At 40.2% G+C, this 72,089-nt stretch overlaps 1 protein-coding gene across 1 annotated transcript; it reads right to left on the reverse strand.

Annotated features, from left to right (window-relative positions):
- Positions 1 to 6,439: 6,439 nt before the first annotated feature.
- LOC141019176 (sodium- and chloride-dependent betaine transporter-like) lies at positions 6,440 to 39,510 on the reverse strand. The gene is made up of 14 exons (XM_073494021.1): positions 39,381 to 39,510; positions 29,307 to 29,441; positions 25,103 to 25,240; positions 23,259 to 23,361; positions 21,639 to 21,771; positions 20,709 to 20,843; positions 20,389 to 20,492; positions 20,004 to 20,128; positions 17,899 to 18,011; positions 9,937 to 10,074; positions 9,748 to 9,850; positions 8,174 to 8,274; positions 6,681 to 6,851; positions 6,440 to 6,541 (listed from the first exon to the last, which is right to left on the reverse strand). The coding sequence occupies exons 1-14, from the start codon at positions 39,508 to 39,510 to the stop codon at positions 6,440 to 6,442; spliced, it is 1,731 nt and encodes a 576-aa protein (XP_073350122.1).
- Positions 39,511 to 72,089: the final 32,579 nt, after the last annotated feature.

Consider the following 72,089-nt stretch of genomic DNA (forward strand, 5'->3'; position numbering starts at 1 on the left):
TTCACCCAACTTTTCTTTTTTTGCAGTGAAAAGAAAAAGAGAAAGTAATAGAACACGAGCCTGGAGGCGGATAAATATTGGACCAGCTTACACTTGGCACGAGCTGAGTAAGAAATGGGTTTCAAGACTGATGGCGACATAGCCTTGATACTACTGGATTTGTAAGTCATATATTACATATATACATATTTATTATCTTACCAACTTTTACTTTGAGTTGATTTGTTGTTATGTGGTGTTCATTGGGACACTATTTGTCCACAGTTTATCACCATAATAAAGCTGGGAGATAATCTAATGCTGTCCGTTCCGATAGCTTGCATGTTTTCATGTACTGACTGTAAACGATGACTAACTTACTAAAACACTATGCACGTCTTGTCTTGAAAAGTTGCAGATTCCTTAGTTTATGCAGATAATCAACGTAATTGTTGAACAGTGTGGTTGGGAGGTAACGTTAGGCTATTGTTGTTATCAGTAACGTTAGCATGCTACTTACTGTTGTCGTACCGAGTTGGTTGTAGTCATTACACCAAACACAACAGTGTTTGCGCTTCTCAACCAGCTGGTGGTAGTAATGAGTCCAAACTACCTAGTGTTGCTTTAATGTAGCAGAGAGGAATCAATTGTAGTTTTGTTTTATAAACCCTTGTGTTTTGAAAAATGATAATACATTTACCTTGTAAACCTTGTAATAGGCGCTAGCATGTTCTACACGTTTCCACTCACATACAACACCATCCTCGTCAGATCTGCCCCTCACTCCCTGACATTTTCCCACACAGCTGATTTTAAAAAATGGCTCTAACTTGCTATAGCGCATAGCAGTGTCCTCCTCTTTGTCTTGTTTTATTGTTTTCTTCTGCTTTTTTTCTTTAATGGTGGATGGAAAACTGCTTTAAAGTGCATTGCCGAAACTTACTGGATTGGAGTGTGCGTCAGAACAGTTAAACTCTCGTCAGTTGACATGCTATAACCATGGTGTGACAGGCACATTCTTTGTATGACTGCATGCACTGGACCATGTAACTCCCATTTCAGTATATTTTTGGTCTTTATCCCAAGTTGCAAAGCTATGACATTACAAAAATGTGATTGGTCATTTTCAGTCATGGTCCTGGAGCAACATTATGTGGCAAGAACAACACCAACATGGCAATATGAGATTATGCATATCATGTTTACCATGTTGATCATCTTCATCTCATCTCATCTTCTTCCAGCTGGCAGCTGGCACGGTAGGGAGCTCACTCCCCAACCGGAGGGGGCAATCCACCATTTTCCAGTAGAGAACCATGGCCTCAGACTTAGAGGTGCTGACCCTCATCCCGACCGCATCACACTCGGCTGCGAACCACCCCAATGCCGGCTGGAGGTCACGGGCTGAGGAAGCCAACAGAACCACGTCATCCGCAAAAAGCAAAGATGCAATTCTGAGGTTCCCATACCGGACACTCTCCTCACCATGGCTGCGCCTTGAGATCCCGTCCATGAAGATCACAAACAGGATCGGAGACAAGGGGCAGCCCTGGCGGAGTCCAACACCCACTGGAAACGTATTCGACTTTGTGCCGAGTATACGGACACAACTCTCACTTTGGTCGTACAAGGACCGGATAGCTCGTACCAACGGCCCCAGTACCCTATACTCCCTCACTACCCCCCACAGTACTCCTCGGGGGACCCGGTCGTAGGCCTTCTCCAAGTCCACAAAACACATGAAGACTGGATGGGCAAATGACCCCCCCAGCAAGCCTGCAAGGGTAAAGAGCTGATCCACTGTTCCACGGCCAGGACGGAATCTGCATTATTCCTCCTGAATCAGAGGTTCAACGATCGGACGGACCCTCCTTTCCAGCACCCTGGAATAAACTTTCCCAGGGAGGCTGAGCAGTGTGATACCCCGATAATTTGAGCACACCCTCTGGTCCCCCTTTTTAAAAATGGGAACCACCACCCCGGTCTGCCATTCCAGAGGTACCGTCCCTGACCTCCATGCGACACTGAAAAGACGTGTCAGCCATGACAGCACAACAAGCCTTCAGCATCTCGGGGGCGAATCTCATCCACCCCTGGCGCCTTGCCACTGGGGAGCTTCCTATGCTCGAACATGGTGTTCGTTATGGCCAATCCATGACTAGCACAAAAGTCCAATAACAAAACCCCATTCGGGTTCAGATCGGGCAGGCCGTTCCTCCCAATCACCCCCCTTCAAATTTCCCCATTGTCACCCACATGAGCGTTAAAGTCCCCCAGAAGAACTATGTAGTCCCCAGGTGGAGCCCCTTCCAGGACACCACCAAGGGACTCCAGGAAGGCCGGGTATTCTGAGCTGCTGTTCGGTGCATACGCACAAACAACAGTCAGAGCCTTCCCCCCAGCGACCTTGTGAGTATCCCCACACCCACCCGACGCCTCTCGCCCTGGGCAACTCCGGAATAGGAGAGAGTCCAGCCCCTCTCAAGGAGTTTGGTTCCAGGAACCGGTGCTGTGCGTGGAGGTGAGCCCAACTATATCTATTTGGTACCGCTCTATCTCCTGCACCAGCTCCAGTTCCTTCCCCACCAGAGAGGTGACATTCCACATACCGAGAGGTAGTCTGCGACGCCGGGGGTCAGGCGACCCAGGTCCCCCCCTTCACCTGCTGCCCAATGTATATTGCACCCAACCCCATCGCTCATGTTGATCATCTTGATTAAGGATATTGTCGTGCTAACTGTTACCAATTAGTCAAATTCTTTTGACCTTTGTTTATTGTGTATTTTGTATGGTTTTGTCAAATGAATAACATTGGTTATACTAGTTATAACTAGTACTAGTACTATATGTAGCAGGTAGAAAGAGGCAGTCTGGTAAAATGTCCCTCACGAGTAGCCGCACTTCACTTCCGGGTCTTAATTGACCAGCTGGGTTAGCATACATAAGCCGTGGCATGTTGATGTTCTCTCTCTCTCTCTCTCTTTTTTATATTATTAATTGATGTTGGCAGCTCTCTAATAAAGTAATCTTGGTGGGAAAAATCCTTGTCTCAGTCCATCATTTAGTTAACTGTATCAGAAAAAAGAATCTGTGGCATCTGTACTGGTTGACTGAAGTATTTAAAGGACCAGTAAGATATAAAGTTGTTAGTGAGATCGTGGGCCTTGCCACGATCTGGTCACATATAGCAGTAATGTCTATCGTTTCAACATGATTTTGCACAGCAGTAGTAAATTATTGAGTAGCAGCCACACAGCAGATCCATGCCACACACTAGCTAGCTAACAGTGAACTGTGAATGCAGCTTTTTCTGCTTCTTTTTCCATTATGGTGCATTATCAGCACCTACTATAACAAAGTGACAACAGAGAGAAACAGAAACCACCAGAAAGAGGCGCTGGATCATTTACACAAGATTATCATATGTTTATTATTAAAATGATATTAACATACAATTTTGTGAATATCATCGTTATTATTGGTACTGGTTATCCACGACACCCCTACATTGGACAACATAATAATATTACATCCTGGTGAGGATACTAGAGGTTAGGTTGATTTTACACATTTATATGTAAGGTATTCATAAATACACATCTGTTACACAACACACTTTCATACATGCACAAAAACAAAAAAAATTAACAACAAAAGATCTGTACCATATTCAGATCATAACCTGTTTGTTATGTCTGGTGTTAATGTCTGTATATGTTGTTATACCTTTGTCTGTCATTGATCACATTTGTCTCCTCTTTGTACTTTCACATTGAGAAGCTTAGTACAATACATGCTGAGGGGAACACTAATGAACAAAATACACAGCTAATTGACAGAAGTCCACTAGCACACCCTTCCATCACCTTCTTACAGACACATTAGAGTATGTACATTAGCTAATGGATCATGAACCATATGGCTACCCACACACTGCCACTGAGTTGATTGAAAAATTAGGTCAAACACACATGTGCCTAAAGTTGATTAAACATTCTCATTCCAGGGTTGCTGCGTTTGTCTAAACTGCTGTAATTTTTGTCCATAGATGACTTCACCACTGTCAGGCCTGGACTAAAATGAGGACTCAGATGCAGAGGATATCACATACAAGCACACTTTATTGATTTCAGATCCTCTTTGAAGAGTGACAAACAATAGGGCTATGAAAAACTCACTTAATAAACTAAGTCATGGCAAGATAACTCGCGGAAGATAAACTTCCTAATAAGGAAAATCTCCAATAAAAGGAGAGACAAAAAACACACTAGAAACAGGGAAGGTCCTAAAACATAAATCGCTCCGAAGGAGGAAAACAAAAGCTAGACTAAAAATCAAAACGCTCCCGAAGGAGGAAAGCAAAAGGCTAGAGTAAAAATCAAAGCGCTCCCGAAGGAGGAAAGCCAAAACTACTGATCAACGGGACAAAAGAAAAGGCTCACCTAAACAGGAGGCTCTACAACTATCTAATACTTATTAAACACAAAATCGCTCCAAAAGGGAGGAAAGAAAACAGTTTACAAAATAACACAAAATTGACGCTAAACTAGAAAACTTTAACAAACGAAAAATCACTCTCAAAGGAGGAAACAGAAAACAACTTACGTGGCGTAGCAAAAAACTCTTGGCAAAATCGACTATGACTGTGGATAAGGGCTTGGGTGCATGGACAAGGACGAAACACTTTGGCAAAAGACAAAGGGGAGACGCAGACTATAAGCACATGAGGGTAATGGGGAACAGGTGGAAACAATCAGGGATCAGGGGAGAAAATCAGACCGGTGACACATGATGAAGGGCAAGTGACCTGAAACGAGAGGAGAGTTAGGTTTCAAAATAAAACAGGAAGTTACGAGACAAAAACCCAAGACAAGACAAACCTCACCGCGGTGTGACAACCACTAACTATGGTGATCACGTATTTAAAATTGCGGATGATGTCATGCTTGTCAGACTAAGAGTAAATGACTCAGTGGTGGAAAGAGTACTGAAAATCTGTATTCAAGTATGAGTACAGTTACATTACTAAAGTATTACTCAGTTACAAATAAAACTACAAAGTATTATTCTAGAACACTACTGAGAGTATTAGTTACTATTTAACTATTGGTGTTTAACACATTATCAATAGCTGCAGTCAATTAAAGGGTTTTCTGTTTCAGTCTAAAGTAATCTAGTCTAAATTACTCCTGTGCTGTCCTGCTCAGTGGTCATGGTCAGCCCCACAAATCTGGGCTGGCTGCAGGCCATCTTATCTTGTTTTTTTGCCGGGATGTCAGGGTTTTCATTGGCCCCTTGTGATGGGATAGCCTTATTGGCTACAAAACTGTAGATGAAAGGTTTTGATATTATCTCAAATTGTACTCAGTACTCCATCATGATTTTAAAAGTAAATGAGTAGATTACGTGGTGTAATGCATGCTTACCATAAGTAAAATTACAGACTTGATAAGGAAGGTGACAATAACTTAACATGCATGCTATCATTGTTAATTATTGTGTTTGAGTTAATTCAACAGAAAGTCACAGTGCTAATATCACCCCAGGCTTGCATCTGTTCCACCAACTTCTGTTACTCAATGCAATCTCTCATTCAGCATTTCTTTCATATTTTTTTTTCTGGGATAAAGAAAAGTCACTCATTCCATCGCAGAAAAATGAGAGTTGTAGAAATCATTGGAACTGAAGACTGCCATGATATATTATATATAGATATATATACATAGACACATATATATGTATTTGATGCGTTGGGAGTAAGAACGGATGCAATTTCATACAAAAAAACACTGATATGTAAATAGTGACAGTAACATTTCTATGATATAATATTTGAGATGGTCTCTGCATAATTAGTTTGTAAGTATACTCTTTTTTTCTTACTGCATGTAAAATGGCTTCCCTCTATGTCATTTGGTTTATAACTTTGGACATAAGTTTGGAAATAAATGCTCATTTACATTATAAGGCACACATTATGTACCAAAAATATATACAGTGTATCAGCTGGGTTGTGCAGAGTTGTCGAGTAACACTTTAAAGTAGATCATTTAGAAAAACTTTGTACAATAACACATACAACAACATAGCTGATTGACACATATCATATTCAGCATCTCAGTGATATATTACTTTCATAAAAATCTTTTTTTTTCTTTACCTGACATACAGCTAGCTTAATTTAGGATCAGGATGGTGACTTACTGTTAGATTTGAGAATTATTGTAGCTTAGTTCTGACATTTCTTTCATTACAACCTCCAAAAGCAGCACAACAGTCTGGTATATTCTACTATTTGAAAAGGCCAGGATCCCACTGCAAGATGGCGGCAGCAGGAGGAAGGAAATGTATATGTCGACTAAGTCTCAGTGTGTTTTACAACACTGAATGGAAACATGACAAAGAACTCCACAGTGCGCCTTCAGTAACATGGTCTTCTTTGGGCTGACATACGTACATTTCATATTGACACTGGATTCATCTCTGTTTCATTTAGGGACTGTTCTTTGATACTCTTGGGAATGACAGGATATTCAACAGGATGCCACAGGACCGTCAGTCGCTGATGGACAAAAGGATAATTAGATGAATGAATGACAAACAAATTCATGCAATGTTTTTTTTATTTCTGGTGGCAATATGACATATTAAAAAATAAAGCAGAGGAAAAATCTCTGAGCAGGATATTTTGGTGCTCTTACCTGCCTGAGGGTGCCCTCAGTGAGACATATCTTGACGACAGCCCAGATGGGTACTGGAACCACAGAGGAGAGGGCGATGGCCCAGCCCAGTCTGTAGGCCCAGTCTGGGTACACATTGCCCCCACTTGATGTTAGAGGCTGGTAGTCCAGAAATGAGCAGATGAAGCAAGCCTTGAAAAGAAAGCAGGGGAACAAAATGTTACTTGTGTGAACAAACAGGCTGTAACACTGTGAAGCCCCCAGCTTCATGGAAGTACAACTTTCATTGTAGCTTGACATTGTGTTGCTTGTGAGTTGGTATAACATCTTTTGTTGACTCAAGTTTGCTTGTGAAACTAAGTGAGCTGAAACATTTTTGGCCTTCCGGTGCCAAGTCAGAAATTCCCCATACAAGCCAATTTATGAATATATTCAAGATGTTGTGAAATATTTTCATAATGTTTACTGTTACTTATACACACAGGAATTTTAATTTCATGTGTGCCACTAAAAAGCTGAGTCAGCAGCCCTTTTTACACAGATATTCCACATTGTCACCGCAACGAAGGCTCGCCTTTACGCCACCTTTGTCTGTTCACACTGAACCAAGCTGCGTGGAACCAGAAGAGGCATGACGGTACACATCGTAACATTGACATCTGTGTGTATTTCCCACGGAAATGTGTCCGTCGACTGTTTCTAATCATATGGATGCTGTTATAATGTGTTGTGTCAAGTTCATGGTGACAGAGAGGAGGGAGGGGATTGCCAACTGCAAAATGGACAAGCAGTTAGCTAAAATGATGCAGTTAGCTGCAATTACAGCAGCTTTAAAGGTTTTATTGATACTATTCAGCCACTATATGTGGCATTCCATCTCCCCCTTCCATTGCATTCACATCACAACATTAACCCTTTTGTTTGAATGATCTGCACCCTCAAGTGGTTACCAGTTTGTTGTCACTAACGTTGTTAACCTCACTAACACTGACTAGCTAACGTTAGGGCAGTATAGTACGCAGGGCGCATTCCTGTAGAAATCAGCCATTTTGACGTTTTTTTGTTTTTCCCCCACAAACTCACAACACGACTGTTGATCACGGACACAACTCAGATACCACGTGCTTAAGTGTGTTGTGAGACCTTTGTTGATTTTAAGTGTGTCGTGATTAAGTGTCCATACGTGTGTAAGTGTTATTATTATTATTCAGAACTTGACAAACATTGTAAAATTCTGATTTCCCAATCATAAAAATGTTTTTAATGAAATGATATACTTATTCTGCACCTTCCTACAAGCTCTGTAGGTGTAATATTAAACTTTGTCTTGTGTCTACATAAAAATGTTGTCATTTTGACCTTTAAGACAACTGACAGATTGGACTGGCAGAGACACTCTTCACCTTCTTATTGTTGGTAGTGGCCTAACTCTAATCTCCACCCCAGTTGTCTTAATTCAATTCCATTTCTGCTGTGTGTGTGACTCCTGCAGCAGGTAACAGTGTGTAACTCACCGTACAGATCAGAGGGGTGACGTAACGCCAGCACAGTTTGAAAATAAGCCACGGTCTCTGCCCTGTCATATCTTCAACCATATCACACATCCGCTCGGCCCCTGCATGAAAATTACAGTTGGTTAGCAACAATTTAAATGACTGGACCTCTTGGTGCTGAAGTATGGTTTAGGTCAGACTCATGGGTTGGCCTGTAGTCACTTATTGACTCTAACTTCTGTTTTACTGCTAATTATCTTGTGTGGCCTGCCCACACAGCTGGAAAGATCATTGGTGCCCCACTCCTCTCCCTGCAAGACACATACACCACCCGCATCACCCGCAAAGTGACCATGATTGTGAGCGACGCCAGCCACCCCGCACACAGTCTGTTCAGCCTCCTGCCCTCTGGGAGAAGATATCGGAGCCTCCATGCCCGCTCCATCAGACTCACAAACAGCTTTATCCACCATGCTGTCAGGAAGCTGAACTCTCTCCCCTCTCTCCCACTCCCCCCTCTTATAATTTGTATCAGATATTCTGTCAATGCAACTTGTAAACTGTGATTTTGTTGTTCTGTTCTGTACATGTGACATCTATTGCATGTCTGTCCATCCTGGGAGAGGGATCCCTCTTCTGTGGCTCTTCCTGAAGTTTCGTCCATCTGTGATTGGCAATGTGATTGTGATTTTGAGCTATAGAAATAAAACTGATTTGATTTGATTTGTATGTAGTGAAGTTATGTCACTTACATAACGTAACACAAGTTACTTAGGTAATGTCGGTAACCTAAACTACAATGTTTTCCTAAACATAACCAAGTAGTTTTCTTGATAAAATCTGACCTAACTGTGACTGTACTATAACGTGGGCTGTTGAAGGGGAAGATTATGGTCGGCTTTAGCGCCGGTAGCTCCGGTTAGCTCAAAGACACGGCAGGCAACATGTGGGGGTTTTCTGCACTGCACTTTTATTACACTGTACTGACCATACCATGCCAGGTCTCTGCAGTACTAGTTATTACATGAATAGATGCAGGGACGAACACAGGCCGAGGATCCTACACCAACACATTACAAAATAAAATAAATTAAAGGGGAGTCTTCACTCCGCTGGCGGAATCTTTACTCATGGTGGAGCAGAAGTATACCTGCTCTTCTTCTTGGTACATGTTACATTACCCACTAAACAAAAGGAGGCGCCACCTAGTGGCGCTACATTCAATAACTCTGACTGTTACAGTACAGCAAAGGTCTGGTACACCTGTCGCTGGTACACTGCAACTCTCATGTATTTTGGGAATGGTGATATATGTTGTTTAGGAGTCACTGGCAATCATCCTATTCAGCTGTTTTGGTATGAGGATGTGTAGGCCCTTTCCACCCTTTTACATAATGGGCACACTACCTTCTGCATTGCCACTGGCCTTTAGTGCTGGACGTAAATTGTAAGGTGTAGAACAATCTAATATAAACATAATTGTGAGGATACTGTGTTGAAATCTACCCCCTGGGGACTGGGGAAAGATGAGTGGATAGTACTATTACGTCTGGTAAATTACAGAATAATTGCAACATGATGTTCACACCACTTACCGAAGGCCCAGCCAACAGCAACACACTCGACCAGGGACACAAATAAGATACATGCTCCATTAGCACCATAGTAGTCAAGCAGCTGGAACTGGTACACTCCTCCCTGGACATCACAGAACAAAATGCTCTTTCAGTATGAGAATATGTTGAATGTTAGCTGGTGAGTTTGATTTCACAGGTGTGTAGTACCTGAGTGGTGAGTGAGATCTGTACGAGGAAGCAGAAAGAGCAGAAGAAGATGAGGAAGATTTCTCTGCGCCAGGGTCTACGCATCTGTACTGGGAACATGTCAATCACTGACGATATTACAGTTTCCAAACCTGCAAACTAGCACACACAGTAGACAGAAAACAGAACAACTTTAGCAAATTCAAACATGTAGAGTGGAGAGTCTGGCTGGGTCTTAATTATCACTACATAATTACATTTAATTGCCCTTTAATTGCTTCTGGCTGAGACAAACCAGCCCCTCCTCCCTCTACCAGCAGCACCTGTAGGCTGTTAAATACCTGAGCTGAGGGAGGAGGCCTGATACTGACTGATGTCTGCTCTTCATTCTTTCTAAACTTCACTCAGCATTTTGTTATCGGGGATATAATTATTTACATTTGAGGTCTATTTCCTCAGAGGTATTGATGAGTTTAAAGTGATTTTGCTTTTGTAAATATTACTGATGCTGCTCTAGAAACAATACAGATGCATGCAACTTCAGGTGCATCATTTAATTTGTCTCAGTGCACACTACAGGAACTGATATTACAGTTTTAGCAATAAAAATGTTGATTTTTCAAAGGGGCGGCTGTAGCTCAGTGGGTAGAGCAGGTGACCAGCAGGTTGCTGGTTCGAACCCCAGCTCCCCTGGGCGGAACCGAGCTACATGCCGAAGTATCCTTGAGCAAGATACTGAACCCCGAAATTGCTCCTGACGCGCAGTTAGCACTTTGTGTGGCAGCCTCTGCCGTCAGAAAGGGCCCTGCGATGAGCTGGCGACTCGTCCATTGATATATCCTGGCCTCCGCCCATATGAAAACTGGGATTGGCTCCAGTAACCCCCGCAACCCCCTGAAAGGGGGGGATAAAGCGGCAACATCCCTGCGACTCTCACGGATAAAGCAGTCAAGAAAATGAGATGAGATGAGACAGTGTGTGCTGTGTCACTTTTGTTGTCTCTTGTTTTCGTTTCCCTGTTGTGTTTTCCTGACTCGTTTCCCCCCTCCTTCTCCCTCACCTGTTCATTCCCACTGTGTGTTTGTGTGTGTGTTCATGGGCATGGCTTGCTAGTTCCTGCTGCATCAGAGAGACGCACCTGACAGTCATCGGCTCATCACCTCCTGCTACATTACCCTGATCTCTCCAACCCTAACCCTAACCCCACTCCAGTGCTAGATTGTTCCATCTCAACTCTCCAGCATTATCTCAAGTATAGTATCTTGTGTTTTCGATCACGTACGTGACTTTTTCATGTCTTTGTCAACACTATTATCTGCTTGGCTCATGTGCAGATACTGTCGTGTATCGACTTCTTAATCTTTGTTTGTCCAAAAAGGTTTTTCAGAGTTTCAAAAAGTCACCAATAAAAAGGAAATAATCTCCAGGAGTCCTCCAAAGCTGAGTGCAGTAATGTTTAATTGTCGACAATTAAAACATGAGATCATACAGACAAAAGTTCATCTGATAAGACCCAAATTCTCAATACAAATCATACTCCTTATATTAACTAATACGGGGGCTGGGCACCATGGTTTGTCCAATCCTAGCTCATCCTTTTGTTTATGCATCGAATTTTGCTGACTTGGGTATTTTCCTGCACGAGGCTAAAACATGTGCCAAACCCATGTCTGCATTTGTCGACATTTGGCATTGTCTTTGGTGTTTCTTGCTCGTGTAAACTCTACCTTGGTCGCTGGGAGAAAAATATGATTCTCCCAGGTCATTCTGTCCTCATACAGTAGGACGTCATACGTTCCCTGTACAGACGTTAAAGTCTGGATAAGGATAGTGAAGACTGCTCTATGAGGGGCATATCTCATGGTCTCTGCAACCTGCACTGAAAAAAGTAAATCTAAGAATATGTAATTGTAACGTAATTGAGCCTGTGATAATAACAATAAAAAACAAAGTTTGTCTCTTGACATGAATATATCAAGTTGTGAATTAGTCTACATTTGTTCAAAACACAAGTCATTTTGATTTTTTTCCCTAACAAGCTGTATGTAAATGGTCCAACAAATCTTCTTATGCATAGCTGATGGCTTAGTGGTATTTTAATTAAACTGATTTTTTTAAAAGAGTGCCTATGTAGAAATGGATGGAATGTTATGATTTTAGCATCTAATTATTAACAACGCTATAGTCAAAGTTTGAAAATCATCAGAGAGATACCTAGAGACTTGTACATGAATGTGCTGCAGTTTGCTGAGAACTGCTGCTAACATTTTAATTAGATTATTTCATGGAATTTTGAAAATTGGCATTAAACTATCAAATTGAATGAGACGATTTAGCCAATAGGTCTTAGCTTTACTTAAAATGGCCTTCAATTGCATTAATTTAAATCTGTGATACCCGTAGACAGTCTTATGAAGCTACAAAACTGCTCAAAACTACCAAAGCAACCAAATCATATCAATCTGATCTCTCATGCGGGGAGAAAGAGTGCCAAGAGAGCTATACTGTATGTATCATTCACATTGGTATACAAGAGGGTTTTATTCTTTCTGGTATATTTTACAGGTTTTTGATGATGGCGATGCTGCGACTGTCCAAGAGGCCCTTACTACACAAGTCCTCAACATCTTCGTGGTCAGCAAAGCCAGAGATGAAGATCTCCCCAAGCAAGCTGGAATAGCCATTGAGGGAGCAGAGGTCCTTTTTGGTATCCCTGATGTGGCACGTGCTTGTACATACCTGATGGGCCTTATCTATGCCTTGGAACTAAGGTACCCTAACAAACTGAAATACACCTTTGAGGTTTTTCAAAAGATCTTCCTAGAGCTGGAGGATGTCAACCAAAAGGTGTCCTCCGAAGTCCATGATCTCAAGGTCAGTTTACATTTATAAAAGCCATACAGACATTGCTAGAGGTTTTGAGTGAGCTCCCTCTTGTCAATTAATTGTTTTTTGTTGTGAGAAAATGGTGAAAAATGTTTTATCACTGTTTCCTGAAGCCCAAGATGCAACTTAAAATGTCTTGTTTTAAAGATTAATTGATAATTACAAATCTGTGATGAATTGAGTAATTGGCAACTTAGCAATTAAACAACTAATAGTTGCAGCTCTATACAGTACACACAGTTATTGCCCAGTACAATGGCATACATGAAATGGGTTTGAAATTTTGTGAGAATTTGCAATAAAACAATGTTAATTTTGGTGACTTATGACCTCTTGATTGTGTTGACCCTATGACCTTTCCTCTAGTGCAACTCTCACACAATTTGCTGAGTGTACTTATGATTTCCAGGGAATTCACCCTCTTAATTTAGTTGTTATGTCATTTTTTTCTAGCACCATGAGGCAAAAATGTCAATTTTTATATTGGACAGATTGACCAACACATAGATCACATACTTGATTTAAGTAGCTCACCGTGACAAAAATATATCGTGTTTTATCTACTAGGCAACTTTTTGCATCATTTCATCACATAGATCAAACAAGAGTTGTCTTTGTATGTACAACATTAATTTTGCAAGTCATGTTAACTTACTTTTGCTAGTAAAGTCAACATTAATTCTGCTAGTAAAGTCAACTTACATTTACAAGTTAAGGCAACTTACTTTTGCAAGTTAAGTCAACTTAACAAAATTGAGTTGACTTTGTTTGCAAAAGTAAGTTGACTTTACTTGCAAAACTAATGTTGCACAAACAAAGACTACCCTTGTTTTATCTACGTGATAAAATGATGCAAAAAGTTGCCTTACTTTTTTTAAGTAGATCATGCCCCGTATTTTTATCAGTGTGGTCAGTCAAAGCTACTGTAGATATGTCTACAGAACAGATGTCTGACGAACCAAGCCAAGGCAAAGCTAATTGTTTGTGTACAACTCGTGAAGAGGCCTTCTATCTATCTATGTTAGCAGACTTAGTGTCTGTGACCTAATTACCGCCTACTCCTCTGGCTAGAGGTGAGAAGAACTCTGCCTCTCCCCCCTTGATATGTTGTTAAACAGATAACCATGTATGGGAGGGATGCTCCCTGAAGCTGTAGATATAATATGATCATTTGAGAAAGACTTGTTAGGATTATCATAGCATCACTCTGTGCAGACAGATGTGCTGTTATTTTGCTCCTCCAAGATCATGTTTTATAAACTATCTCAACGTAAGTCATCGGTGTCTCTGAGTCTTCTTCATCTCTCCTGAATGGTCAAACAAGCTGAAATTCCACAACACGGTCGATACAAGCTCTAGATATGCCCATATGAGGTTGGACATTCCCTTTGATGTTTTTGTGCAGCTGCCATCCCGGACTTTCCCAGCCTGCCTTATCTACGAAGTGACCTTGCCTCTCTGTGCAGCGACTATGGGCCCTTTTTTTCCTCTCCTCCATTATATGTTCTACTGCCCTACTGACTGCATCTCTTTTAACAACAATAATAAAAGTGTGGTATATTTAGTCACATAATTTCACTCTTTCATTTGTGGTTATATTTCACTCTAAGGTAACACAATTCAGTAGTTAAATCGTAGTTTAATAAAAGTTTAATAGATTCTTTAATATCTCAGTACTTGTTACCAGTTGTCATTAACCACTAACTACACTCTAAAAAATAATTCAAGGACACAGTAAATGTGACAGTAATATATAGGTATGCATGCTTGATAAAACTGCTGAATATCATTATGATGAGTATTTGATTTGACTACATCAAAATTCATTAGTAGAACTCCAACTGGAACCTTTGTGTGAAATATACACATGTAAATTAAGTTTATTTCTTTTAAATAAATTACTATTTGACTGACAGATTACATGGTTTATAATATTTGTAATAATCACTGTATGTAACTGTTTATGTTACTTTATTTAAAGAAAACACTACGAACAGCAATTATTTTTAATGAGTGCAATTATTATAGAATTCAACTCAATTTTATTTGAGATGTAACTTAACAACTTAAAAAATCAAGTAAACAGAGCGGAAGTGGTGTCATTCTGTAACGGTTCTGGGACAGATCTGAAAAGGATGATGGCAGGCAGGCTTGGCGGGCACAGCGGATTGAATTTCAACCTGACTCGACGGTAAGTAATTTTGAACAAATTTATAATTTCTCATAAGCCTCCTTAGTTACAGAAGCCAGACATGAGCATGAAATATCAGTTGACAAACATTACTATCGTGATGAAGCCATTCGATGTTACAGCTAGCTTAGCTAGTTAATTTGCCTTGTTAGCATCTGAACAACTCAAGACACTATTTGAAGTTAGTCATAGGCTTCTTTGACACATTGTGTAGCTCGAACATTTAATGTGTGTAACTGCAACATGTTGTTGGACATTTTAAGGTGAAGGCAGGTTTGGGAATAAAACCTAAAACTTTTCGCCCTGCCAAGTTAGCCATAGCACCGATTTATAACCGTATCAAAGATGCTTCACTGGAAAGTTTTACTGGGCATTACATAATGTATGTAGATTTTGTATTGGGGACCATTCAGACTACCAGCAAAAAGAGGTGCATTCTGGGTTTTTTCCACCAAGAACAAAGGAGAATTATACTTTACATGTTCAATCTGTAAAGGAAAACCCTGATCTGGTACATTGTTATGGTGTAAAGAAGGTTTGTCCCTTAACAGAGAAATTGAAGCATTTCCATTTTGTGACAGGGCACCCACCAGATGTGCTTCACGACCTCTTGGAAGGAATAATACCTTTGGAGTTGGCACTATGTTTTAACGTGTTTGTAAAAAAGAAGTGTTTCACTCTTTTACAACTGAACGATTTAATTACTGAGTTTCCATATAATTGGACAGATAAAACTGACTACAATACCTCTGGCAAGTCTCTGCTCCATTGTCTTCACCTGTTCACCTGTGTGTCCTGTGCCTTCCTGGAAACCCAGTGATACCATTCAACCCTGGCTCTCGTCTCTCCCAGCTCAGCTGCCTGCCCTCGTCTTCGTCATTCTGTGCTTTGTGATAATAAACCTTTTACTCAACACCAAACCTTGTGTCTCTGCTTCTGTGTCCACCAGTAACCAAAACGTAACATAGTTGTTCACTTAAGAGACTCGTCGTATTTTCTCTACTGTATATTACTGTTAAATGAAGCAAAAGTCAAATAATAAATATTTCTGGAATAATCGTTAGAATACTCAATGACCAAAATTATGGATAGAGGGTTCATTATTATGAACCTAGATAGCAAACTTAAATTCTGCCCACGTGTCATCTGCAACGTGTACATTCTGTCTTCCAAACAGAACATTTTACTGGTCACTCAATAAAATAGCTTACAACATCGACATTTATATATATATATATATATATAATTATTTTTAGCAGTAAGGCTAACAGGATTCATAGTTTATCCTCATTCCCCCTGCTTAATCATTGCTAAAATACCTATATCAATGCCTTTTGTTTGTATTCTTTGTGAAAATCATATATTTAAAAGGTTCAAACATATAGGCTTGGTTATTGTTTTTTCTTTGCCTGATAGTTGCTAAAATTACTACCTTTTAAAAACATTTTCAATTTACTTTGATCTGCTTTGGTCTACTGTCTTCCTCAGCAGTGATGTGTATAAGTGGCCCTGGTATTGAGGAGGCATGGTTTGGAATACTGCTACGTCATTTGCTGCTAACAACCAAAGTATTGAACATTTGACCAAATGATGGCACGAAATGAAAAGTCAGAGGATCACTAAAATCAGAACATGCTCCGGCCAGCGTGGATATATTCACTGAATTGAATCCACATATAGCTGACGGACATTGAGTAAGACATTTCACTAAAAAACAAAAATGTCAACTTCATGGTGGCAGTGGAGGAAAAGTCAGTAGAAGCTTTCTTCTATGGACAACAAATATCTTTACAAAATACATCCAATAAGTTGTCGAGATGTTTTAGTCACTGGAGCCAGGCTGCTAAAAATGGTATACAAACAAGATGATAAAATAATATAATCGACTGGGTGTAACTATATAGCAAATAATCTGTCTGTTCTCATAAATATCCACATACATATCCAACATGTTGGCGGCCCCGATGAGTCTGTGAGCAGATAGGAGGCCTCAGACCTGATCTGTCAACCCCTCACAATATCATATTTGTGTGTCAAACACCGGTATTACAATTGGACAGCCAACAGGAACCGCGCTCAAAACTCAAATTATTTACGTTTACCACATTATCTTGTAACACTAATATTGTTGCTGGGAAAATAGCTCTACTAATTAAACCTATCTATTAACCCATACTTTACTTTATAACCGCTGTGGTTACATCAACACAAGCAACTAATACGCCAAAATGAGTAACTTTGCTAAGAGTATGCAGTTCAATTTAACAACGTTACACATGTTTCCTAAAGCTTAAATTTATGACATTCACTGCTACTACTGTGAAGAAAGTGGCATCTGAACACACACTGCTCACCAAATTCTGTACAATTAGGCAGCGCTGACCAAATATGAACCAAACAAAGATTTTGTTACTGCATAGCCTCACAATACTATTGCTTCAAATGTTTTTGAATCATTTTTTAGTGTACTGTTCATATTTTACCAGACAGCTGTTTTGGGTGCTCTGTAACTTTCTTGGGTGTGTTGTTCAGGGGTGGATTATTGAAGAGTGGGCCCCAGGCAAATGTCTGTTCAGGGTGGAGCTTTATTTTTTAATTTAATGCTGAATAGTTCAATCAATAATAATACATCATATGTTCTAGTTTTGAAGAGCATGTTTCGAACAGGTTATAAGTGGTAAACCAAATATCGAAACATAAGGAACCATAAAAATAGAATATATAAAACTGTTTTGTGAAAGTTGTTCAGCTAAAAGCTAAAGTGATGCTTTATTAAGTCACATATGGGCCTTTTTAATCTGCAGTCTTACATAGGTGTTCACTGAACTAGCATATCTTCATACATTAAATGAACACTGTGCGGGTCAACAATGGTGGGTCTGTGTTGTGTGTCTTCTTCATCTTACCACTGAGTCAAGTCCCAACAGAAAGAGCATAATGAAGAAGCAGGCAGCCCACAGCTGAGGAAGGGGCATCATGGCTACAGCCTGAGGAAAAGCGATGAATGCCAGCCCGGGACCTGGGTTAGCGAGGGGACATTTCAATTGTTGACCTCTCCACTTGCCATAGATTTTTGTTTATTCTCTTGCAGGCATGTCTAGGGAGAGGCTCTAGAAGATAGATTAAGTTCTGTAAATTCTGCACAAGGAAATTCCTGTTGTTTTGTGAATTTTATTTTGGTTAAGATGTACCCTTTGAAATATTAGACCATGCTTCCTAGTGGTCTGGATGACTTACTTCTTAATGTGACATCATGAGGTGGCCCGTTCTGTAATCTTTGATGAGATTTACTTCCCACAGTGCATCCAATCTAGGTTCTTGAAGACACATTAAGCTCTAACCTACTTTTGTATTACATTTGTCTGATTGGGCCACGCAAGCCCACGACCCTACTTAAAGCAACACTAGGTAGTTTTTCGACCTTAAAATAATGTTTCTAAACTCAGTTAAGTGGTAGAATAACGTTTAATAGGATGAACTGTGATGTCTCTGCAGCCTGAGGGGGGTCGCACCGGCAAAAACCGCACTGTGTAACTTCCCAGAGCGGGTAGGAACCTATCTGCCGTAAAGGCGTCTAGTGGGACCTGCTTTACGACACGTTTATTCATCGGTGGATTTAGCCAGCAGCTACTTGGATTTTTTGTAAACCAACGCCATAGCCGAGCCAGCTAAAAAAGCCAAGAAGGTATTTTCTGAGGAGGCGAAGAAAAGAAAAAGAGAAAGTGATATAACATGAGCCCGGACACGGATAAATATTAGACCAGCTTACACTGAGTGGAGCGAGCTGAGAGAAGAAACGGGTTTCAAGACTGATGGCGACCTAGCCTTGATGCTACTGGATTTGTAAGTCATATATTACATATATACATATTTATTATCTTACCAACTTTTACTTTGAGTTGATTTGTTGTTATGTGGTGTTGATTGGGGGTCTATTTGTCCACAGTTTATAACCATAGTAAAGCCGGAAGATAATCTAATGCTGTCTGTTTCGATTGCTTGCACGTTTTCATGTAGTGACTGTAAACGATGACTAACTTATTAAAACACTCTGAACGTCTTGTCTTGAAAAGTTGCGGATTCCTTAGTTCATGCAGATAATCAACGTAATTGTTGAACAGTGTGGTCGGAAGTTACGTTAGGCTATTGTTGTTATCGGCAATGTTAGCATGCTACTTAGCTACTGTTGTCGTACCGAGTTGGTTGTAGTTATTACACCAAACACAACGTCAGCTTGCACGTTTTCATGTAGTGACTGTAAACGATGACTAACTTACTAAAACACTATGAACGTCTTGTCTTGAAAAGTTGCAGATTTCTTAGTTCATGCAGATAATCAATGTAATTGTTGAACAGCGTGATTGGGAGGTAACGTTAGCATGCTACTTACTGTTGTCGTACCGAGTTGGTTGTAGTTATTACACCAAACACAACGTCAACTTGCGATTGTATTTAGTAACTCCCGAAAACATAGTTATATTTTCAGACGTTACTAAACACATTCACGCCCAAGCGTCGTGTTTTGGAAGTAACTTAGTAGGTGCAATCACTATAACCATCTCGGTATGAGAATAATTCTAGCATGCTAATGTGCTGTGCAGCCTATATGCTAACAAACTACCAACTGCTATCTCTGAATCTAGCTTGTTGTTGGCACTGGTTTTTTCAGATGATTTCTTGATTCGCTGGCTCCGTCAACAAATTCACATGTATTCATTTTCCCCAGGGATGCTCATACAGTGACAGTATTTACGACACTAGTAACAGATAATTGCGCTTCTCAACCAGCCGGGGGTAGTAAAGAGTCCAAACTACCTAGTGTTGCTTTAAGACAGCCTCCCCCATTGTCTTGTAAGATAACCTGATGAAGGTCTAAGTACCAAAACGTTGTTGTCATTAAACTTAACTGCAAGTGAAGTGGACAGTGTGCGGGAGTCTTTTTCCAGACATGTGAGTGTAAATTTGATTCTTATGTCTAACAGAGAAAGCAGCGTTGGGCTTCAAATCATACCTGATTCCACAACCATGTCGATGGAAATTCCCTGTTCGTGGGCCATGAAGCCCAGAGATGAGAAGACTGCGAAGCCCGCGACAAAGCTGGTGCAACTGTTGAGCACACACAACCACAAACTGTCCCTGCACACACACACACACACACACACACACACACACACACACACACACAGAGAGAGAGAGCTTGGCATACAGATCAGGACTGGGTGGGAGAATGCACTGACATGCTATTTAGTAGGTATTTTCAACCTGCAAGTTTTGCTTCACAGGTGAAAAGACTTGACAACCTGATATAGCATGACACACCCATCAGTGACACAGAATTGTTAAAAAAAAGCTTGGAGTTAGCTCATGTTAGCGGAACTACTAATCACATGGCTTACCTGTAACAGTTGTTGTTGACTTTGTTATAGCTGCTCAGTGTGATTAAGGTTCCTGATGCAACACCATATGAGAATAATACCTGAGCACAAGCCTCCAGCCACACCTAATTAAGCAAGATGGAAAATCACAGTGTGTCACACAGGGTTTTGTTTTAGCCAGGTAAATTATTCACACTTACCCAGTAGTAACTGACCCAAGGTAGGTGTGACACTTACAGTTCATCATACAAAAATTGAAATAAAACCCTTTCACCTTATATACCACTATACCACTTCACAAGTAGCTATACTTCACAAACAATTTGTCCAAGTTGTCTGACCTGCAGGTCTGCCAGACGAGAAGGATCTGGATACACGTAGTAGATGACACCCTGCAAGGCTCCTGGCAGGGTCAATCCCCTAACCAGCAGGATGACCAGCATCACATAGGGAAACACAGCTGTGAAATACACCACCTGAAATTTAAGTAGTTATTTAGCATATTACTGGCCATATACAATTACTGCATTAGGTTCTTGAAACAATAATTCTTTTCTTCTGTTAGTGCTGGTTACTTCTTTGAGGAACATACATGTCTCAAGAAATGTTGAAAAGAAATGTGGTAATCCTGCTGGCCAACCAACAGTGGAGGTAATTATTATTCTTTATTTTTTTTTACAAAAACTGATCTGGTAGGGGCATCAAGAGAAAACGACATTTCCAAGAAGACACAGAAAAGGCTACATCTCTGACACCAGTTCGAGAAATATTGATACCCATTAATAAGCAAATCCAATGTCCACGTTTCAAACTGACTGCAGGATTCTTTGGTAGCTGTGTCTTTGGGATTATCAATGTGAATGTTGCAATTACCAGTGATAACAAAACACCTGTTGAGTTAACAGAAAGCAGCTCAGTGAAGATATCAACAACATTTGTCAATGACCTTGAAGGCATATAATTCATTAATAGCAGGATTTTGCAATCCAACTGTTCCCTGATTGGATAAAAAATATTTTTGGTGGTACTGTCGACATTTTCTAATCTCAGACTCAACGCAACTATTTTCTGTTCATTATGGACTCTCCTGACTTCACCGGCTGGAATCTCAAATCCCTTACTATTCTCCTCATTGACTATCCTCTAAAGGATACACTGTATGATCTGTATGATGTAAAAACTGAATTTCCCCAAGTTAGATTAATAGAGTGCAAAATGTAAACTAGGATGTATGGTTTGGCCCCTAAATTCTCACACCAAGGTTCACAGACCTTTCCTGTGGAGCGGACCCCTTTCCAGATGCAGAAGTAGCAGGCCACCCAGCTGGCTAGGAGACACAGCAGCATCTCCCACTGTACTGTACCAACCTCCTCTATTCCCCTCGACATGGACAGCACTCCTCTCCTGTGTTGACACACCAAACAGTCAGTGATGTTACATGCATGAAGAGTTACTAGTAACACTTCATTTTACAAGACCACAAATTAGGTGAATTGAATTGGAATTGAAATTTACTTCTAATTTCCCTCAAATTACTACGATAATAACCTAAAAATGTATTGAAAATGATCCCAAATTATTTAAAATAGTGTTCTGCTATTTTCCAGTAAGCGATTGATAAATAGCTGCTAATTTCTTTTAAACATGTCCAGGTAACTTCCAACTTTTGCCTGCTTAACTTCTGCTGATAATAACATTTCATTTCAAACTATTTTCTGTCTGACTTCCCCTCAGCAGCACCACTTAATTGAAGTACTGAAGTTGTTGCAGCTTAATTTCCGACTAGTTTTTGCAGCTCAGTCCAACTTTGGAACAATTCTCCTCAATGTCAGTTTTTTAGCCTCCACAAATTCATAATTATGAACAAATACAACTTCATAATCAAGAATCAAGTGACTTATTTCACATTTCTAGAGGTTCATTCTTAAATTGCCTACTGAGGACTAATAATGTCTGCACACCACTCAAGTTAAGTGTCACTCTGTTTATATTTTGAGACAACAATACATTAGCAAATAGATTAATAAAAGTAAAAAAAAGTTACTATTCACAATCACAAGTACATGTGTATAATAAATATGTGTGTATGAAAGACACAGAGAGAGAGAGAGTGAAAGCGAGACTGATTGTTGATTGATGAATTGGTGAAAATTTAAATGGTTAAAAAAATGACTGATCAGCAGAAACAGTGTGAAACAATGTGTCGGTCATGAACGAGTCCACTCTATAAACAATGATTTGAGATGTTTAAAGAGAAAAAAGAATCTTTGTCTAACACATTTTTTGTGGCTGTGTTTTTAGTATTAAGTGCAAAAATGGCTAAATTTGGCATAATTATAGAAGCCAAGTGGTGCTAAATGAAGAGTCATTTGGGAGTCCAAAGAGCCGACTCTCATTGAGCTGCGCCAAATGAGCTGGCTCCTTCAAAAAGGACTGAATTCTCAACACTAGTCAGAAACTAGTTGAACATGAAGTGGCAACAGCTCTCTTCATTTAGTTGCCTGCTGAGGGGACGTTAGACAGAGTAGTTGAAATTAAAAATGGCAGGATCAGCAGAAGTTAAGCAGAAGTTTAATGGAAATGTATTAAAGAATTACTAGCGATTCATGAACTGCTTGTTGGAAAATAGCATAAAATTATTGCTAAATAATATTGGGGTCATGTTCAATACATTTTGAGATAATTATTGCGGTAATTTGGGGATACTTTCAAACAAATCTCATATCCTGTATGCTGCTGGGTAATTACCACTTACCATGAAATTTGCAGACATGTAAAATGAAGTGACACTCCGTCACCCTATTCAACAACAAAATAAAAGAAAAGAATATACTCTACACTCGATCCATTCCTGTTGCCCTAATAACCCTGTTATTATGACTTTGACTCACTCCCAGAACTCGGAGACTGAAGACTTGTCTGATGTCCAGTTTGCTGTCAGATTGCCACTGTCTACTGCAGTCCTGTTTGCAGAGGTGAGCTCCACACATCCCTCTGTTGATGGGAAGGCAAATGATCACATTGATTACCAATCTTCATATCATGTCACTGAAATGCTCATTGGAATGATTATCAGGTGGTTCTTATTTTCAGTCTCAGCACATCATTTTTTGGTAGTTCAATTAATTTAAAAAGGAAGACGGAAAGGACAGGAAAGAACAGATGGTTACGTAAAAATAGTTGGATCTGCTGCACACTGTCTTTGTTCCCATAACCCACCATAGGAGATTAATTTTGATTTTCCACATAAGTACCTGTAAAACAATAGGTTAGGGATTTCACATCTTAATAATGTTTTCACATATTTTTTCATACACACATAGTCTGGACTCGTACAATATAGATTCAGGAAGAAAAATAAAAATCTGTTCCTTTTTCTTGGTACAGCATTGACATTCTGCAGACTTGAGACGTGTTTTTCTAGTCTTTCTAGTGGATTTTCAATGTAAATAAATGGCTGTTTTAAATCTCAGGTTTTTGCCCTAACTCCACATTATTGTCACTTTGTCTACCTCCTTTTCACATACAAACACACACACACCACACCACACCCACATGCACATGCATGCACACATACACATTCACGCACATATCTGTTTTTTTTTGCGGTTGGCCACTTTCAGTCTTGCTGGGGGAAGTGAGATGCAATTAACTGTGGAAAAAGATTCACTGTGCAGGAGGTGATTGGTGATGTCAGCTGACAATAACTGAGATTTCCCTCGTAGTTACAATTTGCATTAATTATATTTACATTTTTATATTTATATAAATATCTTATGCATTGCATTTTGAATGCACTGCTTTTCGAGTTTGTTGTGTGTGCATTTGCAGGTTTGTGTGTGTCTGTGTGTGTGTGTTCGGTGATTGAGACACCTCAAAAAGGAACAGATGCCTCTAGTTTATCAGAACACAGCCATACACATAAACCCTATTGAGATACATGGGAACTCATCATCATCAAAGATGTTACAGGAGACTTGGGATATTGTAGTAACTAGTTCAGTGGTTAGTTAAAACAGCATGTTCACAAACATCTGCTGCTAATATTGGCGGGTTAGGAGAGACCAAACATGTCATTTACATTACAGCGAGCCACATGGAAATCAGACAGTGTAATCCATTCTGCCTGTTGTTGTGGCTTCTTCATCTTGTTTCCCAGAGGACACACTCACATACACACTGCTATGAGAACAGTAAGAGAGAGAGTATGCGGCACAGACCACCTCTGAATGTGGTCTGAGTGGTCAGATTTCAAATGCGTCCTCAATGTGTCTTATGGGCATTCACACCTGTGTCAGAGCTGTTCACTTGCTAGCGGATATCTCAATATGGATGGAAATACCAAGTCTGAACAGGGCCACAGTGATTTTACTGTCTTTGTGCAAAAGATGAAGATTGAAATATTATATTTATTGCATTTCTTTCTGCATGCTTTACCTTGTGCTGCTGCAGCCTTTACATGTATTTGACAGCATTTAATTAAGACTTGTGCTGTGTTGAAAGTGATACAGCAATGTTACAGGTCCAATCTAGAGCGATTATCATCTTGACTTCTGCATAAAAGTGATCAGGGTGTGTATTCAGAGATGAGACCAACATGTTGTCATGACATTAATGTAAAGGGGTGCATGTCTGTTTCATACTGTGAATCAAAACAAAACAGTGAAACCTTTCAGCAAGGTAGCTATGCACTTTTATTTCACTAATCTGATCCCCGCCCTGATCTGATACTGACCTGTGTTCCAGGGATTGCTGCAGGTGGCCCAGGGCAGAGGGTCTCTGAAACAGTAGATGAGGTAGAGGAGCGCCCAGGCCAGAACAATGCTGTACAGTCTGGAATACAGCTGGATCACTATGATAGAATAACCTGTCCCTGGAGGGAGACAACACACAAGACCTCAGTTTAAGCTCTACTTTGATAATAGTTGTCCCAAATAGTTTCAGGTAAATCATTTGCTTTAGCTATGTTAAACTGTAATTTGTGTTTAACATATTTGGATAATTGTATACTTTGCAAATGTTAATGAAATTGAATTTGGTGTGTGGTTAAGTAGACCTGGAAGATACATTTACACATTATAATGTAATGTCTTCCAGCCTGTGTGTGTTTAGGGTCACCTAAATCTTTGGTGGAACTGGTGAGCTTTGTTCAAGCTAATCTGCTAAATTAAAAGCTGTTCACACACTGTTGTGCAAAGAGATGGGCAGTGGACACAAAGCATTGCTTCAGTGTTCAAGACGATTTATTTGTCTTCATACAGCACCGGGTTGCATGAATGAAATGAAAGTTTTTGAACTCTTTCTTGCTACACAAACATACTGTATATGCACTTATTTAGCCTACACATGACTCTTAATCCAAAGCCTGCGCTTCCTCTTTCAATGCTGATGAATGTATTTCTGTCATAGGCAATACTTGTATCAGGACTTCCTTTATAACATACTATACTTATATTACACTTAGTGTAAGTCAACAAGTCAACACAAGAAGTTAGGTTTGTAATTAACAAATGTGCTCCTGTGGGATTTCATTGTGGCACATTTTCTGCAAAAGACTTATAATGCAGATTGAAAACCTCTTTTGTACTTAGCTAATTTTAGAGGTACAATTTCTCTTTGAGGACTTAAAGAATAAAGTATGGAAGCTTCATATCACGTTTGTAATATGTGATTGGTAAGTCTATGTAGCTTTTAAATCCAAATTTTAAACACAGGGAAGCAAGAAACGGTTGCAATGTCAGTAAGGCAAGTAGACATTGTGTTTACAGAAAAGGTAATCATTGCTATTCCGATGTAGGTGCATGTACTTGATGCCACTCCCGTATAAGTCAGTGCCCTACTTACATCACCCCAGATAAAACATGGACACATCTCAGATGTGGATTGACAACCCATTTGAGGTTTCCCTACCTGTCCCACAGCTGTCATTTCAGGAGCAGCTGATTCACTGGTAATCTGAGCGAGCACTGCAATTGCGGTTCAAATGAAAGCCAAAGATTTTTGGACCGAGGCAAAGCCATAGCCATCATACCCTGTCCTGGCCTTGAAGGTTTTGACGGCCTTTGCCACAACCTGCAAGGTTGGTGTCTCTGTTCTTCTGGCAGTGACGACTAAATATCAACAAAGACTGGATGCTGTTGAGAAAAGCCTAAACTGTCTTAACTCACGCCAAACACTGGAGAGCTTTGAGCACAGGTGCAGGCTCATCCTTTGCAATAACATGGGTACGTATCAGTTGGCCATTGGTATTGTTATCATTGCCATGGGTAACTGGGCCTGCTCGCATATCTGTCTTTCTCTCTCTCCTGCTATCAGGCTACCTGTGCTGCACTTGAAAATTTTCACGTGGAACCTCTTTTTGCCCATGATATGTTTCTGAGCCTAGGCCTGTGATGGTCTGTGTTCTTTATAGGGTGGATCACATGGAACTTTATTGTGATTTAATTCAAATTGAAAATCCATTCAATAGGAAAATATTAGCTCCGAATTACCATGCAAATGTTTAATCTGATCATTTCTCTCTGGTTGGAATAAACATATTCTTTCTGCGCATGTACGCCTCATGTGGGGCTAACATTAGGTGACATTGCTCCTCAGGAGGGACAAAAACATGGCAGTAGCAAAACAGAACTGGTCTGTACTTTTTTGTTGGCGATCTTAGAACATTTAAGGATCGTTGAACACCAGTGCCGTTTTTCCATTACACCTGCCAGCCTGGCTCTCCTCGGTTTGACTCGGTGTGGCCAAAAGTGCTCGTCGAAAAACAGCACTAGATGGTCGAAAAGCCCAAAAACAAGTTGTTCAAACAAGTGTAGACAGAGAGACACACACCTGCACTGGTCACAGTCACCTGTTTGCTTCACCCCCCTGTGAATATTGCATCATTCACCCTTAAGTACATTGGGTCTACGCCTGTTCGATGAAATATGCTATATACAGAAATTAAACTTGACTTTTTGTTTTGCACCAGCAGCAACATGCTGTTGTTCTTCATGTACTGCACTGTATATAGCTGAATGAGAATAATGTCTCTCTTTCTTATCTTTACTGAACTTATCTTATGCGACACTCATGAAAATGTTTATCACCAAAAGAAGATTAGGGACAAGTTTAGTAGGGTTCTACATAAAAACTCAGCTTTAAAGTATAAAGGCTGGTGACATTTTAGCTTATCCAACTCCCATGAATTGTGTGTATTGAAATATCTATATCTAAAGAAACCAAAACAATAAATACTTTAAATGAGCCACAACATTGCAGGACATCAATTAAGCTGGGAATTATCCTTTAATAAGACTTAGTGGGTCTTTATGTCTGTTCAGTTAAAAACAATAATAGTTTTATCTTGCTTACCCTAACCCACTGAAATTAATTCAGTTCTGGTCTCTTTTAGATGACATGATGTCTTCATCATTCAAGTGTCATCCATAAAATATGTCAGGGAATTTGAGAAGAGATTAACCGACATCTGCTTCACTTTGCTAGCTGTCCTTGGCTGTAGCTGGCTACAGTTACCTAATTAGCTCATGGCACAGGGGACGTCACCACGAGTGACAGGACCCAGATCTACTGGATTTGGCAGCCTGAGAGTGAACAGGGTTAACCCTAACCCTAACCCTAACACAGCTGGACACCAAACTGGGACTGAACACAGCTGCCAAGACTGACAGCGTTCAGTTGGAAGACAGGGGATACAGTAGAGAGGGGAAATCAAGACTGTGCTAGCGATTTTTATTTTGTTTATGTCAAGTATGAATGAAATTTGCTTTAGGATGAGATAGTGAGGTGATTAAGCTCATCTTAGTTGTTTGGTAAAAGACAAACTTGAATTCAGAAGGTGTTGTCATGATTCAGTGTCTTGTTCTTGTTTTCTTTTATTTTGACATTATGCCCACTCATGATTCAGTGTCTTCTTGTTTTTCCTGTTTTATTTTGATATTATGCCCTCATGTGTCTCCTCTTGCTTTTCAGTTCCTCCTGTGTGTTTTTCCCTCCCAGTGCTTTTCCACTCGTTTCCTCACCTGTTCCTCTTCCCTCCTCACTCCACCTGTTCCTGATCCCCTCGTTAGTGTCTGTGTATATAGTCTTTGTTCTCCCTCATGTGTTTGTTCTGGGAAATTCATGATGTTTGCTGTTATGTCGTCATTCTTCCGTGTAAGTCTGTGAGTTCTGTGTTGTTTAATGTTACTCTGTCTTGGTCCGTCTTCCCCTGTGTTGCCTCCCAGTGTTTCCTCCAGTGTTTCCTTGTGCCTCCCGTTCTGGTTTCTGAGTTTGATTTCTTGTTTGTTGTTTGATTTGAACTTTGCTTTTCTGTTGCACTTTGTTTAAGCTTTTTAGTTGCTACTTTGTTTTTGGTCCTAGTTACTCATTTGTGGTTTCTCCTGGTTTGTATAGATTTCTGGTGTTTTGTATTTTCAGCTTTTATTTTATTAAAGCTCGCTTTTCGTTCCCCCTATCCTGCCTCCCTGTGTGTTGTCTGCGTTTGGGTCCTCTTCTCCTGTGACAAAGTGTAACAGGTGTTTTGTGTTATATTTTTCTGTTCAGAAAGGAAAACAGAAGTAAGAGTATTTCATAACTTAACAGTTTATTTTCTTTATTACTCTCACTATAGCTGCACAATACTTTATCTCCCAGCTGAAAGTCTGAGCTATTGGATTATCACCTCTTGCTGGTACGAAGTGGTATTATAAGACAGGACGGGTCGGCACTAGCCATTTAGCGTGTTAATTCCAGTAGACATCTCTACATCACAATACATAAACATCAAGGCTGTTGTCTTCACACTCGTACAATTCTAGCCACATCTTACAAACTGTTCCCTTTTTTTTTTTTTTTTAAATGCTTAATATATTCAACATATATAGAATACATAGTATTTGAAAATCAGAGTTTGGACATTTTTTCATTAAAAGTGACTTTAGCAGAAATAATGTAATTACCCTGTGCCAGTGGGCAGAGCTTTGTCCAACAGGTGGCAGAACCTTCCTGCATGCACTGACCAATCACAGTCTCCAGCAGGTAGAGTGGCACGCCACATAGCAAGGCGAATATACAGTAGGGCAACAGGAAGACACCTGCACAGACAGAAATAAACAGGGCAATATGTGAAATGTTTTCTTATTAATTTGATCAGTTAACTATTCTTACCACTAAATTACTCACAAAGACAAGTCCTCCATTATTACTTAATCTTGAGACTGTGTCTTGTAGGAAATCTAGTATGAAGATATTTTTTTTTATTATTTTTTATTTATTTATTTTTTTTTTTGTGATCTGCTTGCAGGGGACAGGATATGAGTCATATTTTATTTTTTTTTCTTATTGTTGTCACAACAGCACAACAAATACACAGTAAGGCTATGGTCCAAAATCCAAAGATATTAATTTAAATCTAGATTAAAAAAACCCAAAACAAACAATACATTCATCAATTTAAAGCTGGGGTTGGTAAGATGGAAAAAACCTCAAGCCCAGGCTAGCTTTTTAAAGTATCCAGCCAGTAAACCCCGCCCCCTGCACTCAGGCCTCTCTCCAAAGCCGCTCCCCGCAAACCATGAACGCGCACTGTCCGACTCCATTGGCGGTATTCGTCAGTCGTTGGACAGTGCGCATTCATGGTTTGGTTTGGTTACCTCATGTCTCATTCGCCTGTAAGTAAACACCTAATATTATCATATTGAACGTAAACAACCAACGTATATGTTGGTTGTTCACGTTAAATATGATAATATATTATTTGCTTGACAGCTATCAGTGCTAGCAATGTTGCTAGCGCTGATAGCTGTCACGCCGGCTTGTTAGCATTCATTGTTTTGAAAGTGTATTTTGATGTAACTTACTGCTGGTTAGCTAGCAGCAGCTGGCTATGGTAACATTAGAAATGGCAAAGCTAAAACATCAAGATTAGTGGTGGGCCTGCTACATGATTTTTTTTTATTACCCTCAGTGATTCACAGACGAACGTGAATATTGTACTGGACTCATGATAATGTGATGTTTTGCACGTTAGAGCTTCCACGATGAGAGACGTGCCAGAGTGAAGCACATCAAGACGTCAGACGTGGGAGGGCGACAGGTCAAGGAGCAGATGTTCATACGTTGAATAGAAGATCTTCAAGCTCAAAGGATTGCATATGAGCAGGTCAGCGTCTAAAGTAGAACATTACTGGTGCTTTTTCCTGATAAACACCACTATTTGTGTTTGTACAGTATATTGACCAGGCATGTAAGTTGGACACACAAGTGCCCTAATCAGAATCACATTTTTTGCCAAGTAGTTTTCCACAATTTGAATTTCTGTTTTGGTGCATAACAATAAACATACTAAGTAGAAAAATGTAAAGAAATATAAAGGGCTGGTATTTAATGTCAAAAGCATGAATAGATGAAATAAAGAAAAAAGTCAAACTGGGACATCTGGACATTTTGTCCAGGAATTGAAAGTGTATATATTCACAGTATGCTGAGGACAGTCGAGCTCTGTTCCATTAAAAAAAATCTAATCATGTTGCTCATTTGTTGCTTTACAGGCCAGAATTCAAGGACTACATTTGGAGCAATCACACCAAGTGCTGAACTCTGCCTGACACCTATTTATTTGTTGTTCTGTACTCATTCCTTGTTTTGTATTATCTCTAACTTGTTTGAATAAAGTCTTGAAAATGATAAATGCCTTGTTTTTACACTTCCAGCATAAACAACCATCCCGTTACAGTTCTTACACTTTACGTGATGCACTAATAACAACTGAATTGGGTAAGACTCTTGTTTATTGAATGTTTTGGAACACATGTAAATAACACTACAAAAATAGTATACCTTTTATCGTTTAGACAATATACAGTACAATTAGCATAAACTATATACAGGAAGGACGTCCAGAGGTTTCTCGACTGTTTATAAACACAGATCAGTGTTGGCCAACAGGTTAGGCTGTTGATGTCGGTGCTGTCTCAATCCTCTACTGTTTTGGCAGTGATTGTCCTGTAGAAAGAATAGCACAATTACTTATCTGACAGTAAATACAGCTTTTGGACCTTGGAATTACTTTCAATTTATTATAACACCACAACTTTGGTTGCATTTCATGCAGTGACAAATATTCCTGAAAACAACCAGAAATAGCCTCTGGTACATCAGAATTGTGCCGTTTACATACGTTTCATATTTACCAATTCTACTTTTTGGGGGGGTTAGCAAAATGTCACTTTCAGAGTGATTTACATAGTTTCACATTCTCATTACTTTTAGTATGCATTTTCACATATGTGTTTACAGGACATAAAGTTACATCTGAATGTGTTTATGGGGCATAAAAATGTTTATTGATTCTTGAAGAGAACACAGAACTCTGTAAAAAAAAAAATACAATAAAAAAGAAGTCTGGAGTTAGGTGGGTGATGGGAAGCTCATGTAATGGGTGGCAAGCGATAATTTGAAGGGGCATTTTCCTGGTGCAGCTAATGAGATGATGCCATTTCTTTTTGTATTGTATCCCTGCTAGGGAGCACATTCATGCACATAAAGCAAACCCCTTGATATGAAAGGAAGACAAATGTATCTATGAATTGTATCCATCAAAGACACATATTACATGAATAACAGTGGTCTGATCCATGTCAGCATCAAGTTATACTCACCTGTAAGAGAGAAACTCTACAGAAATAGTGGAAACATCAGGGCATGGTTCTGCTGTGAACTGACACTTCAAGGCTGGAAGTTGATGCGTCCCTCTCATAACTGTAGGACGCATAAATAGGCTACATCAGCACATTTGTAAAACGTCCAGTTCAAAGGCTATATGAATGAACGTCACATAAATACAATCTAACGACATCAGCTCACAGATACAATGCAAACCATATTCACAGATATATGCAATCTTCCCATGACCTCCAAACAATGGACAGTGGAATAAGTCCGCCTCTCACATACGGCTCGTCTATGTCCAAACAGCCCAGGGTAGCAGTGCATGTATGAACACCGCTATATGGGTTAGATCCACAGTACGTGTAAATGTTGGCCTGCGTATAAACGGTGACGTAACATGTAAATATGTTTCATACGTCAGTAGTCTATCATAGCTAGCTAGCTAACATTAGCTACAAGCTGATGATGCTAACGATGTTAGTGTTGGGCTAATACATACGTTAGCAACGTAAGGAGCTAACGTTAGCTACGTTGACTTCATAATACAGAGTAATAATACATTTCCCCCAACCAAAACAAAGCAGCTCATTACCTGTCCAACAGAGACACAGCTACCAAGGCGTCCGTGTCCAGGCCTTCGACTCCATCAGTTGTCTCCATCGTTGAACAGCCACTCTAATGTTGACTCTCGTTTCACCTCTTGAGCTCTCCAACTTCTTTTTGTTTGAAGCCTTCTCCAGTTCGGTCTTTCTTTTCTTGCTCTGTTTGGCAGTACAAGCTGCTGTAGGTACAGCTACTAATGAAAAGTGTGTTTGTACTTTCTCTGCCATTCTTGTCCATAAACAGTGAGCTCACTCCACCACAGCTCCAGCAGTGCTGTGCCTACAGTACATTTCATATTTTGATTGCTGTCTGGATGTGGATTTATTATACAAATATAATTAAAAAAAAATGCTTCTGAACAGAATTACTAACCCCAGCTTAAATCATGTAATTATTGCAGATCAAGACCACAATCAGTCAGACTTTCTGGTGTGCAAGAATTTTGTAATCAAAAGTTAACAATAAAAAGTTAGATAAATACATTGAGTATCTTTTTTTATTATTTAACATGTTCACCATATAAGATTAGAATGTTCACATGCTAACATTGGCTAATTAACACACATTGCATATAAAGTTGAATTTCATTCATTTTGAAGGTATTCATACCAAAGTAGTGAACAAGTCAAATCAATGGTAGTCTTAAGATTTCATCCTGAGGGGAGCATGAGTGCTGAAAGTAAATGTTGAGATGTTCCAGTGGACAAATGAAACTACAACAGGATGGCAGAAAACCTGCATCACTATGTTCCCTGAAGGCACGTCAAATATTTTCAGGTTTCTGTTGTAGCCCACAGACATCTGAAACACACATAGCGGCAAGCAGAGCAAGACTCCCTCTTCCCAATCCCATTGTTTAACAGTCTGATCAGCAACTTGACAAATGAAAATGGAGTTAGAGTTGAGAAATTAATCTTGATTTATCGGAATATAAATGTAGATAAATGTGGAACAAGCTAATAGAAAGCTAAATTGTCATTGGACGATAGACAGTTGGTTCTGAGAAGTGCAGGGGTTGTATTCATAAAGCTTCAATTCATGCTATTATGAAGTTTTCTAAGACATTTTCTTTCAAATTAAGACTAGTAAAAGTTATTCACTAAGCATCTTTGCCCTTAAGAGAGCCCCTGGGTGAAATCTGTTAGAAGGGAGGAGGTTTTTTAAGAGCAGGGTTCACAAACTGCCGGCCCCCCGGGCCAGTTTTAAATATATCAGGGATTAGTTTCATTATTTATTTACTCTGTGGGAGTACTGAACTAGAAGGAGCTGTTTGATGAAGAGCTGCAGGCAACATGATGTACACCTCCAACTTCTCAGTGATGTAACAACTCCTTTTCCCTCACTAACGTTATCAGGTTCTTTATCATCACTGAGTTTAAATCAGACATATTGCCAAACAGGTGCTTTTGCTTTTCCCTTTGGTAACAGTCCTCCGCCATAGTCTTGTCAGTCAGCTCTCCAACTCTCTCCATGTTAAAAGTGAAATGTGACTCCAGTTACTCTGTGCTGGGACTCTGCTGCTGCTGCATGGAGTAGAATCCTCCAGTTGCCACCTTTCTAGCTTCAGACAGTGTTCTGCCACGGGGTTATCCCCCTTTGAAGCCTCCGTGGGCTATCAGCCCCCACTTTTCCCTGAGCAGGAGGTTGAGCTGGCAGTACCTTCGGTACAACATCACATTCGGAGGTGCAGAGAGATCTGGAGGAAGACCCGGGCAGCACTGCTTCAGACTAAGGAAAGAAACCAACGCTCCGCCAATCGACACAGAAATCCTGCCCCGCAATACCAACCAGGTCAGTCGGTTTGGTTATCTTCCAAAAATATTCCACTGTGCACTGAGTCCAGGAAGCTCTCACCTCGCTACATTGGCCCCTTTGTCATTGAGAAGGTCATAAACCCCACTGCTGTTAGACTAAGACTCCCCAGAAGCATGAAGATCCATCCAGCCTTCCATGTCTCTCAGCTCAAGCCAGTTCTTACCAGTACGCTGTGCATGTTTGTCTCCCTCTGTCTGTCAGTGTCGTCTCAGGCTGGCCAGGGCTGACCTACATTCTGTTCATCAGCCAGACTCATCTCACCTGCTGCTCCACTCACCTGCGGTCCATCTACACTAATCACCAGATACCTGTCTTAAGCCGGTCCTTTCCTTCCAGTCTCCACCAGTGCGTTGTGAAACCAACCGTGGTAACACACAGGCCTAGTTGAGAAGATTTCGCGCAAATCTGCTTGTATTTTTTCATATTGTATTTTTTGTCTGAAACCTGCCTTTTTCCCCCTCTGTGCTGCAGACCCGCCACACGCACCAGCCTGTCCAGTCCTGCCCAGCCTTGCCTGTTGTCACTTCAATAACCCAGCTCTGGATTTTCCTCTGAGGACCGTCTGGAACTGCTGCCTTTTTTGAACTCTTTTTGTTGTCATTAAAGACCACCTTTTCTGTGAACTCCTGTCTCAGCGTCTGTATTGTGGGTCCAGTTTTGAAATACTACGCAGCATAACAAAATTGGTGTACTAGCTTGCAGTTCATGTCTCTACTCTGGCTGCGTTTCACTGTTAGCCGCTTCCATGGCTGTATTTTGTGATTTTGTGCCTGACAAAAGTGGGAGTGAAAGACAACTACAGTCATGGAAAAAATTATTAGACCACCCTTGTTTTCTTCAATTTCTTGGTCATTTTAATACCTGGTACCACTAAAGGTATAATACAATGAACACGACAAAAAATGCAGCTGATCACATAATACTTTATGTCCTATTTGACATTCTTAAGCTTAATTGTATTCCCAGGGTATATAAGAGGCCATTTCATGTCATAAGCAGCACTGCACATGCAAAGGCTTAGAGTGGTTTCCTGCTTACATTCAAGCCATAGCACAACTCAGAAGTTGTCAGCTCTCACATAATGCCTTAAACAAAAGAATTATGTGAAGCCACAAAGGCAGCCATCTTGGCACTGCTGGAAATTGGCATGAGTGAGAGACAGGTAGCAAAAAAACTAAAGATCTCCAAGACAGCTGTTCATTACAACAAGAAAAAACAAGCCGAACACGGCACTACCAAATTGCTACCTGGCCGCGGCAGGAAACGTCTCTCTACCCCACGAGATGACCGTGCACTCGTCCGTTCCTGTGTCAGGAATCGTCGTCAGACCTCCAGGGACCTTAAAAATGAGTGGGCACTGTCGAGAAATGTGACTTGTTCGGCAAGGACAGTTCGAAACCGACTTGTTGAAGCTGGTCTGAAGTCACACAGAGCACGGAAGAAGCCCTTCATCAACGAAAGGCACAGGAAGGCCCGGTTACTCTTTGCTAGGGATCACAAGGATTGGACTGTTGATGAATGGGCTAAGGTTCTCTTCAGTGATGAATCCAATTTTGAGTTGATGCCCACTCCAGCTAACTTACTGGTTAGGAGGAGGCCTGGAGAAGCCTACAAACCAGACTGTCTTGCCCCTACAGTAAAACATGGGGGTGGATCAGTGATGATCTGGGGTTGTTTCAGTATGAGTGGAACAGGGCAAATGCAATTGTGTGAAGGGCGAATGAACCAGGTCATGTACAGGGCTACTCTTGAAAACAGTCTTCTTCCATCAGCTGGAAAACTCTTTCCTGCCTCGAATGACTGGATTTTCCAACAAGACAATGCCCCTTGCCACACAGCAAGGTCAGTTAAAGCCTGGATGGAGAACCACAACATTCGCACCATGCCTTGGCCTGCTCAATCACCAGATCTGAATCCAGTTGAAAACCTATGGAAAATCATCAAACTCAAAATGGAGAACCACAAGCCCAAAAACAAAGCAAATTTGTTTGAATTTGTGCAACAGGAATGGGCTGCTGTGACAGCAGAACAATGTCAGAAGCTGGTGGAGAGCATGCCAAGACGCATGGCTTCAGTCATCAAAAACAATGGTTACGCAATCAAGTACTAACTCCTGTGTGTATCATGTGTTTAAAGCAAACAGAAAAGAAAACATGGAATGCTTAAAAGCAGTGTTTTTGGCAGTACAGTGCCATAGCTATTGATGTAAGAACTTAAGTGATTTTGGTTACTATCAAGAAAACCATGGAAAATGGCTAGATATCAGCTCTTAAATTGAACTCTTACGAGCTATTTTTGTTGTTATCATTATATTTGTCCAAACAAATGTACCTTTAGTTGAACCAGGCATTAAAATGAACAAGAAATTGAAGAAAACAAGGGTGGTCTAATAATTTTTTCCATGACTGTATATATTAGGTCTACATTTGATAAACGCCAACGGACAAAAGTGTTCTTGATGATCACCAGGTTCTCAGTCAAGGTTTAGTGACATCTCTGGACTTGCGCAAGATGGAAGCATGTTGAATATTGATTTAATATTGAATGTTAAAATGTGGATAGTTGGGAATACTGTGCAAGTATTCAGTATAGAATAGTAGAATGCATATTTAAGAGGGGTTCAACAATGTACTAGTGAGTGCTGTTTTGCGGTTTGTGGGGCGCTGGTCTGAGCCAAAAATGATTTTTTGTCCTAGTCCAGCCGTGCTTGAACAACAGGATACAATATGATAAAGCCATTCATTTGTCCGACCAAAATTTTTACTTGTCCCAGACAAATAACACTGTTAATTGCAAAGCTCTGCATGTTTCACTCACAAAATTTGAAATTAGCGAACTGATGTTAGCGTAAACATTAAAGGGGCACAATGCAGTTTTGGAGAGGAAATTCAAACTAAGAATTTTAATATTTACAATATTAATGAGGTAATAATACATTATTTCCCCCATAAGTGATTAAATAAGCTTTTCTGAGAGGAAAATACAGTCCCAGAACACTGAAGCTAGAAAGGTGTGTGAAAAATTAAATAGTTTTCCACTCAGTAATCAATTTACTGTAAAGACTATATCAGGATGTGGGAGGAGGAGGGGATACTCCCCTTTAAGGTGTAAGGGTCAGAAAGTCATACGAGGGGCAATTCCATTTCATCAAATGGTCACTGCCTTGGGAAAGACAAGACCAAAACAAACACCAAGGGGTCATTGTTTTGGTCATAAAGTATGCAACCACTGTATTTAAGTCAGAAACATTTGGAAGACTGCAAAGAACACTTTGGGTCTTTTCTCCATGCTGCATGTATTAAAAAGATCTGATTCATCACACTGAGTCTAAAATTCTTCTGTGAATTAGCAACTCTCTACCTCACAAAGGAGAATTTCCACTGCAGGTGGCAGGGTCCGCCACATATAAACAAAGTAAAACAGTATAAATTGTGTTGTCTTTTAATGACAGTTTGTTTATTCAGTAAATTCAGTCATGAAAACACAGAGAGTTTGATTATTTAGTTTGTTTAGGCAGAAATAAAATCAGCCAATGAGGATCTTTCAAATGTCTTCCCCAAAACTGCATAGTTCACATTCAACCTAGCCAACATTAGCCTGAAAGCCAGGCTCACTCATTCATCATTTTGATGCTACAAACTGGAAACTTTTTATCACGAGATGAACTGGCCTCCAGCCAGGCTGAGCTAACATGGTTTGCTGGGATATTTGCTATAAGTACCCCCGAGGCATTTACAGCAGGGTGGGACACCTTTATCTGTTTCAGGTTGTTTGTATTCTTTCCACTTCGGCTGTAGCCACAGGCCGTCTCTCAGTCTCCCTTTACTGGATTGTATATTTGCCAACCAAAAGCCGTCATGTTGTTAACACTAACTCGCTGTCTGTGAGTGTCACCTGGGATACTGCACCTGTCAATCAATGACAGGGATGATGAGATCTGACCGATAGACTAGACGCACAACTGTGGAAAAAAATAATTAGTTGTTTGAATGTCCGATAGCCCAGCACTAACATTTTAGATCTTTGATAATAAAAACTACCAAAAAATGTATGTTTTTTTTTTCATTGACAAGATGGGACTAATTTTAGTTCTCAACATCTCTTCTTAGTCATGACAAAAAGTAGTTCACAATTTTCATTTTAGATTCTGTTCCTGAAACTAACATTCAATCGCTTAAACAACAGTGCTTGAGCCTCCCCCTCTTCTCATATAACTCTCCTGACTGGTTACCTCTTTTAAATACAGTTGTATGCTTGTTAATATCAAATAGATTAAGGAGGCATACTAAAATTACCAGCATGGTAAATAAATGTCAGTGAAATGTCCTCACATTCAACATGTGAGGAGGCTACTCTGCAAGCAGGCCTGTGTTTTCAAACATTTTGTAGGCTTCTTTAAAGCATGGCTTACAATTTGTTCAACAGAGATGTCCATTAGATTAAATAATATTCATTATTGCAGCATGTCTTAATACAGACTAAATCTTATGATTTGTCTCTGATGCTGTCCATTTCCTGCCCATTATCACTAAGAGTGTTTTTTTTTTTTTAAGAACAAATCACATCATTTAAAATAATGTGTCACACCTAGCAACAGGGTCAAACACGCCTCCTCACCAAGATAAAATTTTCTGTCTCTTTCTCAAAGTTGCTATGAGAAGTTTCCTAAATCACTCCTAAACTAGGATTCCTTACTAGATTTGTTTAGGCTAGGTTAGGAGCTCTGCGAGTCCTATCCTATCCTGTCCTATCCAAATTAGCACATGGATGATAATCCTACATGACATATAAATTTATTGCAATAAAAGTATTTTAAAAAACTGTTCTGCTTCTTAATATACTGTTGATGTGATAAAGAAACAGATAATGGATTACCTTTACCTGTAAAGACATCATGAATGATTTAAATCAATGGTACAATCATGTAAAATATTGTTCCAGCTCACCTCCTCCATTCTTATAGCACAGGTAGGGGAATCTCCACACATTGCCCAGGCCCACCACGTTGCCTGCTGCTGCTAGAATATATTCCCTTTTCTTCCTCCACTGTTCCCTGTTTTCCTCTCTGTTCTCCATGTCTGTGTTACGTCCTCAGTCCCTGATCACTACTAGCAGTGAACGCCCCAGTCAGCCTGGTGTTATGCTAATCTATCAACAAAACTGACTGTTTGGCTAAGGGCAAGTGCAGCGAGTCCAGGAGGTGCTTGATGGTAGCAGGTCTCTAGATTAACCATTTCATCATGTCTTTACACTGTGTTCCAAATCATTATGCATATACTATTTTGTTCTTTTTTCCCTAAATAGTATATACAATTGGCAGTCAGTAGGATTTTTTATTCCTCAACAATAATACTACCTGAGCTCTGAAATGGCCCTCCTATAAGATGATAATACCAGCAGTGGCCCCAAGCTAATATGAGTTGAAGACCCCTGTTTTAGAGACTTCATAGTTTTTTAAAGATGAGGAGAAAATGGTGGACAGACAAAGGGTGGGAAGAAATATTTTCCAAACACAGAATGACAGTGAGTTAATGAAACACTACAGTTTAGATAGTGCTGAGATAATGTTTGTGGTGGATCTCGCTAGAGACGTGCTCACAGCTCTGACCCAACACAACCCAGAAATTAAAGTGATCACAGCACACAGATAGCCTATTTGTCGAAAAAAACAAGAAAAGTGTAAAAAAGCAACCGTCAATCAGCAGAGTGATCACTTCAGTGTTCATTTTGCAGTCCCTTCAGATTTGAAATTAAAAACGCTTATTAGTTTTAGTCAAATTATAGTCATTTTAATCTTCATAGTTTTGGTTCAAATGTTTTCTCTCTTTAAAATTATTCAATTATGTTACGTCTCTGCATCAGTAGGAATCATCAAGTTTTTCACACCATCAGTTGATTCATATTCCTTCCTGGCCTTAGAGCTCAAAAATCACACACAACACATGCTTTGTCATCAAACAACACTTTGACCAGATAGTAACTGCAATGCATGTCCACAGCTGCCAATAGGCTTCTTCAGGTAAGGACATGTAGTAAAAACAGATCAAGCGCAATAATAAGCTATAAATAAATAAACTGGCAGGCTATAAACATTAACGTACAGCAGCAACATGTGATGTTTTAGTGGAACACAGGGCTGCTGTGTTAATGTTTACTTCAGTGAGAGGAATAAGCAGAGCTTTCAAAGGAACACCATAAGAGGGAATTAAAGGGAACAGCAGTTAGGTAAATTTGAGTTCTCTTCCTTTGCAGTTAGATGTCAGCAAATAGCCAGAGACCTAACGCTAAATTGGTGTACTAGCTTGCAGTTCATGTCTCTACTCTGGCTGCGTTTCACTGTTAGCCGCTTCCATGGCTGTATTTTGTGATTTTGTGCCTGACAAAAGTGGGAGTGAAAGACAACTATATATTAGGTCTACATTTGATAAACGCCAACGGACAAAAGTGTTCTCGATGATCACCAGGTTCTCAGTCAAGGTTTAGTGACATCTCTGGACTTGCGCAAGATGGAAGCATGTTGAATATTGATTTAATATTGAATGTTAAAATGTGGATAGTTGGGAATACTGTGCAAGTATTCAGTATTTTAACTTTTATAAGACATGAAGTTGCAACCATAGCCTGTAAGTTTATGTTTTCATTGTAGGCTATACTATTGAGGAGTGGACTTATCACCAGGCAGCAAAGCTAAAGCTTAGTGTGATATCTTTTGTTATTTTAATTCTACATTTTATATTTGCTACAGTTTTTTTGTATTCATGTTCACATTAATATTCACTACATCTAAATCTAAAATATTCTATCTGGACCATCCAGTGTAGCACGGCATTCGTCAGTGAATAAAACTGTTTGAAAATTAGTCTTCATGTATTTCTGAGCCCACTGCAATCGTTTCTCCTTGTGGGCATTGGTTAGGGGTGGCCGAAATACAGCTTTATGCACATCAGCAAGCCTCTGGAGGATCCTGCATCGAGAGGTTCTTGGGACTCCAGAGGCACCAGCAGCTTCAAATACCTGTTTGCTACTCATCAGTGGCTTTTTCACAGCTGCTCTCTTAATACGATGAATTTGCCTTACAGAAACTTTCCTTAATACGCCTTTATCTGAACGAACCCGTCTGTGCTCTGAATCACACACAGATCTTTTCACAGTACGATGTTCTCTCGTGATATTTTTTTTTGGGAAATATCCAATGTTTTCATACCTTTTGCAAGATATTGCACTATTGAATGCTTTTCATCTGCAGAAAGATCTTTTTTTTTCCCCATATTGCATGAAACCTGTGACTTGCTTAATAATGTGGAACAACCTCCTTAAGTAGTTTCCCTTTAATTAGGCTCACCTTGCAAACTAATTACCAAACCTGTCTGAGATTGATGTCAGTGATCTAAACAGACAGGAGAGGCAGCACAATTGAAAACTTTCATTGAAAAACTAAAAATCAAATGTTTGTTTAATAGAAATCGTATTTGCATAATAATTTGGAACACAGTGTAGTTGCAGTTTCATAATTCAGTGTCCTGAACTAAACATGAGCCATACTAAAACAGGACCAACTGAATGGACTGTGAGTCTGAGAAGGAAAACAACTTAACAACCCTGACATCAAAGAATACTGGTGGCGAAGGCTGACTGTCGCGTCACCTCTCGTCGCCCGTGTCTCAAAAAGTTGCACTTTAACACACCACAAAAACTACAGCCTACTGCTTACTACCGCGTACCTTCTGCGCCTGTGTGAGAGGAAATTACTGTCCACTGTGGCGGTAATCTGTATTTTCCATTCAAAAAGGGGTAACCGGAAGACTCTGGACTGCAGATATACAAACCTTGCTTATGATAAAGCAACATTTTTTTTCACAACACTCCTGCTAACATAGCCACTTCTCTGGTAAAAAACCTGAAGCCTGGGAAAGATGACCTTTTTAAGGACAGCACACTGGAAGAAGAAGATGCCAACAAGGAAAGTGGGGAGTTAAATTCAGTTTCCTGAAAAATCTCTTTTGTTCAGCTTTGTTATCATTTGTTGAAACTTAACTCCTGACTTTATATATATATATATAATTATTATTATTATATTATTATTATTATTATTGTTATTATTATTATATTATCTTTTCATAGGTTGTTTATGTTGGACTATCTTTAAGTTTGTTGAATGTTTAACAGCTTACTTTAAGTATATATTACACCATGTAAAGTACTTAGTTACTTTTGAAATCATTGAGTACTGAGTAAATTTGCATTCATATCTAAAATTTTCATCTGCGTTTTTGTAGCCAATAAGACTATCCGATCACAAAGAGGCCAATGAAAACCAGGACATATGGACAAACCTCAGCCCAGAGCCCCTTTGATTGAATGCCTGCTAGTGATGATGTATTAAACATCAACGGTAAAAGGTAACTAATACTCAGTTACACACCATTGCTAAGCAAAATATGAATATTAAATATAGTAGAGTACAGTATAGAGTATCTGCAGTTAAACATTTATATTCACATGTAGCTACTGTATATTGTTATATATTACTCAGGGAATGTCTATCAAGTAAATTTACAAATAGCAGCAACACACACACATACTAGCGAGGATCCTGAAGCAAAACTGGCTTTGTACAACAGCAAAGGTAGCACTGTGGTTTAAATACACAAAAAGCAACATGAATAAACAGTTACCGGCATCCAACCTCCTCCTTATTACTTAGCATTCACGGTTTCTCCTTACTGTCAGTACATCAGTAAACAACATTGGTCCAACATTGCCCAAGACTGGGAGTAGTCCCATTGGCCAGGCAACCTGCTAACGCCTGATTTAAAAGGCTAATCTACAAAATAAACAGTTAAACAACATAAACTCAAGACCATCTTGCCATTGGATCACACCAGCCACAAGGCCTGTCAACATGTTGTCGTTCTGATCCATAGTCACTAGTGACACTACATTGTACACACACCCATCTTTGAACTCAGGCTTCAATTTGATCTCAATTATGCATCTGTAAGTTATCTAGACTGTATCTTGATGCTATTACGTATTTTTGTAGGCTAACCCTGAGGTTAGCATCGCCCTGGTTCCCTCGACAAAATGCCAATGGGATTTTTGATTGGATTTTGGATAATCGCCAAAAATAAGCTCTGTGGCAAAGTTTATGACACTTACACTTTTCTTCAACAAGATTATCTTCACAGATGAACACCACTTGTTTGATTGTCTTACTAGAGTGTGTCTTCCCGTGAAGATAGTGAAAAGCTTCTTTTCCCCAAAGATGACATAATGTGTCCTGCCCCCCAACTACTTAAATCAACTCAACTATAATTCGTTTGAAAGCCTCATTCTTAGTCTGACCTGACCTGGAAAACATTAAAGCCAGTGTTGATGAAGGTTCTCAGTCATCCAGGTCATGGTAATTCTAAGTGCTGTATCATAGGCAACTGGACTCGTTTCAGTTTGTTGAAGATGTTTCACTTCTCATCAAAGAGGCTTCTTCACTTCTAACTAACTGGAGGGAAGTTGGCAGGCTTTTTAGACTCTGTGTGGGAGTGTCCTTACAGAGTCATTAAGGACCTGTGTGAGCTCTGAGTTTCAGAGTCGTTAGGGCCACTTGTGGGTCGTTGACCAAACCGGCCTTCATGTGGGTTGCTAGGGCTAGGTGAGCCCAGGTGTGAATGGTTGTTAAGCTGTCTGGGGAGGGAACTCAGTACTGCATTGTAGGTGGGTGATAAGTAATGTCTTAAGTAATGCCACCTCCTCTGTTCAATGGCTTTGAGCACGTATTAGGGACATAAAAACCTGGATGACCTGCAATATTCTGCTTCTAAACTGAGACAAAACAGAGGTTATTGTGCTGGGTCCTACACATCTTAGAGACACATTATCTAATGATATAGCTACTCTGGATGACATTACTCTTGGCTCCTTATTACTGCTGTGGCTGCTGTATCCCCACCTCTCCCCGTCTCTCCCACTGAATGCACCTCTCCACTTAGGAATGTAGACATGATTAGATAAATAAAATGTCATCAAAGTATGATAATAAAGGACATCTGGAGTAGACAAACAACAGAGTCTCAAGGATAAAAAATCATGATTGCAGGTGTGAACTTACTGTAGGACACACAACATGAGAAAGAGTTATCATAAGTATGAGTGTATGTCAAGGACAGAGGTTTGGTTTTGATATTGGTGGGAACAGAGGAAATCACAGATATGGAAATGCGAAGCGTTTGCAAATCGCGCCCTGCAGGGAGGTTTCTAGGTGACTGTTGGCACCAGAAGGGCAGAAAGAGAGAGAGGAGAGCAATTACACAAGTACATAACCAGGGGTGTAGTGCTATTTGTTTAAGTCCTGGAGCACACCTAGGATGTGCTCGTGTGCGTACAAACAATATTTTCTTGCAGGCAGGGTTGTTGCCGTGATTTCATAAATACTGAAATCATGCATTGTAGAAGGAGCAGCATTAAAAGGAATTAGAAAATATTGTTAATAAAAAGTATTTTGCAGTATAAATGTCACAGTTACACCGTGACAGCCGGGTTGCCTTGTCCTGTTTCTGTGTTTTTTCCCCGTCTCCCTTTCCTCCCTCTGTTTTCTCCCTCACCTGCTCCCTTTCCAGTGTGTGTGTCTGTGGGTGTGGCAGCAGCAGCAGCAGCAGCAGCAGCGAAGTGGTACACCTGACTCATCAACCTCCGCCTATATTACCCTGATCTCTTCACTGCTTCAGCGCCAGATTACTCCGTCCCGTACGGTGATTACAGTGTGCCTCAGAATTAAGTTCTGTAAACCTAGTATTTCGTACTCTCGTGTATTTCTATTTGTGCTTATGTTCCTGTGTGTTGGCTCGCCCTGCAGAAACCGTCAGCGCCATTCTGCTCTGTTCCCGCTCGCCAGCTCCTCCGAGTTCCTCCTCGCCGGCCCTGGTCTACACCGCCTGCCTGCCTGCCTGCCTGCCTGCCTGTCTACCTGCTAGCCTGGTCACCTCACTCTCGTCACCACCTGAACTGAACTCTGCAAAAATACATCTTTTGCTACCTGAAAAGTACTGTCTCCGATCTCTGCATTTGGGTCCGCAAAAAACCTGAACATAACAATAAAGACCCAATTAAGACAGATAATTTATGAATTTCGATTGAATAATTATGACTTTAACTCATACTTATGACTTTCATCTCAAGCTAGTCTAATTAGTGGGAACTAAACAGTTTTGGATTCAGAGAACTTATCAGGATGTGAGATTCCCCTTCACCTCAGGTGTGGGGAGTTGTCAGGGTTAGAACAGACCAGGAAGTCATATGAGGGCCAACTCCCTTGCCTAAGGTGTTAACATTAAGGTAGAGAGGATGACAGTTACTGTAAAACACCAAAGGGCTATGCCCTGGGGAAAGAGTGATTAACAACTGCCATAAAGTATGTAACCACTGTTCTGTTGGATATGAGCCAAGACAAGTTGGAAGACTGCAAAGAACACTGTGGGTGTTCTCTCCATGCTGCAGGTATTAAAGAGATCTGATTCATCACATCGAGTCTAAAATTCTTCAGAGAATTTGCAACTCTCTACATCAACAAGGAGAATTTCCCTTACAAATTTCAACTTTTTATCTCATAATTAAAACATCACATAATTTCTACCTTTTATCTGTAGCTATGATCTAAATGCTTCTGTGTTAATGTTTACTGAGTGTGAGGCCGCTGCTGTAGCTTCCCAGGTCACCCTCTCTCTCTAACACCGGCATCAGGTGACAGGTGAAATTAAATAGGTTAATTAAGGGGTCCCTCCCACATCACATCACCACACCAAATTGTACAGAAAAGATACACCATATCTACTCAATAACAATGAGGCAACAGATTACAATATTATAATTAAATTTCACAATGTTTGGTATTGAGTAAATATTCATTAAATGAGACCATTGATAGTTATCCATTTAATATGAGTAGATTCGAATAGAAATAGTACAATTTATTATAACCTAAACAAAAATATTGAGTTGATTTTAAAAAGATAAACTCCCTAATGTGTAAATAGTACTAATAAAAATTAATTTAATTCTACATATCAATGATATATAATTGAGTAATAATCATCTACATTAATCTGTGCATTGATTTGAATTTAATCAATGCAATGAATTAAATCTAAATATTCTTCTTTCTTAGGAATAACTAGTCTATGGCCCAGAAAGTACAGAACTCAACAAATACTGAAATAAGACTTTTATTAACAATTTACTTCTGTGCTTTCAACACATTGTAGCACATTAGCACATGTACACTGCAACCACAGTCTCATTTCAAGCCAGAAGTTAGATGTTGCATTTCAAACCAGAAATTTGAAAAGGACAAAATGCTGACTTCAACTATTTAAAAAAAAAAAAAGAATAAATGCCATATTACAGAATGGTGATATATCCATAAACATGTGTTTCCATGCTTTCTCACCTCACTGAGCCACTAAATTAGAAAAAGAAAAATCCTCCATAATTGCATGTGCCCAAACATAAATCATAAAAGTGCAATTTGTACAGAGTAAAAAACATTTGTACTTTGAACTAACAACAATCCGTGGGACAAATCAGTGGGACAAATCCGTGGGACAAATCAGTGGGACAAATCAGTGCTAACTAACAAACATAGCACTTTCAAATGTGCAATTCTCAAGCTCTGTAGAAGCTGGACATTGTGTAGCACAAAAGTTTGCACTGCAACTACAGTCTCATTTCAAGCCAGAAGTTTGCTCTTGAGGGACTGGACTTTGTTTGACAGCTTTGAATCATCCAGTTCCAAGAAAAGTTTTTGGAATACCTCAAAGGTGTACTTCAGCTGTCTGGGATAATCGAGATTCAGTGCGTAGGTCAAGCCAAGGAGGACAGAGCAAGCCCTTGCAATATCTCCAAGTCCTGTGATGACTTCCACACCCTCTATGACGATTCCAATGTTCTTTGGGCTGTTGCTTGTAGAAGCTTCGGGCTTTGGGGTCACAGTAATGGCCATTATGAGCTGTTCAAGTTCCTCCAAGTTCTCAGTGTCCTGCAACATGAAATTATTAGTGTCTTAGTATAAAACTGTCAGAAATATATTGCAAGCATATCGCATTACTAGACAATACATTCATTATTGTTTTCATAGCTTATAAATCTATTTTATTACATTTTATTTTCTCGCAGGCCTTGGTCTCAAATTGTTCTTTCATTGTAATGAGGGATTTATGCTGTCTACTATTATATACCTCTCTATGTACAGTAACTTGTGGAAGAATAGTGTTCATCCCTCTAGTTGAGTCCAGAGATTTTGAGAATCTATGACAAGGAGCACTGAAGCTGTTAAAAAAAGATACTACAAAAAACAAAGGTCACAGATCTGTGTCAATCTACTAGACAACAGCACCTACTTGAGGAATTAACGAAATATGGTCCTTGAATTAAGGTAATGCAAATTAAGTACACCTACGTTGAATTCTTTGATAAGATGTCCCCCTTATTCTCCAAGGTATTCTATAAGACACCGAAGGACAACCTCTCTGGTCCTCTCAACCGAAGAGCGCACTGAGTCCTGGGGAGGAATCCAACAACTGATAAAAAGTGGCAGAGTGCTCTGAGACACTGGAGTGTGTCCACTGAAAGCGCCGAAAGCACACAAGTACAGCCTCTTAGCCTAAATTCATGCAGAACTCCCTAATAAAAATACACAAAGGACGAGCAACATGATGATATTTTGAAGAATAAAGTAACGGTAGGGGCCACCGTTTGATTCGGCAACTATTTTGTGGGTAAATGTGGACTTATTTCGGTAAAAATTTAACTTAAATGACTAGTTAACAAGCCATCCATCACCAGTCATCTTTATGTTAAATGGCCATTTTTTCCAATGGAGTTCGGCGGCCGGCTCACGAAACTCCAACTATCAAACTAAACACCGCTAATCTGATATGAAACAGTATTCTGTCACTAAAATGTTTTCAGAAACTTTTTTAGTGTACTGTTTAGCTGTAAAATGAGAAAGTTTGTGCCATGTTAAGCCCCCTCCCCTCCTGCTAACGTTAAGTGCTAACCGCTGTGGACTGGACATTACCACACTAAAATTAACAGATTTATGCATGAAAAGAAATAAAATTGCGGCTCTAAAACATAACACTGTTAATAGACTGACTTCACGTGTGTTTAGGTAAGTTACCTTCACATTTGCAAGTTGCAGCAAAACAGCGAGACAACAGAGAGAAGTTACGTTACCTGCCCGGGAAGACAAGACAAGACAAGCTCCACACACAGGAAGTAAAGCCAACGGAAGTGCGCCAAGTGCAGTCCGAAATATAAGATGCTCTTCCAGCGATGACCCCCAATATTTCTCTTTATGGAAATGTGTCTAACCTTAACATTAAACCCAATATACTTATTTACGCAATTTCATAAAAACATACTGAGGATATATCAACACGCAAGGGATGTGGGAACCATGATAGCGGAAATGCTAACTCGCATCTTTCAAAATAAAAGTTTGACTTCGATACATATGAATTCTTCCAAAATGTATAATGCTGTGTTCATATTATAGCGCACCAAAATCACACTACTACATTAACATATAGCCTTGCCAACAGAAGCCAACTTTATGTTGCTGCTGAGTCTCTTTTTCTGTGATAGCTCATTTTATATTGTAATATACCACTACATGCGTTCTTCTTACTAGCCCAGTGATAACAAAAGAAGTTTTCTTACCTTAGTCAACCAGTTAAATTTTGCAAGATGAGCAATGTGGAAGAAGACGAACATTCACTGTCTGTACTTCAAATGTGTTGTGGCTAGATGATAGCCTGCTGCATTAAAAACAAGCGCACTTTGACAGGAAGTGCTTTTCAATTAAAATTTGCCTGATTACATTAATTTAAATTTACTCAATATTCTCTCTATTTGGGATTAGATAAACATAATGCTTATGTTTTATTTAACTACAATGGGTGGATTTTATTCCAAACATTTTTATTTGAAATTTAATTAAATATTTGCCTCAAAATCAAAAACACAATCATATTGAATATATTTTACCTAATACATTAATTCAAATCTACATGACCACAGAATAATTTCTTACAGTGTACACATATAATGTAAAGTAGGAACATCAGTATGCAGGCAGTGTGAGCTTTGTATAGATGATGACATTTCAGTATCTTGTGATACTGTGTCTCATCAAAGCCACATTGAGAAGAACAAATCTGACACATTAAAAAATTGTTGACTCCTAGAGATTGTGTGTGTGTTCATCTAATAAGCGCCTGCAAATTCTAATCAAACCAAATTTTTCTCTTGTTTATGGTGGACATTTTTCAATGATGATTCAATTTCAAAGTATTCAGCTGGCAATATACAGTGTGGCTTTTATTGTGAAGCTCACGTGAGCTCCATTGTTGTACAAAAACTATTGAAAACACATCAATAGGCCACATTGTTGCACTGGGTGACATGTTTCCTTTTTATCATGAACACACATGCTTCAGTTTATTTGTACTCAGTCCCACATCCACCGTCATGCTGCCACAAATACGCACTAGAGCACCAGATGTGGATTAATCCACCATTGAAAATAGTCCCCAACATATGTAATATTTCTTCATGTTATAGTAACTATAGTGACAACCTGTTTTAGGGAACTACAGACCCTAAAGAAAAAAAAAGGTAAGGTAAACAGTATCACATTCAAACTTGGAATAGAACAATAATATTTTTTATTTCCAGATGTTTAATAAACAAACAATGAAATTCCCTGGAATGCCCAAATTGTAGTAGTGCTTGTGCATATGAATTGTCTCTGCTCACAGAGTGAGATTACTCCACTGCCTAAAGGTCGTTTTTAAGGCTCAACACCCTTGGCCTCAACCGTCCATCTTCCAGGCCCATCAAGCCTTTCTGGATGAAGTCGAAAGTATTGGCCATGTCTTTCGGATAACTTAAACGAAGTGCATAAATCAGTGCAAAAAGCATGAGATATGTGTCTGCCAATGTGGGCATTTCCATAACAAGGTTACCCTCAATCACCACGGCAGTCTTATCTGGGCAAAAGAATGTGGCATCTGTTGAATTGGCACAGATCAAGACAAGGCCAACTGGTGTGTCATCAATGTCTGGTTCATCAGACTGTGAAGGCTGAAGACGAGATAGAGACAGAGAGAGAGAGAGAGGAGAAACAACTCTACCACAATACAAACTGACTTCACCAAAACTGCAGCCTCTTGACCATGCAGTTGACAAACACCTTTCTAAAACAAAAAACAAAAACTGAATATTTTTTAGCTTGACGATGGTAGGATTTATTACCTGGCTGTATTAGTGTTACGGCCTGAGAGCCGTCAGTGGTTGTGTCTGGGTGTGGCTGCTCTCTTCTGTGCTTCTGTGTCCTCCAGGTGCTGCCCTCCCCCACTGGAGCAGGTGATTGTGCATGGCTGTCTCCAGTTACTAATCAGGGAAAAGATTTAAGCTGGGGCCGGAGTTGTGGCTGGGGCCAGTGGGTCATCCAGCAGCGTCCATGCTGTGTGTGTTTCATGAAAGCGAGAGCAGTGTCGATGCTGGGGCTAGTGGGTCATCCAGCAGTGTCCATGCTGTGTGTGTTTTCAGAAGACAAGAGCAGCGTTGACAGACTGAATTGTTTTCCTGTGTTTTTCTGTCAACTGTGTTAGGAGAAACTGGTTGTGTGGTGCAACTGGCTTCCCAGTTTTTTTAAAGGGAAGATAGTTTTCATTTTGTATTATCATTTTGTGTGCTTGTAAAGAAAATCTTTGTTTTTGGTAATAAAACCTGAAGCCTGATTTGGGAGTTAAGTTTTATTTTGTAATGTGTTACTCCCCACAGTCCCTAGACCTCCCAGGGGACGTAACAATTAGACTGTTAGTTGCCCAATTGATTGGTATAGCTAGCTAAAACTGAACAAACAGTATCATCTCCCCTTACTACTACAACTACTACATTGACATCTTTGACTTACCATCATAACTTTTTGAATGTTTTCAACTACAATTCTGTAACATTCTAGAGAATGCTCCTTTAAATGGGAACTTTGCCAATTTTCAACCAGCTTTGTATCACCACAATTTTGGTCGTATGTTAAACTTCTCTCTATTTGGCCTGCCACCCCACTTTTTTGCTGGCAAGGTGGTCATATTGACTACACATTGTTCCGCTTTTTGTAAGTGTGCACCCACAGATACAAAGAGTTTAGTCGGATCAAGAGCACGACCCCTCTCTCCCCCTCTTGGATTGAGTGAGGGCTAATACAAAGAAAGATCATGAACCGGACAATGCTGCCATTTTGTTTTGTTCTGTATTGTAAAAGCAGAAGCTGCAAAAAAAAAAAAAAAAAACACTCAGATTAAACTGTAAAACATGGCAATGCTGATCAAATATAACCCACCATCCTGATGTGTATTTCTCTCTTGAAATGTTCTCAGAAAATCATTTAGTGACCATGTAACTGTAATACCATATTGTTACTCGCTGTGTAGTATAATATAACCATATAACCATAAGCAAGTAGTTAGTGGTTAATGACAACTGGTAATAAGTACTGTGATGTTAAAGAAGCTAATCAAAATGTGAAGAAATCATAAATGAATGGTTAAAACATGTATTACTCTGCACTATTTGATTGAACATTCACCCATTGATTGAACTACTGAATTGTGTTAACTTGGAGTGAAATATAACCACAAATGAAAGAGTGAAATCATGTAACCAAATATACCACACTTTTATTATTTTTTAAAATGCAGTAAGAAGAGTGATCAAAGCTAATGGGATATATTCAGAGGGGATCTTGGTTCTAAAAAAAAAAACGAAGGCCAGAGTCACTGAGAGCTAATGGTGTATTCTGAGGAAAGTACCTGTTTTTTTTTTTTTAAATAGCCAAACTCAGAGAGTAGAAGCTATTGGTATCAGGCACGACAGGGCATGGCCAGGTGCCGTGGAAAGCTTGGGACTTTCCGAGGAAAAATACCTGTGTCAGCAGAAGTGAGGAAGAGTAAGGATTGGTTGAGACCAAGAGGCCATGGGAGGACACTCCCAGTTTTTAGGCTTAAAAGAAGACATCAAATGTATCAGATCAGATCAGTTGTTCATGGACATTGTCTGTGTATGATCTCAGCTCTTACTGCCGGCAGTAAAAGCTCTACTGCACTCAGCTTTGAGGACTCCTGGTGTTTTTGACTCCTGACTTTTTGGAAAACCTTCTGAACATCCAAGACTCAAGAAATGTCATTACACGACAGCTGCCGCCTCTCGGTTTCCTGTTTCAAAAAGGACTAATTCAAAACCTAGCACTGCCAAACTTGCAGTACATCATCCATTAGCGGTTGGTCTGGTGCAGTGCAGTACATTATGGTTGTTGTAGGTTTTTCACCTTTTGAGCAAAAGGGACAGCTCCACCAAACCACAGCCCCTTTTCTCTGATTTCTCTGGTCATGTAGAACCGATTTAAGGAATATTTGTGTTTTGAATGGACAATCCACCATCTCATGTTGTTTTAAATGTGCCCTTAAATGACTGAGAACACTTTTATTGTTGAACAGCTGCCTGAATCCACATTTGGGACAGATGAATGACACAAACCCCACCGGATTTTCACTGGACACAACTGTCTCCGTTTGTATCCAAGTTAAGTGAATTTTCAAAGCATTTACTGTCTGAAATGTGCAGATGCAGTCATCATAGAAACAAGGCAATGGACTCACTGAAAAAAAATTGCTGTGATGCAAACGATCATGTTCAAGCAACTGTGCCCTTTTACCATAGGCAGCAGCACAAAGTTTGCACCTCCAAGCCATTTGAAAATTGAACACGATTCCCCTAAAATCCCAATCTGCAAGTCTTACATACAGTGTGAAAATAATGAGACAGGTTTTAGATCAATTTCAGTGTTGTGCACTAAATATGTATTGACATTTTAGTAACTATGTGTAATAAATGTTTAAAAGTTTATTGTTACACATCAACATACCAGTTTGAAGACGCCATAAATCAGCCAGCTGCTTCAGTTTCAGCCCTAAAAGAAAGAAAATACAAAATTAATATAGGTTGCAAGGTTTACACAAAAGACCTATATCTGGGGATGATTCAACACTAATTAGTTACTGAACATTACTGCCAATACAAAACTACAAACCCAAAGTTTATTTTCATGCCGTTAACAGGTTAGGGAGAACATAGAAATGTGACTAAAAGGCCTTTATGCATGCTAAAGCATGTCTTGTTAGTTATTTATTTATTTTTTTCAGTCACTTTAATGTCTTTTACTTAACCCCTGCAGCTCAGTATGGATGTCTGGTTAATTACCCCGTGCAGCCCTGCAACTAGACCTCATTGATTAATTTACAGGCCTTAATTTATAGTTAACTAGCCTTACAAAAATGCCAAACGTGGTCAGTTGCAACGTTTTTGCAAAAAAATAATGTGAAACCTCTAACTTAACGTTTTGCCTCTAGGTTACCAACCTGCCCCAACATATGCCTCTCAATTAACATACATGCCCAGACATGCGTGTCCAAAAAAGCATGGTGGTGGGCCTCTGTTTTGTGGTCATTAACATTCCAAAGAACTTATACAACACAAACTTTCCACTTTAACATATAAATAACGTTAAATAAATAACCTTACACTAGCTTCCACTTTTCAGTTACCTTTCACATGTAAGGTTATGTCAGTGAGGCAGACAAAAATTGCTAACTTTGGCTGAAATCACATTCACTGTTCAAATACATGAAATAACTGCTAACACACTAAATGCATTTTATGCAGAAAATAAAACGCAGCATTAATTAAGGAGCCAAAAACGTTTTATTACCAGAGTAGAACAGTCAAAGACAACATCAATATAATGGCGGTCAGTGCAGTCAGCACAGAGGAGAAAGTTAGCTGAGACAGTTGAGAAAATTGCTGCATGCCATAGCGCATTTCACTTCAAATATCTTCACGGCCAGTCCCACAGCATATTTTCTAGTGAAAACATCTGCTTTTCTTCAAATGCATCCCAGTTATTGACAAGCTGCAAACTTCTGTCTCAATTCCCCCGCTAACACCAGCAATCAACATGGCGGACATTCCACAAGCTTGGAGAAGACACACGTATGTGATGTCACAAAGGTGAAGAGACTGCTGTGAAATTATTTAAGTGCAACGACAAAAATCAATTATAGTGTTTGAACACTGTACACTTAACACTAAAAATATGCACTAATAACTCATAATATTAGTGGTGAATTTACTTTTTAAAACTTTTGAGTTAACAATACTCATTCTCTTTGACAAACTTTTACTGTTTAGTCTTACAGTGAGCAGGAACAAACCCACAGCCACACATGCACTGCAAATCTTGCATGTCCCGCCCTACCCTCTACTACTCTACACTTAATTCAAACTGTTAACTATGGTGGTTAATGAGCTGTAGTTCCCTGGTAAACACAGCGACTGCTTCTTCTTGTTCTGTCATTCACTCTCACAATCACCCATGTTACTCACTAACCCATTTAATCACTAACATACTCCTTCAATTACTCTCCCTCTAACTTTCCGTCTGAGTCTGTTTCCCTCCCTGTTCTTGTTATCTCTCCTTCTGATGTCATTGCTTCTACACAGAGGGGTGGAATGATCTCTTTTAGTTAACTCTCTCGTGGGAAAAGCGGTCATACTTAATCTCCATCAGGCACTCAAGCACTCACTTGTTCACTTCTTATATTTTTATGCACGCATTCATCTGCAGCTGATTTTGGTGTATTGGTGTAGGAGATACACTAATAATAAATGTAATTTATTAATCACTGGCGATTAATAAAGCACTCGTAAATGGGGCACCACCTCCGTTGTTTTGTCTATTTGAATAATCCGGAGGGAATTAGTCAAATTCGACTGGACAAGGTTAACTTGGAACAATTCTAATCAATTTTAAATCAATGTATTAAATCTCATAAATGAAGCAGTGATTTCTACACAGTTTCCATCGGTTCTCCACATTAAAAACAAACCTGCACAGACAACGGCATACAGTTAAATATGTTTATTAACTAGACAAATCAGGGTAAATAAATGAAATGGTGATTTAAACAAACAACAAAGATAACAGAAAATGTGGAGACTGTAATGATTAAGTAATGGGATTATATGAACATGTGCGGATGGTGAAGTCGCGGGTCGGGGAAGCATTCAAATATTACGAGTAATTTTATTACTAACGAGACCCTAACTGAATTTCTCTTAAGCTAAAGGATATGAATCAGAAGCCAAAAAGACACCAACTCTTTCATGCGTGTGAATCCAACAGTGTGCCAGGTGCTTAGCCTACTTTGTCTGGAGAGTTGGGAAGTCCGCAGCTTTTGGTCTTTCCTCCGGAATTCGTAGCTCGACTGCGGGCTCGCAGTGCCGGTCCAAGAGCCGGAGGGAAGTCGCGGTTCGTCCAATTTTACAGTGGGTGAAGCCCTCGTTCCGATGTCGAAGGAAGAGCGCAACTCGTCCAGCACTCAGCTGATGATGATCTCGGTCCGCTGCCCAGCGGAATGGCACCGCTTGTGAGCGTTGGAGGCAGGACCGGTCTCGGCTTGGCACAAAGTCTTTCTGTCGTTGCAAACTGCTCGCACGGTTTGTTGAAGCAGAAGGCTACTGCAAGTCTTTACCAATGATGGTGGTCTTAATAAAGATGTTCTTCTTGCTTTGAGTGGTGGCTCTTAAGCGTCTGATTCGTAAACTAATTCAACTTTCTTGAATAAAATAACGAGAGGATGAAACGCTGGCCGGGCGGATCTTCCGTTGTTACTCAATACAAGATTAATTAAATTAAATTCACTTCCTCTGAATCAGGTTGTGATACTTCATCTCTAGATTCTGGAAGGAGTTCTGCAAACTCATTGGAGCCACCGTCAGCCTCACCTCTGGGTACCACCCAGAATCTAGCGGCCAGACAGAACGTCTCAACCAAGAGTTGGAAACATGCCTTCGATGTCTGGTGTCACAGAACCCGGCTTCTTGGAGCAAGGACCTGGTGTGGGTGGAATACGCCCACAACTCCCTCCCCACCTCAGCCACCAGTATGTCACCATTCCAGTGTGTCTTCGGTTACCAGCCCCCTGTCTTCTCTGAGGCAGAAAGGGAGATCACTGTCCCGTCAGCTCACGCCATGGTCCGGCGTTGCCACCGCATCTGGGCAGCCGCCCGCAAGGTCCTCCTACGCAGTGAGGACCGCATGAAGAGGGCTGCCGATCGGAGGCACCGACCTGCTCCGGTGTACCAACCTGGCCAGAAAGTCTGGCTCTCTACACGGGACTTGCCTCTCCACGTTGTCTCCAGGAAACTGGGTCCACGGTTTGTGGGTCCATTTCCTGTGTCTAAGGTCATCTGTTCGTCTGCGTCTGCCTCGGTCCCTGAGAGTCCACCCAACCTTCCATGTCAGCTGGGTCAAACCAGTTAAGGAGAGCCCCATGGTTCCTGCAGCCAAACCCCCTCCACCCCCCCAGATGGTCGACGGTGGCCCAGTCTACTCCGTTAAGAAACTTCTTGATGTGCACAACAGGGGCCGGGGCAGGCAATTCCTGGTGGACTGGGAAGGTTACGGTCCTGAGGAACGTTCCTGGGTCCCCGCAAGCTTCATTGTGGACCCTGATCTCATTTCTGACTTTTACAACAGTCACCCTCAGAGGCCTGGTCCGTCAGGAGCCATCCCTAGAGGGAGGGGTACTGTCATGGCCAAGAAAGCTGGCGGTGTTTAGTTGTCTTGTGTCTATGTTGTCTTATGGTTTCCTGTTTTATTTTGAAATTCTACTCTCCTCTCGTTTCAGGTAACTTGCCCTGCCCCTTGTGTTTTTCCCGCCAGTCTGATTGTCTTCTCTGCCCTGATTGTTTATATATTGTCTACGTCTCCCTTTATTTGTTGCCAGTTCGTCTTGTCTCATGTGCCAGGGAACCAGCTCTGTGCCGTCATCGCTTCTAGAATTGTCAGCGTTTGTTCCGTGCCCGTCTTGTCAGGTTTTGTACTTTTATTTGATACTTTGTCAAGCCCTTGGTTTTGTTAGGTTTTCCCTCAAGTGAGTGGTTTTCTGTTTTGTAGCTGTCGTTGTGATTTTTTTTCCTCCTTGTGAGTGATTTTCTGTTGCACTTTAATAATAGATTTGTTTATTTTCTACTTTGCCTCCTGAGTCGTGCATTTGGGTTCAAGTCCTTGCTCAGTTGTGACAATATACAGTAGAACTGATCACTTATACATATTATAGTTCTAGCTTAATACTCATTTTAAAAAAACATATCAGACATTTACTGGTAATCAAGAAAAACGTATTAAGCAAAAGATCTCCCGAGAGTCTGTCCCAGTCGTACCAGGACTCACCATCAGGAGGTGCTGTGGTTCCACCGAACACAGGACACATTAAACATTAAACTTGATCTCAGCCAAACTTCATCGCAGAGAAACGTGGGAAAAATCAGTTTTATGAACTTCTTTCACTGTTTCCTAATTTGTTAAAATTAAGAGGATGAGATCCTGGTTTAATGGTTATTTAGAACTTGCTTGAGATCTGGCTGAGTGCAGAAACCATTATAGATTGGAATGTGGCAGATAAGGGAAAGCATAGTCGTAAATTTCTGAGCTGTCGACCAAGATCAGTAACGAAGAGGGGGGTTTTACCAGACTTTCACTCTGGGAATGTGTGTGTATATGTTAATTTAGATCAGGAGAGAACATAACAAATCAGCCATTGTTAATCTCATTTACAATTGCAAATACATTCGATTATAACACATGATTGTCACAAAACAGTTTTCTGTTCCTCTTGATGTTCAGAGAGTGGATCCCTCCATGTTGACCTCGACTGACCTGAGAGAAAGGAGTATCTGTCTTGAGGAGGGGGGGAAGAGGGCACATGGTGTTTCAAAGTTGTAAATAAAAATAAGGGGGTCTCCTGTGAAGCATCCATCTGATGGTTTTATTGAAAGCAAAACAAGTCTTCCTTGTCAGGTGAAGAGGTGAGAGGCTCCAAGGGCCTATTTCCTGACAACAGTCAGCTTGCAGATGAAAGGAGTAATTAATGCAAGAAACAGAACCTCAAATGAAATGCAGAGGCGATGTTCCTACATTGGCCACATAAGTAATGCTGATCGCATGACATGTTACTATACACAATCACTAAAAAATAGATAAATTGACTAATGGTGATTTATATAGTGCTTTCCTAATCCTACAGACCACTCTAAGCACTTTACAGCACAAGTCACACACTGGTGGCAGAGGCTGCACAGGTGGCAGCAATACCAAGGCATCTCATCAAACATCATAAAAGTCACTGCTTGACATTCTTGTACGAACATGTTCTCACTTCCAACTCATCAAATACAGCAGTTTGGTCAATGATTCACATTGTCAAACAGTTGCTATTTGGTTACTTTTAGGAAAAGATCATTAATTGGGTTAAAGTAACTGCGTTCAGTTTCGTGACTTATGTGATGCAAGCAACGTAAGTTACATCACTCACGTCATGTGAGTGATGTTAGTATGGGGGAGGGGGGGCGACGGTTTACATTTGGAGCTTGTTCTATTTATCTTACTTGTTTTTTGTCTTTCAGGAGAAATTACACACATATGTCACAAATTTTCTCAGAAGATTCTGTATCTCTGAATGTTTTTTGAAACGTCGAGAGTGATGTTAGTGCAAGAGCAAGCTGAGGTAACATTATACATGTATGTACGTATGTTTGTGTGTATGTATGTATCTATGTATGTGTATGTATAGATAGCCAGATAAACAGATAGGAAGATAGATAGAGTAGATCAGGACAAAAGCAATGTAGACTCCAGAAAGAGGGAGAAGGAGAGAAGGGCAGGGTGTGAAGCAAAGCGAAAGAGAATTCTCTCATGGGTCACTGACCCACTCCAGAATTCCACTGGATGCACACGGAGTGTTTTATTATGAAAATTAACCGGATATTGTTGTTTCAGTGTGTGCCATCCTGTCTGTTCTGTGCTGAATACGGCTGAATTGATGCGTCATGCTCCAGCATCCGCCAGAAATAGAAGCCCTGCGTATCTGCTCTGGATATGCGACTCAGCGGAGCCAGTGGAAGTAAACACATAGACTAGAGTGAAACCTATCAGCTCCGCTGCCGTGGCGGAGCGGAGCCGGACCGAACATGGACCTGGTGGAATTGAGGGGTTAACTGGATCAGGAACTCATCCCACCATCCATCCATTCATTCAGCTGCCTGACAGTAATGACATCAAAGGACGCAAAAAATAAAAATAAAAAAGACTATCAGAGGTCATCCCAGAGAGACAACAGAACAAACAAAGAGTGTGTCTGTGTGTGTGTGTGTGAGAGAGAGAGACAGAGAGGGAGAGAGAGAGAGAGAGAGAGAGAGAGAGAGAGAGAGAGAATTAAAGTGATGACATCAGAAAATCAATGTTTTTTGTCAGTAAACCCTAGCAGGCACTGAGGAATTTACTACGTCAATTGACTAAACTCACCATCAATGAGATATGACATAAGATGAGATGAAGTTTGATACAGAAAACCCTACAATCAAAACAGGGCAATAAAAACAAAATCCAAAGGAGAAATCCTTTTTCTGTACTGGAGTGAATTTTGTGGGAGTTGTAGTAGTCTAAGTGTGCACTCTCTGGACATTACATATTACAGATTATCAGCTTTGATCCAAAGGAACAAAAACCTGCGTCTGGAAAACAGGATTATATATACATCAAGCTCATCAGCGTCCTCGTCCATATGGCAATCTGCACAATCATTTACCCAGGAATTTCTAATGAGCTTTGCTTTAGGGGCCGTGAGATGAACTGATATCCTCTGGGAAAACTGTGGACAGAGAAGTGACCTGCTGTCTGTCAGTTATAATACTAACCTGACACATGTAGGTCAGATTTTATGAAATGTTTTCAGTCAGCCTCTTCTTCTCTGCACACAGACAAACATGAGCATCTACAGGCAAATATGCTGAGTGCAGGCGCTCATTAAATGAACACATAATTTTTTAATGTGTCGGCTTTGTTCTTCTCAATGTGGATTTGATGAGACACAGTATCACAAGATACTGAAATGTCATTATCTATACAAAGCTCACACTGCCTGCATACTGATGTTCCTACTTTACATTATATGTGTAGGAGCCATATATTTGTGTATAACAACCTGGGGTGGACACTGATGATTGGAGGGCGTGTAATAGAAAGGTTAATTCTCCCAGTCTCAGCAGCTCCAGGAAGCAAGAAGTATAATATGAGACTAAATTTTCTTGAGAGAATGAGAATAAAGAGTAGTGTATCCTCCAGGGGTTGGGGCTTTAAAGTGTGGTTTAGGAGCCATTATGGGGTTTTTGGCCTAATTCCAATTTGTCCCCATGTGACTTAGTCTGGGCCGCAAGGAAAGTTTTTATTTTTGTAAGTACTTCTTTTCAAGGGCATACATTACAGTACACCCTCAAGTGTAAGATTAAAAATAGGTCATTGTAACTGGAGCTGCATCATTTAAGGAGCTCTGGGTTCAGCTGTGTGTTCTTGAAGATAAAGAAATTAAGTGTGACTGGTAAGAAGCTACAGCAGCGGCCTCACACTCAGTAAACATTAACACAGAAGCATTTAGATCATAGCTACAGATAAAAGGTAGAAATTATGACATGTTATAATTATGAGATAAAAAAGTTGAAATTTGTAAGGGAAATTCTCCTTGTTGATGTAGAGAGTTGCAAATTCTCTGAAGAATTTTAGACTCGATGTGATGAATCAGATCTCTTTAATACCTGCAGCATGGAGAGAACACCCACAGTGTTCTTTGCAGTCTTCCAACTTGTCTTGGCTCATATCCAACAGAACAGTGGTTACATACTTTATGGCAGTTGTTAATCACTCTTTCCCCAGGGCATAGCCCTTTGGTGTTTTACAGTAACTGTCATCCTCTCTACCTTAATGTTAACACCTTAGGCAAGGGAGTTGGCCCTCATATGACTTCCTGGTCTGTTCTAACCCTGACAACTCCCCACACCTGAGGTGAAGGGGAATCTCACATCCTGATAAGTTCTCTGAATCCAAAACTGTTTAGTTCCCACAAATTAGACTAGCTTGAGATGAAAGTCATAAGTATGAGTTAAAGTCATAATTATTCAATCGAAATTCATAAATTATCTGTCTTAATTGGGTCTTTATTGTTATGTTCAGGTTTTTTGCGGACCCAAATGCAGAGATCGGAGACAGTACTTTTCAGGTAGCAAAAGATGTATTTTTGCAGAGTTCAGTTCAGGTGGTGACGAGAGTGAGGTGACCAGGCTAGCAGGTAGACAGGCAGGCAGGCAGGCAGGCAGGCAGGCGGTGTAGACCGGGGCCGGCGAGGAGGAACTCGGAGGAGCTGGCGAGCGGGAACAGAGCAGAATGGCGCTGACGGTTTCTGCAGGGCGAGCCAACACACAGGAACATAAGCACAAATAGAAAAACACGAGAGTACGAAATACTAGGTTTACAGAACTTAATTCTGAGGCACACTGTAATCACCGTACGGGACGGAGTAATCTGGCGCTGAAGCAGTGAAGAGATCAGGGTAATATAGGCGGAGGTTGATGAGTCAGGTGTACCACTTCGCTGCTGCTGCTGCTGCTGCTGCTGCTGCTGCCACACCCACAGACACACACACTGGAAAGGGAGCAGGTGAGGGAGAAAACAGAGGGAGGAAAGGGAGACGGGGAAAAAACACAGAAACAGGACAAGGCAACCCGGCTGTCACGGTGGAACTGTGACATTTATACTGCAAAATATTTTTTATTAACAATATTTTCTAATTCCTTTTAATGCTGCTCCTTCTACAATGCATGATTTCAGTGTTTATGAAATCATGGCAACAACCCTGCCTGCAAGAAAATATTGTTTGTACACACACGAGCGCATCCTAGGTGTGCTCCAGGACTTAAACAAATAGCACTACACCCCTGGTTATACACTTGTGTGATTGCTCTCCTCTCTCTTTTTCTGCCCTTCTGGTGCCAACAGTCACCTAGAAACCTCCCTGCAGGGCGCGTTTTGCAAACGCTTCGCATTTCCATATCTGTGATTTCCTCTGTTCCCACCAATATCAAAACCAAACCTCTGTCCTTGACATACACTCATACTTATGATAACTCTTTCTCATGTTGTGTGTCCTACAGTAAGTTCACACCTGCAATCATGATTTTTTATCCTTGAGACTCTGTTGTTTGTCTACTCCAGATGTCCTTTATTATCATACTTTGATGACATTTTATTTATCTAATCATGTCTACATTCCTAAGTGGAGAGGTGCATTCAGTGGGAGAGACGGGGAGAGGTGGGGATACAGCAGCCACAGCAGTAATAAGGAGCCAAGAGTAATGTCATCCAGAGTAGCTATATCATTAGATAATGTGTCTCTAAGATGTGTAGGACCCAGCACAATAACCTCTGTTTTGTCTCAGTTTAGAAGCAGAATATTGCAGGTCATCCAGGTTTTTATGTCCTTAATACGTGCTCAAAGCCATTGAACAGAGGAGGTGGCATTACTTAAGACATTACTTATTACCCACCTACAATGCAGTACTGAGTTCCCTCCCCAGACAGCTTAACAACCATTCACACCTGGGCTCACCTAGCCTTAGCAACCCACATGAAGGCCGGTTGGGTCAACGACCCACAAGTGGCCCTAACGACTCTGAAACTCAGAGCTCACACAGGTCCTTAACGACTTTGTAAGGACACTCCCACACATAGTCTAAAAAGCCTGCCAACTTCCCTCCAGTTAGTTAGAAGTGAAGAAGCCTCTTTGATGAGAAGTGAAACATCTTCAACAAACTGAAACGAGTCCAGTTGCCTACGATACAGCACTTAGAATTACCATGACCTGGATGACTGAGAACCTTCATCAACACTGGCTTTAATGTTTTCCAGGTCAGGTGAGACTAAGAATGAGGCTTTCAAACAAATTATAGTTGAGTTGATTTAAGTAGTTGGGGGGCAGGACACATTATGTCATCTTTGGGGAAAAGAAGCTTTTCACTATCTTCACGGGAAGACACACTCTAGTAAGACAATCAAACAAGTGGTGTTCATCTGTGAAGATAATCTTGTTGAAGAAAAGTGTAAGTGTCATAAACTTTGCCACAGAGCTTATTTTTGGCGATTATCCAAAATCCAATCAAAAATCCCATTGGCATTTTGTCGAGGGAACCAGGGCGATGCTAACCTCAGGGTTAGCCTACAAAAATACGTAATAGCATCAAGATACAGTCTAGATAACTTACAGATGCATAATTGAGATCAAATTGAAGCCTGAGTTCAAAGATGGGTGTGTGTACAATGTAGTGTCACTAGTGACTATGGATCAGAACGACAACATGTTGACAGGCCTTGTGGCTGGTGTGATCCAATGGCAAGATGGTCTTGAGTTTATGTTGTTTAACTGTTTATTTTGTAGATTAGCCTTTTAAATCAGGCGTTAGCAGGTTGCCTGGCCAATGGGACTACTCCCAGTCTTGGGCAATGTTGGACCAATGTTGTTTACTGATGTACTGACAGTAAGGAGAAACCGTGAATGCTAAGTAATAAGGAGGAGGTTGGATGCCGGTAACTGTTTATTCATGTTGCTTTTTGTGTATTTAACCGCAGTGCTACCTTTGCTGTTGTACAAAGCCAGTTTTGCTTCAGGATCCTCGCTGGTATGTGTGTGTGTTGCTGCTATATGTAAATTTACTTGATAGACATTCCCTGAGTAATATATAACAATATACAGTAGCTACATGTGAATATAAATGTTTAACTGCAGATACTCTATACTGTACTCTACTATATTTAATATTCATATTTTGCTTAGCAATGGTGTGTAACTGAGTATTAGTTACCTTTTACCGTTGATGTTTAATACATCATCACTAGCAGGCATTCAATCAAAGGGGCTCTGGGCTGAGGTTTGTCCATATGTCCTGGTTTTCATTGGCCTCTTTGTGATCGGATAGCCTTATATCCATCCACCTTGCTGCACGTTTCATTTTAGGAGCACAGCATGCGTGGGTTAAAGTTAGCAACCAAGTTGAGAGAGCTGACAGAAGGCAAAAAAAACACAAAGAAACACCTCAAACTAATTGAATGGCTCCAAAAGAAAAAATACTGAGAGGGAAGGTCAAGTGCAACCGGTGTCACCATAAAATGAAACTGAAGATAAAGATAGCCTTCGTGGACTAACCCAAGCAGAACGTGGAAACTGCTGTTAACATAAAGTATTTGGGTAGTAAAACCCGCATTTTTAATGTATCCAAGCCTCCTGTATCATAGCTACATGTGTGAAGTTTTAACACATCAAACTGATTGGAAATCGATCAAAATTAAGTGAATAATTGTTTTCTTGATATTGCTTAGTGCCTCTTACCCATACCTGTACATGCACTGACGGCTCTGCTGGGCCTGTTCAAAAATGGCGGCTCTTTAGGCGTCTATGTATATTATGCCTATGGCTGCCCCCACCAGTTTGTCATATAGTATTGACAGTCTTGTACCAAGGCTAGTGGTGCCTGAACCCAGCACAGAATGTGTTAGCTATGCTAATTTATACCCCTGTCATTATTGTATTTTCCAGGAGGTGTCAGGCAACTGCAAGCGCAAGAAGTCTATTCGACACAAGTCGATTTTCACAAGATCAAAGGTGTCTCTGTTTAACTGGATGAAATTTGTGTACAGGTTTGACTAATAATACATTTATTTTGTTTGGTGTTTGGATGTGTGTAGCCCACTAAGCTTGTGTTGTCACAATACTGAGATTTCTAACTTTGGCAATATTTGTCTATATTTCGAATGTTGTTGACAACACTACACTAAGTAAATCAGTGGCAGGTTACCTTTAAGTAAGCCTAAATTAATTTATGGCTTTTACTGTACATTAGTCATTGGGTTTTGACCAAAATTATTTCATACTATTTCAAGGTTTTCTCAAGGACTGAGGTTGCGCCAGCTTGATTTCATGATGGACAATGTCACTGGGTCCTCAAGAACCCTTTCATGAATGGCAAAGCAACTGAGGGAGGTCTGCGTGACAGCGATGGAGAGGCTGCATCAGAGAGAAGGACAGAGAATTGGGGGAAGGAGGCATTTTGTGGTGATAGATGAGAGTCACTTCAGACATAAAAGAAAGGTAACTTTTTATATTAACTGCTACAAATTGTTAAGCTGATAATTATGACGTAGTCTTGTGATGCCCGACGTTCAGGTAGCAGACGCACCCATGCCTGACCCACATCAGTTCTGGATCTGTATGTTATAGAAAAGTATGTAATGGCTTTGGATTGCTGGTGACTGGTGAAAAGCCAGCCTGCGACCACAAGGACAGTGAGGAGATGGTTGGAGGAAGCTTATGAGACACTTCAGGGATGTTTTGAGGTCACGGACCGGACTGTCACTTTGTGAGCCGCATGGAGAGAACGTTGATGGGTTCACAGGGTGCATCACGGACTATATCAACTTGTGTGTAGACTCCACTGTTCCAGCTGAGACTGTGCATTGTTACCCAAATAACAAGCCGTGGGTAACAGGACATCAAAGAAATCCTCAATGAAAAGAAGAGGGCTTTCAGAGCTGGCAACAGGGAGGAGGTGAGAACAATACAGGGACACCTAAAGGTTTAGATCAGGGAGGGTAAAGAAAACTACAGGAGGAAGCTGGAGCAGAAACTTCAGCAGAACAACACGAGAGAGGTCTGGAGAGGAATGAGGACCATCACTGTATTCAGGTCAGCTGGCAATAGAGGAGTTGAAAGCAGCGTGGACAGGGCCAACAAACTCAATCTGTTTTTTAACAGATTTGATACTGAGGCCCCTGCACCCCCTGATAACACCACCGTCAATCCTACTGCTGTCTACCAACTACCACCTTCTCCTCCTTACAGCCTTTCCTCCTGTGAGATCCCTCACCACTCCTCCTCCCCTGGTCTCCAGACTCACTACACACTACAACCAATTGACTCTACACCTCCCCCTCCCCTACCTGTCACCTCTACAGTGAGCATCACAGCTGACCATGTTAGAAGACAGCTGGTGAGACTCTACTCGGGCAAGGCTGCTGGTCCTGATGGTGTCAGCCCCAAGGTGCTCAAAGCCTGTGCCCCCCCAGCTATGTGGAGTACTTCACCATGTCTTCAGCATGAGCCTGAGTCTACAGAGGGTCCTGGTGATGTGGAAGATGTCCTGCCTTGTCCCTGTGCCGAAGATGACGCGACCCTGTGGCTTCAAGGACTGCAGACCTGTGGCACTGACCTCCACATCATGAAGACCCTGGAAAGACTCGTCTTGGAACAGCTCCGGCCCTACAGCTCAATGTGACAAAGACCAAGGAGCTGGTTGTGAACCTGAGGAGGACCAAGGTGCTGTAGACCGCTGTTTCCATCCAGGGCGTCAATGTGGACATTGTGGAGGATTATAAGTATCTGGGAGTCCACACTGATAATAAACTGGACTGGGTTAAGAACACTAACGCCCTCTACAGGAAGGGACAGAGTTGTCTCTATTTTCTGAGTTAACTAAGGTCATTCAACATCTGCCGGACTATGCCCAGGATGTTTTATGAGTCTGTGGTGGCCAGTGCTATCCTCTATGCTGTTGTGTGCTGGGGCGGCAGGCTGAGGGTAGCGGACGCCAAAAGACTGAACAGACTGATCCACAAGGCCAGTGACATTGTGGGAGTGGAGCTGGACTCTCTGACGGTGGTGTCAGAGAGGAGGATGCTGTCCCAGTTACATGTCATCTTGGACAACGGCTCCCATCCACTCCATGACGTGGTGGTCAGCCACAGGAGTACATTCAGCACTAGACTAATCCCACCAAGATGCACCACAGAGCACCGCAGGAAATCATTCCTGCCAGTGGCCATCAAACTGTTCAATTCCTCACTCTGAGTGTCAGACACAAAGTTTTCAACTTTGGCATTATTTATTGCTCTATGTATATTTATTCTAGTGGAGTGTGCATTTCTTGTATGTTTGTTTTGTTTTTGTTGTTCTTGTTTATATATAGATGATATTATTGTTATTATTATTATCATTATTATTATTATTATTATTATCATCATTATTACTGCATATTCTGAACTTTGAATGGGAGCAGCTGTAACATAAACAATTTCCCTCGGGGATAATAAAGTATTTCTGATTCTGATTTTGATTGTTTTTGTCTACAGAAACTTAGAGTAACATGTAAATCTACGTATAAATCACTGACATCAATATAAGTGCAAGTGTAGAGATTCTTCTCAGCCTGATCCAAAAACTTACTTCGTCTTGTCTCATCTCTCAATCTTAAATACCTAAGACCAAGTAACTTAGTTAAACTCATCTGAATGTTTAAGTATAACAGCACAAATTGTCTATCAGCCTGGGGAGGCATAGTTTCTCCCTTGAGCTAACATTTCACATTGAGCTGGAGAAATTTTAGACAAATAAATAACTTGCTTGTATACTGGAATTGATCAGACTGTTTTTTAATGCAGGGCTCTGCAACCTGCGGCTCTTTTGCCCCTCTACAGTGGCTCCCTGTGGCTTTGACATTTTACATGGAAATTAATTATATCTGTCATCACTGTTTTAGGCCTACAGTGATTCTTACATTCTCCGAAAGTAAAAATGTGCAGCCTACACACAGAATTGTATCTGTTCTTTCAAGTTGTGATTAATTGAATGACCCTGAGTAAATATAATTTTCATGTTTTATGCTCAAACCCAAGGGTTGATTGCTGTATGTGGCTGAGGATAAAAGAAGGATTAACTCACACTGAAATTAACTAAAATAAAATCTAAACTGTACTGTGTTTTGTTCTTTTACATTTACTAGTTTTTAAATCTAGGCTGCTGCTATGTGTTTTATTTATTATCAAATGAGGCTACATTTTATTTTGTACATTTTCACAAGCACAGGGAGGACTTAAATAGGTCTGCATATATAGTTATGTATTGCTACTCTATTTCTATTTATTGTAGACTAGTTCAACTACCCTATACTATGGGGTGCCGTTTGTAAAGCAGCTCACGCTGAAAATAACAGCAACTTTTTGTCACATTTAGCTTCAAACAATGTTCAAAAAAGTGGTGTGAATTTTTGAAAGTAAATTTTTAGCACATTTACAACAGTATTTGTTAACTTAGAAATATATTAAATAGTTAAATCTAAATATTAAATGTCACACCTAAATGTTAAATGTTAAATCTAAATGTTAAATCTAAATCTAAATGTTAAATGTTAAATCGAAATGTTAAATCTAAATCTAAATGCTAAATCTAAATCTAAATGCTAAATCTAAATCGAAATGTTAAATCTAAATCTAAATGTTAAATCTAAATGCTAAATGTAAATCTAAATCTAAATGTTAAATCTAAATGCTAAATCTAAATCTAAATGTTAAATCTAAATCTTAAATCTAAATGCTAAATGTAAATCTAAATCTAAATGTTAAATCTAAATGCTAAATCTAAATCTAAATGTTAAATCTAAATGCTAAATCTAAATGTTAAATCTAAAAGCTAAATCTAAATCTAAATCTAAATGTTAAATCTAAATGCTAAATCTAAATCTAAATGTTAAATCTAAACGCTAAATCTAAATGTTAAATCTAAATGCTAAATCTAAATCTAAATCTAAATGTTAAATCTAAATGCTAAATCTAAATCTAAATCTAAATGTTAAATCTAAATATTTCGGGTGAAACTAAATATTTAGCTAACATGCAAATTCACACTGCCGGTAACCGGAAGTACCAAAATAAAAGCTCCTAGAGGTCCGACTGTGTTTATAGATTCAAATAACGAACTAAAACCAACTTAGAGGGGCAAATGAGCACTTGGACATACATTATCGTGATAATAACTACCTAACATGACAACAAACATGCTTGGAGAATTTTTATTTGACCTGAGTTTTTAGTGTCCCTTCTATGGAGGGTGCGGGACTTATGACCTGTACTACAGTCAGCCACGAGGGGGCTCACTTTGGCTGAGCTGTCATGTCTGCTTTCATAAAGGCCAGCACTATCCTACCCCCACCCCCAGAGTGGTACATTCCACTGTCGGTCACCTGCTCCGCGCTCGTCCCGCTTGTCAGACGTCAAGATGTCCGGCGATACACCGCTAGCGGAGAGTATTGGGAGAGCCGTTTTGGCGGCAATTAATAATTTTAATGTTTCAGCGTCAGCGACAGCGACAGCGACAGCATCCGCCACAGGGCCACCACAGCACTCGGTAAGTTTGTTTTCCAACTCGTGTAGCATTAGGTTCTTATTAAGGCTAACTTAACTAAACTAGCTAACGTTAGCCCAGTAGAGATTTGCTACTAGCATCAGTGCTAATATTTTGTTAATGTCTCTTCAGGCTTCCAGCTTTACACCTGGACCAGCCACACCCGCCACCTCCACTGGGACTTTGGGATCATACCGCTCGGTAAACTTTCATACTCATGTAACCTAGCTAGCTGTTTGATTTTTTTTTTATATCTCTGTGGCGTAACATTTCCACTTAAATTCCGTGGTATGGTGGCATATTTCACACAACATTAACATTTTGACTTAATACATTGCTTATTTGCTCATTTAAAGTGGTAAAAAGGTTGATGAACAACCGGTATGTTCTTTATATGATGTAATCTTCATTTTGCCAGCAATCGATCAATAGTGTACCCCATAATGGGTTGATGATGTTGTCAGTTAGTTGGTCTTCATCTACAGTTTGCATTAACTGTGAACTTAAAACTTAAGGATCTCTTGTAATGCACAGGTGTCTGTCTGCATGTTTTTATTGATTTCAGATTCCCCTTCCATCAGTTCATCAAAGACCTGCAACACAATCACGTTTTGTGAGAAGAAACAAGGCCTGCAAACACTATACAAAGGATGTTGTGTGCTTGCCTTTTTCTTCTGCAACAACATTACGTATTCCCAGGGGAGACTCCAGAGCAAAATTGGCTCAAGATGGCCTTATTGTGAAGATCTCATTTACGTCTGATTGGTCTGAGGCACAACTCAGAGAAGAAATAACAGCCATCTTCAGAAGAACATTTGCGTTGTCTGTGGGCCAGTCGCTCCCCTTTGAGTATTTGAGCACAATCAAGGGTTGCAAAAGACTTATGAAACCAAATGTTTCTAACAGTTTTCTGTGGGGTGGGAAAGAAGTTGGCTCCATTAGTTCAACCACTTGTCTCTACATCATGGCATTAATACACAAACCTGTACAGGTAAACAGTATATTACAGTACACAGTTTCATTTATGGGCAAAATGCAATGTATGCGAAGCAAAAATATGTCTGCTCCTCTGCTTTTTCTACTTCTTTATATAAATTACGGTAGCCTTTTTTTTTAAAGGTAAACTTAGTTTTATGCACTGCTAAATACTTCTGCATTGCCACTGACTTGATGTATTGTATAACACACTTTTTCTCCAGGAGGAACCTGAGGAACTCTCCGACAGCGACTTTGAAAGTCCAGTCTGCCGGAGAAGAAGAGGTGGGTCTGATAGAATTTAAAATTGTTGTCTTGCAACAGGCTCAGTCAACAGTTATTTTCTCACTACAATGACTTTATGACTTGTATAAGTAAGTATAAGAAATCTATTTCTGCTCATCCCAAAATGCAGATAAGGGTTATTAGATGCTCTATTGGCCTACACTAAGCCATTGGTGAGGTTTGTTTGGGAAGGTGTGGTTATATTGTCCCTGATGTTTTGGAACACCATCCAAGGGGGCGTCTGCCATTGTAAGCAGAAATGTACTCCCAGCTCTCACTAGAACCTTACTTGAGTGATTGAGTGGATCAAATAATAGTAAAAACATGTGTATATATGTATTAAACATATTGAGTGCTACATACTTTTTTTCCTATTACTGATATATATTTTCCCTTCGTTTGTCCATAACATCATGCCATTTAGTTCATACCGTGACAACTGCCACAAGTGGAGGAGATGATACAGAAGGTGGGAATGAAAACGACGGACTGCAAGAGAGTCCACTGCGTCAAAGCAGAAGTTTGTTAAAACACTTGTCTATATTACGTTTTTAATGGGCTGTATGATAACTCTATCATTATTGCTATCTTTTTTTTCTGGCTGCCTTGTAAGCACAATTTCATCTCTGGATCAAGGCCTGTGATTTTACTGCAAAAGTTAAGTTCACACTTAAGGATTGTAGCCCTGATTCTCCACTTGCTGACAGGTTTTGGAGATTACTGACAAAAGCCCCAGATCAGAGGCAAACTGGCACTCATTCCTATTAACAATGGTCGCTATGTTTAAATATTTCAATGACACAATCCAAGAGCTTGCTGATGCCTCGCTGACTAGATGTGTAGCTGTGTTGGCGAATTTCAACCAATGAGAGTAGACACTCCTCTGCTGTCACCCACAGTTGCTCACTGTACATAGCCTTATCATCCATCTGTGTATATAGAGGGGGCACAGTAATATAGTTTCTATCAGAATACATCTCCATACACACAAGCTTTCCAGTATTTGTAAACTTGTTGTCCTTGCTGAACCACAGTACAAGCAGGCAGCTATACATTTTCATTCATGTTTTCAGCCAATAAGAGCAGGCCATAGAAGCTGACACGGGTTAGACCAAAAATATTAGTAGTTGATGTAAAGTTAGTTAAATTTAGCTCCACCTCCAGCAGCTA

Source organism: Pagrus major, chromosome 23 (assembly GCF_040436345.1).
Source record: "Pagrus major chromosome 23, Pma_NU_1.0".
In the NCBI taxonomy this organism is placed as follows: domain Eukaryota; kingdom Metazoa; phylum Chordata; class Actinopteri; order Spariformes; family Sparidae; genus Pagrus; species Pagrus major.

Excerpts from the sequence above, each read along its gene's own strand:
- LOC141019176 (XM_073494021.1), bottom strand. The coding sequence starts at position 39,510 with ATGGAGAACAGAGAGGAAAACAGGGAACAGTGGAGGAAGAAAAGGGAA. Across the intron at positions 20,129-20,388 it reads GTCAACAACAACTGTTACAG|GGACAGTTTGTGGTTGTGTG; the intron begins GTAAGCCATGTG and ends GTGTGTGTGCAG. Across the intron at positions 9,851-9,936 it reads AGATCTCACTCACCACTCAG|GGAGGAGTGTACCAGTTCCA; the intron begins GTACTACACACC and ends TGTGATGTCCAG.